General features: G+C 35.4%; 2 protein-coding genes across 3 annotated transcripts; both read right to left on the reverse strand.

The window, feature by feature from the left end:
- Window positions 1-24042: 24042 nt before the first annotated feature.
- LOC110688992 (serine/threonine-protein phosphatase 7 long form homolog) lies at window positions 24043-29282 on the reverse strand. Its single transcript, XM_021865737.1, has 5 exons — window positions 28804-29282; window positions 25343-26249; window positions 25182-25269; window positions 24660-25091; window positions 24043-24578 (listed from the first exon to the last, which is right to left on the reverse strand). Exons 2-5 carry the CDS (start codon window positions 26242-26244, stop codon window positions 24135-24137), a joined length of 1866 nt encoding a protein of 621 aa, XP_021721429.1. The 5' UTR covers window positions 26245-26249; window positions 28804-29282; the 3' UTR covers window positions 24043-24134.
- A 299-nt stretch (window positions 29283-29581) lies between these two features.
- On the reverse strand, window positions 29582-49023 carry LOC110688991 (nodulin homeobox-like). 2 transcript variants are annotated; one of them, XM_021865736.1, is made up of 16 exons: window positions 48665-49023; window positions 47657-47782; window positions 46935-47093; window positions 41911-41955; window positions 38045-38173; window positions 37668-37886; window positions 36312-36443; window positions 36045-36140; window positions 35122-35283; window positions 34509-34800; window positions 34277-34402; window positions 34121-34190; window positions 32811-32874; window positions 32164-32712; window positions 32034-32068; window positions 29582-30461 (listed from the first exon to the last, which is right to left on the reverse strand). In XM_021865736.1, exons 2-16 carry the CDS (start codon window positions 47771-47773, stop codon window positions 29891-29893), a joined length of 2766 nt encoding a protein of 921 aa, XP_021721428.1. In that variant the 5' UTR covers window positions 47774-47782; window positions 48665-49023; the 3' UTR covers window positions 29582-29890. The 2 variants fall into 2 exon arrangements, with proteins under 2 accessions (XP_021721428.1, XP_021721427.1); XM_021865735.1 differs by having other exon boundaries at window positions 41878-41955; window positions 48665-49022.
- Window positions 49024-72089: the final 23066 nt, after the last annotated feature.

Genomic DNA, 72089 nt, shown 5'->3' on the forward strand with positions numbered 1-72089 from the left:
GGTGACTCGTACTTCGTAGCTTTGTCCGCCCGATCGGGCGGACATTGCCCGGTCTGACCGGGCGGAAGAAGAAGAGGTGCCTGGCAAATTCGTTGAAGAAGCTGCTCTCGCGCCCGACCGGGCGAGCCTTCGCCCGACCGGGCGAGCCTTCGCCCGATCGGGCAGACCTTGCCCGGTCTGACCGGGCGGTGGGGGTTGGATACGTTGAAGCATTCGTATGGAGTTTTCTTCTCGCGCCCGATCGGGCAGACCTTGCCCGGTCTGACCGGGCGGAGAAGGAAAAATACGGAACGCGGATTTTGCGGTTTTAGGTTATCTTATTTTATTATCTTTTTGCCCAAGTATCTTTTAATTAGGGATTAATATAAAACCTCCCTAATATCAGTATTAGGGTTAAGAGAGACAGAGTGAGAGCCGTTCTTGAGAAATACAAGAATCATCTTTGTAATCTTTGCAGTTTATAGTGAAATCATTCGATCTCGGTGCCCGTGGACGTAGCTATCACATCGATAGTGAACCACGTAAATTCTTGGTGTTGTTCTTATTGTTTGCATTGAATTTCTTTATTGTTTTCTTGTTTGTTTTCGACCTTTGCTTCCGCTGTCGCACAACAATTGGTATCAAGAGCTCAGGTTCAATCCTTGGAGAGTTTCTTGAAGATAACAATGGCAGGAGATTCAACAATAAGAATTGAGAAGTTTACCGGGAAAAATAGTTTCGGGCTATGGCAAATTAAGATGAAGGCTCTGTTAAAACAACAGCAGATATGGCGTCCGTTGGCTCCAAAGAGTACTACTTCGGAGTCAGGAGACGGACCGACTGACTCGCAGTTAGAAGTTATGGAAGAGAAGGCACACTCTACCATATTACTTAGTCTTGATGATCAAATCATCACGGAGGTGGCTGATCAGGAAACGGCGGCTGGATTGTGGCTGAAGCTGGAGTCATTGTATATGACTAAGTCGTTGACCAACAAATTATTACTGAAACAGCGGTTGTTTAGCCTCCGGATGCAGTCAGGTACTTCCTTACGGGAACATCTAGAAAAACTTAACTCTATTTTGCTTGATTTACGTAATTTAGATGTTAAAATTGATGATGAGGATGCTGCGTTGATTTTACTTGTATCTCTACCGTCTAGCTTTGAGAATTTTGTAGAGTCTTTTGTTGTTGGTAAGGATTCTATAACCTTAGAAGAAGTGAAGGCAGCACTTCATACTAGGGAACTCAGAATGAAAGCTACGAGTGATAATGGGGATAATGGTAGTGGGTTGTTTGTTAAGTCCGGAAAGTCTAAAAAGAATAAGGGGTTTAACAAGGGGAACAATGCTGGGTCGGGTGCTGGAAACGGCAAGGATGGATCTAGTAAAACTACTACTAAAACATGTTATTACTGTAAAGAACCGGGTCACTTTAGGAATAATTGTCCGGTGAGGAAAAACAAGTCCCAGGCTGCTGTAGTTGAAGAGAAACCGAATGAGAGCTATAATTCAGAGGAAGATTTAGCATTAGTCAGTTCTGCTAGGTCTGATGATTTATCTGATAACTGGGTTCTAGATTCAGGGTGTTCGTTCCATATGTGTCCACGTCGAGATTGGTTTGATACATATGAACCTCGCAATGGGGGCATGGTTATAGTCGGTAACAATGCTCCATGTAAGGTCACAGGTATTGGTTCCATGAGGTTGAGGACTGTTGATGGGCGGAGGTTAACTTTGACTAATGTACGGCATGTTCCTGCTTTAGGAAAGAATCTGATTTCATTGGGTACCCTGGATGAATTGGGGTACAATGGTGTGTTTTCAGATGGGGAGTTGTGTATTTTCAGAGGTTCTGAGTTGGTACTTAAGGGTATCAAAAGGAACACCCTCTATGTTTTTGAGGGTGTTACACTGCCTAGTTCTGCGGTTTGCGCATCTGTATCTCACCAGGAGATGACTAAGATTTGGCACATGAGGCTTGGTCATATGGGGGAGAAGGGGATGCAGCTATTGTCCAAGAGGGGTCTTCTATCCGGGGTCAAGGTTGCCAACCTTGAATTTTGTGAGCATTGTGTGTTTGGTAAGAAACACAGGTCAAAGTTCAGCAAGGGTGCTCACATTACTGATGCAGTGCTCGATTACATCCATTCAGATTGCTGGGGTCCATCTAGAGTTGAAGGTATGGGAGGTTACCACTATTTTGTGTCATTTGTTGATGACAAGTCCCGATACACATGGCTTAGGTTGCTTAAGTCAAAGGATGAGGCCTTCAAAGTTTTCAAGCAATGGAAAGCTTTGGTGGAAAATCGACAAGGAAGGAAGATCAAGAAGCTACGAACGGACAATGGGCTAGAGTTTTGCAAAGACGAGTTTAATCAGTTCTGTGCAGATGAGGGTATAGGTCGGCATCATACTGTCAGGAAGACACCACAGCAGAACGGTGTAGCAGAACGGGTTAATCAGACACTGCTAGAGAGAGTCCGATGCATGCTCTCTAATGCAGGGCTTGGGAGGAGGTACTGGAGTGAAGCTGTGTTAACAGCTTGTTATGTCATTAATAGGGGTCCTCATTCTGGAATTGATTCCAAAATTCCGTTTGAGATCTGGAGTGGTAAGTTGCCTAATTTTTCGAATTTGAAGATTTTTGGTTGTGTTGCTTATTATCATGTTATTGAGGGTAAGCTGGATCCACGAGCCAAGAAGGGGTGTTTTGTTGGGTACGGGGATGGTGTGAAGGGGTTTAGAATTTTTTCACCTTCGGAGGGTCGGGTCATTCTTAGTAGGGATGTTACTTTCGATGAAAACACCATGTATTCAATTAAAAATGCAGAGATTTCAGATTTGAGAAGGGAAGGAGACAATTTATTACAGACAGATGGGGTACTTGAGGTACATCAGTCTACCATTGCTGATTTACCTCGGGTACAATATATTGATGATGATGCTGATGTTCCAGTGCCGGGTACTCCTGAACCTGAGATTACTCCTACTCATTCTAACTCTGGGGATGAGGTGGAGCAATCTAATCAGGGGTCATCTAGTCAACCTGACACCATTCTTGAGATGCCTAAACGAGTTATCAAGAAGCCTGTTAGATTGATTGAAGAGATGGAGGGAAGAAATTGCTGTGTTGATGCGATGACAGGTTATGCATTGAGTGTAGCTGATGATGTAGAGTCATTTGAACCTGCCACATATAAACAAGCAATTAGTTGTAGTGAGTCTGCGCAATGGCTTGCCGCAATGGGTGAAGAGATGCAGTCCCTTTACAAGAACAGAGTGTGGGAACTGGTAAAGGTACCGGAAGGGAGGAAGCTTGTGGGTTGTAAATGGATTTACAAGAAGAAAGAAGGGTTGTCGGAAACTGAGCAAATACGTTTTAAGGCTAGGCTAGTTGCTAAGGGGTTCAGTCAGGTAGAAGGGGTTGATTTTGTTGAGATATTCTCACCTGTGGTTCGACATACTTCTATCCGTGTGTTATTGTCAATTGTAGCACATTTTGATCTTGAGCTGGAGCAGTTGGATGTTAAAACGGCTTTCCTTCATGGCGATTTGGAGGAGGAGATTCTGATGAAGCAGCCCGAAGGATTCGAAGTTCCTGGAAAGGAACACTATGCCTGCAGATTGCTAAAGTCATTGTATGGACTTAAGCAATCCCCCCGACAGTGGTACAAAAGGTTTGATTCTTTTATGGTTTCACAAGGTTTTGACAGGAATTCATATGATTGCTGTGTGTATCATAGTAAGCTGGATAATGGTTCCATGATTTATCTTTTGTTATATGTTGATGACATGTTGGTTGCCACAAAGAATAAATCTGATATTGCTAGATTAAAGGAGATGCTTAACTCGGAGTTTGACATGAAAGACTTGGGTGCAGCTAGGAAGATTTTGGGTATGGAGATCTACAGGGATCGGGCTAGAGGTAAGCTTTTCTTGACTCAGAAAAGCTACATTGAAAAGATTCTGTCTCGTTTTGGGATGGAAAAATCGAAGCCTATAAGTACGCCAACTACTGTTAGTTGTAAGTTGTCTTTGTCTATGTCACCTCAATCAGAGGAGGAGTTGTCTTATATGTCTAGAGTTCCATATGCAAACGCGGTTGGTTGTTTGATGTATGCTATGGTATGTACTAGGCCGGATATTGCGCATGCTGTTAGTGTTGTAAGCAGGTTTATGGCTCGACCTGGGAGGGAACACTGGCAAGGGGTGAAAAGGATTTTTCGCTACCTGAGAGGGACAGCTGATATTGGTCTTGTGTACGGGAATGGTAAGGAATGCTTGGTCACTGGGTACAGTGATTCTGATTATGCAGCTGATGTGGATACCAGGAGGTCTGTGACTGGTTATGTGTTCACTTTGGGTGGTTCTGTGGTTAGTTGGAAGTCTACATTGCAGTCATCAGTTACGTTGTCAACTACTGAAGCTGAGTATATGGCTCTAACTTCTGCAGCTAAGGAGTCTATTTGGCTCAAAGGCCTAGTAGGTGAACTGGGTATTGCACAGGATTTTGCTACAGTGTATTGTGATAGTCTAAGTGCGATTTGCTTAGCTAAAGATCAAGTACACCATGATCGGACGAAGCACATTGATGTCAGGTATCATTTCTTACGTACTGACAAGAGGATTAAGGTGAAGAAGATTGGGACTGCTGACAACCCGGCTGATTTCTTCACTAAGCCTGTTCCGTTTAGCAAGTTTAAACATTGCTTAGACTTGCTAAATATTGATTACTACGTGATGTAGTAGGCCCTGAGGGGCGAAGTTGGGGAGCTCCTGGTGTAGGTGTGTTGGCATTAAGGTGGAGCTTGCCCGGGGCTTGTGATGCAGGTGGAGCATTATGAGTTGTTATACTTGGAGACGAGTATGTGATGGGTCTTGGTTGAAGACTTATCGGGATGTATGGCTTATGCATGAGTCCTGCATCGGGTTTGGCTTGAGATGTTTTTTCACTATGTCTTGATGGGGTCGTTTGCTGACTACGAGTTCTCGTCAAGGTGGAGATTGTTGATAAGTATATTAGGTGACTCGTACTTCGTAGCTTTGTCCGCCCGATCGGGCGGACATTGCCCGGTCTGACCGGGCGGAAGAAGAAGAGGTGCCTGGCAAATTCGTTGAAGAAGCTGCTCTCGCGCCCGACCGGGCGAGCCTTCGCCCGACCGGGCGAGCCTTCGCCCGATCGGGCAGACCTTGCCCGGTCTGACCGGGCGGTGGGGGTTGGATACGTTGAAGCATTCGTATGGAGTTTTCTTCTCGCGCCCGATCGGGCAGACCTTGCCCGGTCTGACCGGGCGGAGAAGGAAAAATACGGAACGCGGATTTTGCGGTTTTAGGTTATCTTATTTTATTATCTTTTTGCCCAAGTATCTTTTAATTAGGGATTAATATAAAACCTCCCTAATATCAGTATTAGGGTTAAGAGAGACAGAGTGAGAGCCGTTCTTGAGAAATACAAGAATCATCTTTGTAATCTTTGCAGTTTATAGTGAAATCATTCGATCTCGGTGCCCGTGGACGTAGCTATCACATCGATAGTGAACCACGTAAATTCTTGGTGTTGTTCTTATTGTTTGCATTGAATTTCTTTATTGTTTTCTTGTTTGTTTTCGACCTTTGCTTCCGCTGTCGCACAACAATAATATTGTTACTAAATCTTATTGTATTTTAGATTATTATTTTTATGGAAGATTCTAATAATACCTTTTTTATTTAATAAATAAATCAAGATATGTACATGGTATTTCATTAGTTATTAAAACAAATCTACCTTTTTTTATATTAAAACAAATCTAAATTTGGAAAAAATAAAATTCAAAAGAAAGGAAAATGTATAAACTAATATCACTTTAATAAATAAAATTTTTATACAAACAAATTCTTATAAAGTGAATGTCAGTATAAATTAAAAAATGCGAGACATACTTATGTGTCAATTGGATTCATTAAAGTTTAATCATAATAGTCATTGAATTAAGTAAAAAAATAAATTTGTATTACTCGTGCATGCACGATCTAAACTAGTACAACTAAATGAGCTGATAACATCTTACTAAATATAATCCATAAATATTTTGATATTGGTATAGATAAATTTCATATAGATTAAAGATACATGTTGAGATTTAGAAATATGTTAGTCATAGTTGATCAAATAAACATGTAATGTACTCTTATAATTATAAATTAATATTTTGGCTTAAGAATCATATTCGTACGTAGTATACAACTTTTTATTAATTTAGTTTTACTCATATTGATGTCAATTATTATGATTAATCGATAGACACTTTTCTAATCATGCAGGATATATGAGAATGACTGCGCAACATTATGAGTTCATTGAAGACATAACTCCAATGAAGAAAAATATGATAATTAATTAAGATACGAATAATACGCTTATGGAAACCACTAAGCTTTGATAATCCAAATGACTATAATAGGATTGAGATTGTATTTCTTGAAGAAAATGTATTAATAATATATTAATAATAAATTCTTTAGTCACATACAAAACTATATTAATTCTATTTTTGTTTCTAAACGTTTGTTTTATGATTACTTTAACATATTCATTTGATTATGAAATAAATACATTAAAAGAAGAAAAGAGCAATTAAACTTTTATAATCATATATGATAATGATTAATCTCATATAATATAAATTAGGTTAAATATTTATCATCACCGTGCAACACACGGGTTCTAATCTAGTCAACCTATAAAACAGACAAAGTTAACAACATATAAAAAATTAGTGGAAAGCCGAGGCCCTATTCCTCTAACAAAGCAGAGGACAAAGATAGACTATACTTCAAGATTTCATAATCAATCATATGTCAAAGAAAATTAATGTTTCTACCAAGCGTCATCAATTATCTATATATGATGAGATTCGTCCGGCCTATATATGACTATAAAATGCATTGTCAAAATATATGCATCATGCATTTTATCCATTAATGTTTGACATTGTTAGGCCCCTATTCTTATGAAAATAATATTCAGTAAAATAAGTTCAATTCAGCAAAAATAACTTTAATTCGGCAATATTTATTTCAGTACGGTAAAAATAATTTCAATTCAGTAAAAATAATTTAAATTCATCAAAAATAATTTCAGCTCAATAAAATTAATTTCATTTCAGCAAAAACAAGATAAGGTGAACGAGGCCTTATTGTATTTAGACAAAAATATTAAGATAAATCCATTTTATAAGTGTATTAAATAAGAATGATCTAAATTTTGTTTTACCTTTTTACGGCATGAATATCCCATAAGATTATTACTATTAATTTTTTTAGTTTACATTCTTTTACCATAATACTCTTTTTATTATTATTTTTATATACCATGTTCAACCAATTAAAAATAAATAACTTCATATTTAAGTCTAGGTGAAAAATTATACGAGATCGCAGAAATTAAAGTTTCTTTATACAATTAGATGAACGAAAAGGAAAAATTCTCATGGCTACAAAAGATTTTAGATTGTCTCTCCAATAAGACTGTATAAGCATAATATTAAATTTAGAATTCATATCAAAATCTATACTAATATATTAAAAGGCGTTTCTTAAAACGTCTCTATGCCACGTACACCCCTCACTACACCACGTCACTAAAACCACTCCTTATTATGTCATGTCATCTACTCAATTTCTGAATATGCCACGTCACCCGCACTACCAATGGTACTCCATGTTGTCTCAACTATATATATATATATATATATATATATATATATATATATATATATATATATATATATATATATATATATATATATATATATATATATATATATATATATATATATATATATATATATGAGAAGGTTCGAACACTTGATCTCTTGGAAGAGGCGTTATTGTTTAACCAGCTAGGCTAATAGCTAATTATGCTTTAATGCTGCACACTAAATAACATTGTACAATAAAGAATTGAAAATATTTACTACATACATACTATTAAATGCTTTTAAAAATTAACAGTTGCACAACGATAAAAAGTAGTAACCTGGGGCAACGCCCGGGCTACTCGCTAGTTTAGTTCATTAATAAACTTTTTTCTTTGTTACATAAGATATTAAATGGAGGGAGTACATAAGAAAAAGCGATGCATCTAAATCCAAGTGAAGCATTTAAGAAAAAATGGAAGTCTTTTTTTTTTTTGAAAGAAAAAAAATGGAAGTTTTTTTTTTTTTTTTTTGAAAGAAAAAAAAATGGGAAGTTTTTTGAAAGAAAAAATGGAAGTTTTAATAGAGAGAATATCTAATAAACGCTTTTACTTAGCATATTCATAAATTATAATGTTTAATTTAACAATAATTAAAATCAATATTTTTAATTGAAACAATACTTGATTTTCTTTTCCATTGAATTTTATATTATATTGATATCAAAAGTTATTTAAAAAAAAAGAAGCAATATTTAATGATTATAGGGTTTTATATAAGATTAAAATGTTATGTTAATTATAACTCGTGAAATGTACTTATGTACCCCATATATCCCTATTTTGTTGGCATGTTTTGACTGGCACAATGTTTTATAGCATACTTTGATGGTATAATGTTTTATACAAATTTAATTGAATATTTTTTTTTTGTGACAATTAATAATCAAGGTTTTTTAATTTTTATTTTATAGTTATTGAATTGTAGTGTTAATTTTATAAATAAATCAACATTTCTAAAAAAATATATAAATAATAAATAAAAGGAAATGTAACAATCCCGGTTGGAGCAAAAAATCTTTCAAAGGAAAAAAAAAATATATGATGTAGAATGATATGAACTATGGAAAACTGGAGTTTTACATTAGGAAAAAAAATATAAATTATAAAAATGACGTCATTATTTTCCTGATATTACCTTATATGTAGTATAAAAATGACCCCATCGCCGAAGAAGGCTGTAAATCACAGCGATATGAAAGAGGGTATGAAGAATGTACGATTTGCAACAACGATCGTAGCTTTGCTTATAGAATGTCTTTATTTGATTCAATTATTATGTATTTGTTAGATCTAAATCTCTTTGTAAATGTCGTATGACTTATTTATGAATCAATTTTATTTCAAAAAAAAGTATATGTTTGTTTGATATAAAAAATACCTATTATAAAATATTATATGTCAAAATATTTTCATTGATTGAATTCATATAGAATATACTTTATATATAGTTGTCAAATTGAAAGTTAAATATTATAGGATATTATAAAATAATGTTCATAAATATTGTTAAAAAAAAGGAAAGTAAAAGTGGTGGGAATTTTTTTAATCAAAACATGACAAATGTCATATCAGATTCGCCTTTAGTATTATGTTATTGATTGATTCCAATATTCCTTATATTACCTTATATGTAGTATATGTTTGTTTGATATAGAAAAATACCTATTATAAAATATTATTATATGTCAAAATATTTTCATTGATTGAATGCATATAGAATATACTTTATATATAGTTGTCAAATTGAAAGTTAAATATTATAGGATATTATAAATAATGTTCATAAATATTGTTAAAAATGAAAAGTAAAAGTGACGGGAATTTTTTTAATCAAAACATGAAAAATGTCATATCAGATTCGCCTTTAGTATTATGTTATTGATTCTCTCTTTTATTTCTCTCCAATCACATGAGCTCTCTTTACTTTTTTCTCTTTACCTCTCTCTATTCCAAAAATGCCTAAGATTTTGCAATCACAAAAGTTATGTATCTAAACAATAATGGAGGAAGTAATTAAAATAAATCAATAACATAATATTAAAACAAACATCAGAAATGACACGTGTCACTTCCTGCTGCTGTATTCACCAAATCAGAAAATCCTTGCCTAAGAATTTCACAAATATATATGTAGATCAATATCATAAATAATCTTTTTTATACGAAGCAAAAATTTTTGTATGTTATTATGGAAAAATAATGTCATTTATACATATATCAGAATAGAACCTAAAGTTTTAACAAAAACATGTGTGTAATTTTTATTGGTATAATATGTTAACAGATATCAAAACAATATGCCAAAATATATATATATGCCAAACTATATATATATGCCAAATTGAAATATGGAAGAAAAATATTTTCATACCTTTAAATACATAAGACACACATTGAACAAAGGTAATGTTGAAAAAAAAAAATGCAACATATAAATATATATTAAAACAAAATAAAATGTCCATCACTTTGGATGATTATTGCGTGTTTTATTTACACTTAAAATTACAATTAAATAGGAGGGAATTTAAGATAATTAATGTTTTTTTATTTACACTTATAAGGCATTGTGGCCAAAAGTCAGTCACTTTTTTTTCAATCAGTCAGTCACTTTTCGTTATTGGTAGTTTCCGTATTTATAGCTCTTTTTTTTTAACAAAGCTTATTTTTTGAATGGATATATATAGATTATGTTATGCAATTTGATAGTTCCATATTTATAGGCAACCAACAACCGTAGTATGCATTATTATCTAATACTACGTACAATACTTTATCTAATACAATACTTGTAGGTTTTTTTTGAAAAATAAAAAAAAATTAATGACATCATACAACAAAATGGTGGGAAAATATTTAATGAGGAAGCAACTTAGGATAGGAAAGGGGGTGTATGATGTCAGCAAATTTCTCTTTTAGTAATAGTTAACTAGTTTTTTGCCCGAGCAATGCTCGGATATTCACAACAAAAAAAAATTATATTTATATATTACTTTGTATTATTTATAGATTATGTATACATTTAATATTTTATTTTCCCCTCGGAAAAAAATATTCTACTTATTAAAAGTAGTTGTTATTGTTCTACAGTATAATTTAGGTTTTGTATTCTCATTTAATTTTTTTTATCAATTATCTTATTATTGTTGAAGGAAAAAAAAATTTAAAAAAAAAAATTTGGCGGGAAATTTTTTAATGTGAACGCGACACATGTACCTTGGGGGATAATGCTGGTGATTACTTTAGTATATAGTATTGATAGATGTGTTGCTTTACTGTTGGGAATGAGGTTGCGATATGTGTGTAAACTTGACTGGGTCTTCTCCTTTGACTCAGACTGTGTTGTTTGACTTCGTATCTGGGTGGGTTGTGACTGATGTGGTTCATCGTAAGCGGGGCAAGTATGAAGCTAGTTGTTAGGCGATTGGGTATGGTTTCCTTCCTTTCTCTTTCTCTTCTCTAAGGGAATTAGAGAAGGAAGCAGATGTGTTGCTAAAATGTATCCAAAAGTTCTCGGAAATTCAAGACATTAGAAACGTGTTACCGCTCATAGAATTTGCTATAGCTAGAGGAGTAAAGGGCCAGGTTCTAGGCTTTCCAATAATTTTTTTTTTTGTACGTTGTATGACTTTGTCAGTTTTTTATTTATAATAATAATAGTGATTATAATAATAATAATTAATAATAATAATAATAACAACAAGATCCTCAAAGCATGCGTGAGGGTGTCTTTCCACCTAATATTGCTCGACCTTTGTGTGGTGTTAAGTTGCTTGGTGGTCCCGCTAATTCCAATTCTGGTTTTAGTGGTGAGCTTGTGATGCAGAGAGTGACCAAGACCATTGCCCTTATGGATAAGGTCGCTATGCTGGATGATCCTCAGTGTGAGCTGTTGTTACTTAGGGCCTGTACCAGAGTTTCTAAACTCTACTTTGCATTACGTACTTGTCCTCCTAGTACTTTTGAGGCGGCTCAACGCACTTTCGATGGGGCTCTTCGATCTTCCTTGGAGCGTATTGTTACTGCTTCGGGGCCTAGGTTTGGCGACTGGCAGTGGCGGCTTGCCACCTTACCACTTGCATGTGGAGGGCTTGGTGTTTATTCCGCAGGTGATGTTCGTCACTATGCTTTCCTTGCTTCTCGGTTGCAGTTTGTTGGGTTGCAGACACAACTTCTACGGTATGCTGGTGTTGTTGGTCTTGGACGAGCCTTTGAGGATGCGCTGGGTCTGTTTAATGGAACAGTGGAGTTTGACATTTTGAGTAATCCTAGTGAGGTTGCTGCCCCTAAACTCATGAAGAAATTGGCAGATATATATTTCACAAAGGTTACCGCTTCAGCAGACTTTACTTTTTTCTGTAACTCCTCGGCAATCAGCATTATGGAAATCACAACAAGGAGATCACACCTCTGCTTGGCTTAGGGAGGTCCCTATTTCGGGGTTGGGTCAGACGATGAACGCCAAGACTTATCGATGTGTGTTGTGCTACCGGTTGGGTGTTCCATTGTTCTCTATCACGACGTCGTACTCTGCTTGTTCAAGAGTTTTTATTGGGGATATTTACGGTGATCACGCAGTGTCTTGTGCTGGTATTGTGGGCATCAAACATCGGCATAATGTTGTTCAGGATACCCTTGTTGATGTTTGCTATCGGTCAGGGATTTCAGCTAGAAAGGAGGTGGACATTGGGTTATTTGAAGGGAACGACGGGGCTCTCAGACCTGCAGATGTGTTACTTTATTCATGGGACCGTGGTCACGATGTATGTGTTGACTTGATAGGGTCTTCTCCTTTGACACAGTCTGGGCTTTCTGACTTTGTTCCTGGACGGGTAGTGACTGATGCGACCAATCAGAAGCGGGTCAAGTACGAATCCAGTTGTCGAGCAATCGGATATGGCTTCCTTCCTTTCTCTTTCTCTTCTCTTGGGGAGTTAGAAAAGGAGGCTGTTGCATTGCTTAAGCGAATCTAGAAGTTCTCGAAGACTCTGGATATTGGGGCGCGTGCTGCAGCTCATATCTTTACTAGGATCGGCTTTTCTAAAGCTAGAGGAGTGGGGGCCCAGATTGTATCTCGGCTTCCCACTAATTTTCTATAGGGTGTATAACTTTGTATGGTTTTGAGATATAATAATAATAATAATAATAATAATGATAATAATAATAATAATAATAATAATAATAATAATAATAAACGGGGTTGTCTGACTTCGTTCCTAATCGTGTTGTGTTTGCGGTGACTCAGCGGAATCGGAACAAGTATGTGGCGCGTTGCAGGGCTATTGACTATGGTTTTCTTCCTTTCTCCTTTTCTTCATTGGGGGAATTAGGGAAGGATGCTATTGTGTTGCTGAAGAGGGTTCAGGCGTTCACTAAGACTCAGGATATTGGTGCTCGTGCAGTTGCTCACATCTTAAGCGGGCGGTTTCGCTATAGTTAGAGGGTGGGGGCCCAGATTGTATCTCGGCTCCCCACCAATTTCTTGTAAATTGATTAACTTTGTAGGTTTTTTGATATATAATAATAATAATAATAATAATAATAATAATAATAATAATAATAATAATTTATCTATATTATTTGGGTATATATATTATGGCAATTTTTTTTTTTATTTTTTTTTTTACAAAATACATTCATGCAGGAGTAATAAAGATAGTTAATTAAGCTACTAGTCCTATGCTCATGGGATGCGTGCGTGATTGATGTATGAAAGCTTAAAAGTATTTTTGTGATTTTGACTTATAACTTTAAAAACATCTATCAAGTGTAAAAGGCAAACTAAAATGTTAAGGAAACAAAATTAGATATAGAAGGGGAAAAAATGAATTGGAGTGCATGTAGTTTATATACTACCTTCGTTCTTAAAAAATATTTTCATATTAAATTTTCCTATGAAATCAAGTATTTGCTTGAAAATTATATAAGAAATAGACTTTCCTATAATTTAATGCAAATGAAATCAAGTATTTGCTTGAAAATTATATAAGAAATAGTCAATCGTGTATCAGATTATAATTTGATTTATTAACACAATTTTTAAGTGATACGTTCTCGTTTGAAGATCGTAATTAATAATGTCATATTTTGTGTTTTTTTTTGCCATTTTACATGATTTTTTCTTTACAGAAATGGTGCTTCCCCCCCCCCCCCCAATTCAGAGTATTAATTTTTACCACTTTAAAATTGATCGTAATTAATTTTTTTCAGTTCAAAAGTTCGCTATTTCCATTTTTCATTAAAATTTATTTATTAAATTATTGATATTTTTTTTATTATAGTTTTTCTATTATAGCTTATTAATTAAAATCTTTGATTGGAAATTTGGAATAATATTACTTAACATTATTTAAGTTTAAGGGCCAATAATTGAGATAGTTCAAAAGTTAGACACGAACTTTTTACCCCCTCAGGACTTTGGCTTATATAATAAAAATAAAATGTAATTTCAATATTCATGATGCACCATTGCATGCTGAGGTCCATATAAAAATCAAAATCGGATTCTTTTAAGTTGAATTCATTATGAGATTTCCATCACTGTTGTGGATACACTTACTTCGTTTTTTATTTTTTTAGTTGACATCATTTGACTTTTGTGTTATTCATAATCTAATTTTTGACTTTTTTTTTATTTATCTACGACAAAATATATATAATGCAGGTTCTTCTTTAAAATCGTCTCAATGTAAATTTTATAAATCCTTTTTTTTTTAAGTTTACAATATCAATAACTAGAGATATTAATCGTTAAAATAGTTTGTTGGTAAGCGATAATATAAAGGTAGTATATTATCACCCAAATCATCATGGACTCTTGATTTATGTTAAGGGGTAGTTAGTTTGTCTATATCAAAATCATCTCAAATTCTACTTCAACTATACTCCCTCTGTAACCAACAAAGTGTTGGCTCATTTGGTAAATTTCTTATGTTAGAAAATTCTACATGTTTGGGGTTCGAAGCCTACCAAGTAAGGGTGTACTCCCTTATCTTCCCCTCACTCCCAAGTGTCTAGCCCGCAAATATTAGACAATATATTTGTAGGGTTAAGATCTAGTAAGGGTCCTCCTTATCAAAAGTGTGTATATAATGAGAAGAGAAAGAATATAAAAATATTAAAAGTAAGATATAAAATCATTAGTGAAAAGGAAAATAATAAAATATTAATATGAAAAGAGTATAAATTTTCAAAAATGAAATTAAAACAATATTTATTCAAATGAATAGAGAGGGTGGAGTAGTCAGTATAATAATTGTATGACGAATTGACGATAGACGGAGAAAGTTGCATGGTTATTCAATTAAGGATATCAAGAACACGTGAAGGTGGTGTGGTGTGGTGTGGTGTGGTGTGGTGTGGTGTTGTGTTGTGTTGACTCGTCTAGCTTAAGTATAATTATTTCCTTGTGTTATGTGCGGAATAGGAAGTAGTCTACATGTAATATGATTACATATTGTCTTTCAAAGCAATTAGAAGCCCAATTAATGCAGGATTAGAAGGCCAAACAATCAGTGCAATTTCGATTTATATACTTCTTAGAATATATGAGATGTAATTATTTATCCCTACACTCTATACCATGCATTACTCCCTACACCCCCTAACTTAAACGACACCGTATAACCCCTACTACATATTTATCCATGCTGCCATTCCACCTAATTATTCAGAATCCGACGTCGCCAGCTCGCCACCATCATAATTGTCAGGGCTAATCTCCTATCCTCCTTTTTTCCTTTTTTTGTTTCTTTTTTTTTATTTTTTTTTTAGATTTGCGGCAACCATTGTATCAAAGGGTTCTTTAATCCTTTTATTGCTCTATGGTTTTGCAAAATGATTTTTTTTTTTTTAAAAAGAAAAAAAAACTTTCTTTTTTCCAAATCTAAGTTGATGTTTAATTTGATCGTATAGTTGATCTGATCTAGAGTGTAATTTTGTAGTTTAATAAAAATTTGGACTAAGTGAACTTCATTGCTCAAAACTAAATGTTAAACCATATATTTAACCCATATATTTTTAATAACAAGGCTCATTAATATTCATGTCATGTTTATTATTATTTTAATATATGTTCATTTATACATAAGTAGATGCTCATTTACATATAGTAGTTTATAAAAAAAAAACGTCTTATCAAAGTCTTGTGCTGATGTAGCCAATGTAGGTACATAGTCAAGATATTGATAAATGTTTTTATGAGTTAATTTTTTAGTTCATTTTGATGTAGATATATGTTATATTGACCATGTACTTAAAAGAGAATGAATTTATTCTCTTTTAAGTAGGGGTGAGCAAAAATTCAGGGTACCCTGATATGGAACCGGAACCTGTTCGGAACCGCAGGTTCCAAACCCGGAACCTGTTGATCAGGTTCCGGTTCCGGGTAATAAAATTAGGAACCTGTTGCAACAGGTTCCGGTTCCGGGTAATAAAATTTTGGATCTAGAACCTGTAGGGTACCCTGTTAGTACAGGTTCCCTATAAGGTACATGAAACCGGAACCTATATGGTATTAAAAATTCTAGACAATTAGTGTTGGTTTGTTATATTTGAAGTACTATACTAAAGTTGTAAGCTTTTTTGTGATCATCTATTTAAAAATAAATAAATTTGTCACAATTTATCAAGTAACTATTAAACTTACTTTGACAGACAGGGTACCCTATTTTGGAACCGGAACCTGCAGGTTCCGGTTTCGGTTCTCAATTCTTAGGAACCTGTTGCAACAGGTTTCGGTTCCGGTTCCTATTTTTAGGAACCTGTTGCAATAGGTTCCGGTTCCGGGTCCTGATATTTTTACAGGGTACCCTGCTACGCTCACCCCTACTTTTAAGTACATGGTCGTCAAGATATTGATAGATGTTATTTTGAATTTTAAGTAGATGTTATTCGAATATATGTTGCAATGTTCAATCCCATTATTTAGATGCATAGTCAAGATATATATTATTAACTTTCTTTTGAATTTCATAAACTTCTAAAAATTCTAATTTAGTAATGTTGATTTTAATTTTGATAATTATATTGTTCATCTATATATTAGTATATGATCATTCACATATTAGTCGACGATCATTAGAATTCTGATAAATGTCCATATTTATCCTCTTTTTATTTTATATATTTTCTATAGATTTAATAAGGACTTTCAATAACAATTTGTAATTTCCTACATTACATGGAAGTAAGTGCGTGATTCTTATAATTATAACTGAATTATATTTTAAGAATGTAAGAATGTCCCAAAATTATAACATAATTCAATTAAAATTGTTAGTCTATCGTAAATGTTCATTTTAAACTTGTTATTAGGTGATTTTGGGCTAGTAAATATAATCTATCATGCAATAATGTACATTTTAGACGGAATTCATGTTCATTAATATATGATCATTTTCACATTAAAATATGTTCAATTGGATTTGATACATGTTCATTATTATTCTCATTGCATTACTTGTTCAATCTCATATTGAATATTCATTATTTGAAATTTAATACCTATATACTCAATTTACTCTTATTAAAAGATGTTCATTTATATTTTAATAATTGTTCATTCTCATATTGAACTGTGTTCATTATTTTAACAATGTGTTCATATTTATTTACAAAAATGAACAATTAAAAAATACATACTAATGGTCATTTACATGAAACATATTGAATATTGAATTTGCCATAAGCATCTATCAGACTATCACTACCCACAAAAATTTTCAAAAATAACTTAATTAGCAAATAAATATAAATTTAATACATTTTTTCATCTATATTAATGTTGCACAATTAAATGTTCAATTATAAATTATTATATGCTCATTTAAAAAAAAATTCATATGTTCAATTATAAATAAGTACATGTTCATTTATAATAAGCATTAAAATGTTAATTTATAATCTTTAAGAAAAAATTTCATTTACAAAATATATATATATATATATATATATATATATATATATTCGCGTAATAAGTCATTTTCTCTTTTTCACATAACATAAATATTGAATGTTCCTTTTTATTTTAGTAGTTGTTCAATTACATAATAGTGTTATAGTGTATATGGTCAATTACAATATCACATATTAACATACGGTTGTTCGTTCATAATTTTTTTTTTTCAAATATTTCATGTTGATTTTAATTTTGAATTTCAATATATGTCTTTTCTCATATGGATATATGGTCCTCACATATTGATAGCTTCAAGAATTTATTCACATATATATTTCATGTTGATTTGTGTATTAATAGATGTTCATTTCCATAATAGTAGATGGTCATTTTCAAACTAATATATGTCCATTTATGTATTAATAAATTTTTATTTCCATGTCGATCAGGTCAACTGTCTTACTCTACAATATTCGTATTTATACGAGAATTGGTTTGTTTTAGTTCAAATCCAATAATTTATTTGTCTTTGTCTATCAGTTAAAAAAAATCGTTGTTATTATGAGTTAGACCGCACAATAGCAATGCAAGGAAAAAAGAAAAATGTCAATAAGAAGGAAACCAAGAAGGCATGAATGGAGTCGCCAAGCAACATATATGAGCCTATAGTACAAGCTTGAATTTTGAATTTTTCGAATTTGGATCGAGAAGTTTTATTGTGTTTGATAATTATATGTGGAATTGTATTGTATATTTTAATATCTAGTAGTACGTTCAAGTTTTATTATGTATTATAATTTTAAAACTTTGTTATAATATGATCCAATAAAATGTACAATACCATGCGTCAATTCGAGTAATAATCTATTACACAAAATTATCTAATTAAAACCATTAGAAATATTATCATCCACTCCCTTACAACTGGAAGAAATATCTTATTAAAAAGTGATTTTGTATGAGCCTTCAATTAAAGAAATAATGATTTATATAAATACTCAACAAAAGCCTCATTAGAATAAACAAATTTTTTCATTTGTAATGAATTATCATTTCTTCATCTCTTACAAAACCGTCTTTTTTAGTCTAAAACTCTTTCTCTCCTTGCTTAGATTTTCTCAATTCTTTACAAGAAATAATGTCCTTGTTACCCAGTGCATAAATAATAAATGATCAAATGATCAATATATAAATGAGCATAAACAGTAACACATATGATCAACCATTATATGATAAAATGTTCATTAATCAAAAGGCATATGATCAATTACAGAAAATCAAACACATAATAAATCCCAAAACATAACTACACAAAACTATTCATTTTTTTATTAGACAAAAGAGCATATATAAATTAAGTAGGAAGATCTTCTAAGAATACACAGCGGGAATAACTCAATGATCAATAATGAATAACTCAATAACACATATATTACAAAAATTTACTCATATATCATTGTCACAGTAACTGTTGTTACCTCATCATAGTTGCCACGATGTCACCACAACAATTAAAAATCACCATCATTGCAATTCTATCCCAATTAAATCTTCATCCTAAAAATTACGTAATTTTGGATCAGATTTTCTATATGATTCTCGTATTATTTGCTTGTTATTGCTACGATTAGGCTCGTGATTTGCTTTTTAAACTGATAATCAATTCGAGCGAACTTGATTGATGTGCGTGTGAACTCAATAACTTCTTCAAATTGCTCTGTTTGCTGCTTCAATTTAGAGTTCCCTTTTTTGCTTGATCTAGGGTTCCTTTTGCAATATTTTTTTCCTTCTGATTTCTCCTGATTAATATGATTATAATTTCTGCTCATAATTTGTTATGTTGACGGTGTTGGCTGGGTGAGCGAGGGTGTTGAGGTGAGGGTTGCATTGTTAGTGGAAGCACAGATATTGTTGTTGGGAGGTAGGGGCATCATTGTGAAGCGGTGTCGTTTGGTAGGGGGTGCAGGGATTTTTGCCTACCCTTGGGTGTAGCCAAAATTTTGTATATGAGATGCATGTATGTTTTGGCGTTTCTTTTTTTGCAGTTTTTGATTTAAGGTTTTTGTTCATTAAAAAATCTCATTTACAATCTCATTTTAAGCATTTGTGAAGGAAGAATCGCATAAGTGTTTTGCAATATTGCGATGGCCGGCGGCATAGTGATTTAGGCTGAATGATCAAGTGTATAATCAGAGAAGACAACCTTTCGATTTTTTTTTCTTTTCGAGCCCCTTATGTTTGATCCGTAAAAATATAATGATTTGTTTGCGGACTTGTTTGTGGCTTACCTTAACTATTTCTAGTCATTACATGAGGAAAACTGTGTTTTATATAATCTGTTTGTAATTAAAACTAAATTTTGTCTAGGTAATTACCTAACGACACACAAATATATTACAAAAATCGCAGATTTCGTGGATCAAACAGGTTTGCGAACAAAAAAAAAAATCAAACTCTAAATCGCAGAGCACACCTTCGTTATTCATTGATCATTACAAAAATTGAAAAATATGTGTTTTAGATCATCATGATACACCCTCCTAAGGCTATTTTCATCCTCAAAACTATAAAACAACATAAATCAAAATTCTCAATCAAACCCTAATACGAAATTTGTATATGAATCATAGAAAAAGATTCGAAACCCAATAAACCCGATCTTTGGACGAAATTTTGGTCTGAGTTCCAAATAGATTAATTATACAAGATTTTTGGGTGGTTAATTAAGATCATAAATGAAGAACAATGATAAATGTTTTATTTTCTAAATTTTAATTATAATTTAATTTTTGAAAATCATTTTAAAAAGATAAAAATAAATTTTAAAATACTATAATTACGTTTTCTTTTTTTTAAAAAAAAACATGTATTTATAGTACATTTAGGCTTTTTAAAAATAAAAAAAAATTAGGCAATTATAACACATGACACATCATCATGTTATGGTGCCAACCATTATTTAGTGTTTAAAAAAAAATAAAAAAAATTAAAAAAATTAAAAAAAAATCTACATCTAGATATGGCATATACGGAGTGGAATGGAGTCTAGATATGTTGCAATTTGGGCCCGTGGAAGAAAATACTATTACCAATAATTAATTAATCGAAGAAAATCAGTTACCGTTAATGACGACACGAGTCACTTTTTGGTGTTGTTTTTCATTCGAAGCGCCTTTTTTTTTTCTTAGCATACAAAAATCATATATCATTTTTATTTGACCAGCATATTTCTTTCCAACAATAATAAAGATTCATGCATGCCATTTTTATATATTGTAATAACAAGTATCTCAAAATTACCTCCAAAATATTATTCCATTTATATGGCTAATATATATATATATATATTTTTTTATTAAATATTCAAATACATTTAAATTCTATGTTAGTGATGTTACGATGATAATTTTGACAACAAGCTTTACTATCACCATCATAAAATAAGATCATATCAAATATAACTATAAAATAACTATTTCAATATATAATACTAAATCAGTTACCGTTAATGACGACACGGGTCACTTTTTGGTGTTTTTTATTCAAACCTTTTTTTTTTTTTTTTTTACGACATGTGTCACATCATAATGCTTATTTTTGTATCCAAATTCATTTTTCTCGCTTTTTCCATGTGTCAACTATTGTCTAATGTACACTATATTCAGCAAACCATAACATGTTTCTAGTCGTGCATTTTGATTCGTCAAATTATAAAATTGATTTTGGTATTGAATGTTGTGCAAATTTTTCAATCTACAATAACAACTTTGACACCCATCAAAGATGAAAAAATAAACTATTATAATAAATATCGCTTGACCTTCACTATTTTTTCTACATGTGGTTGGAAAAATAATCAGACATATATATACGGTGTTTAGATAGCAACAAGGGCGGGGTGAGAATCAATCTCAAAATCTCCTGGAGGCGGGAGGAAAGCTCTAACCACTTGAGCTATTCCTCATTCTCACATATATACTACCTCCGTTTCTTATTAGTTGCAACTTTAGGTATTATTTGTGAGATATAAAATATTCCAAAGTTGCAACTAATACAAAACGGAGATAGTATTAAAACACTTACCGAATAACCTCTGACAGACATAGTAATTTTTAACTAAGTAATTCATGAACTACCACATCATGTGGCCAGAATTACTTGATTAGAGGTTAGTCGGTCGATCAGGGATTTTTGGTCAATGTTTTGGTGTGTGTCAACTGCCAGCTAGACCTGGTAAATGGACCATTCGGATTGGGTTCAGGTCGGGTCAATTTGGGTCAGCAATATTCAGGTGAGTTCGGGTTGGGTCGGGTCAATTTGGGCTACGAGTCAAATTCGGATCAGCAATTCGGGTAAAGTTCGAGTCGTGTAATTTAGGATCAATTTTTCAGGTCAAGTCAATTCGGGTCGGGTCGAGTCACCAAAATAAATTCACTTAAAAAAATAGCTCGAAAAATAAAGTAAAATCGTTAAAAATATATTTTTTTAAAAAATCATGAGTACCTATTACTTAGTAAAGAAAGAAACCCTGAACTAAGTAATTCACCATTATTTCACCCTATTCACTTTAGGAATCAGGTCATTTTGGGTCAGGTCACTTCATGTCAATCAATTCGGGTTGAATCGGGTCGGGTTACTTCGAGTTGAGATAAGTTGGGTTTTGGGTCAATTTTTTGGTCAAGTTATTCGGGTTGGGTCATTCTGAGCATCGTGTCACATTCAGGTCAACACCTTTTCGGGTCGGGTCGGGTTACTTTGAGTCCGGGTCATTTTTGGGTCAATGATTTTGGATCAAATTTCGGGGTGTGAGTCGAGTCAATCAGGTCGGATGTGGATTGCTAGGCCTAGTGTCAGCTTGCTGGTTTGATTAAAATGTTTGAAAGATGCCGAGTATGTGGTTCGAAACACTATTTTTAATTTCTAGTCAATTTTCACATTTTGTGCTTATCTTCAAGCTGGCTGTTAGTATTCTAGTTATAGGCTTATAGCTTCACATTTTGTTTACGAAACAGAAGCTATCTTTTGTAATAAACTAATGATGCATTAATATAATTTCGTCGTATTTGTTATTTAAAAAAATGTGGCTCGAAACACTATAACAGTATACTAGCCAATAGTCAAGAAATTTCTGTTAAATTGAAATGCTGCTGCAATAATTTGTCAAACAAATGATACCATTGAACACCTCAAGGGAATACACTCAAAAACAACAGTGATATAACTAATCCTAACCGAACAACACCAATACGGCAGTACCTTCAAATTAAACCTGTATCAAAATTTTGCAATCCAACCTTGGTAATGACACCTACTGATAATTTAGTAGAATTTGTTATATACACTTGGATGTACTGTACACCCAACTAACCCAAAGTTAGTGTTGTGCTTTTCATTTGATGATTAGATAAAAAAACAATTATCAAAATGAAAACAAAATACTCATAGATGTACGGTACACCCAGGAGTGTATAACATCTCTCGGTAGTTTAGGGGCCAAAGCTTCCATTCTTACATTTATCCCTGCTGACCTGTTCTTTGTGGTTTTTGAACAAATTGACCCAAAATCCTAATTAATCCCTAAATTTACAGGTCAAATCCAACCTGACTCATTTTTGCGGGGTTTTTTTTTTCATTTTAGTAAAACTACATTGATAAATGAAAATCTAGTTCTTGGATTGAATTTGATCATCCACCCACCTTTCGACATTCAGTTCTCTTGAATTTATCTATCTAAGATGCACGCCAATGACCAATAGCCAGTTGCCACACCTACACAAACTATTGACTTACACCAACATCTGCATGCCGTGCCAGTGTGCCACCGACCGCATAGCCCATAACCGCCACTAACCATTATTTTGTACAGGCATCATTATTTTGTAATTTAAGGTTGAATTGTATTGCGTTGAAAAAATTTACGAGCATGTATTGCAAAGATAGTTATTGAAGGAGCTCTTTCCCAAATTAAAGTCAAGAAGAACCGCAATTCCCAAATTGCAGCCAAAGTTTTAAGAATTCCCATTCTACCGTCCACGTAAGCACTGGTTAAAAAACCGGTTTTTTTTTTTTTCCGGTCCAGGGTAAACCGCTACTTGAAGTAGCGGTTTCTTTGCAATAAACCGCCACTTCAAGTAGCGGTTTCTTAGTTTAAAACCGCTACTTGAAGTAGCGGTTTGTTTACAAAAAACCGCTATTTAATGTAGCGGTTTATTTTGGAAAACCGCTACTTCAAGTAGCGGTTTACTTTGAAAAACCGCTACTTGAAGTAGCGGTTTACCCTGGACTGGTTTTTTTTTCAAACTTGCATAATCACTCAAAAAAAAAACCTGCAAGTTGTGTACCTGTAAAACATGAGATATATAGCATATTTTCAACACAACCACCATAAATAACAAGTTTATGAAGATCTAAGGAAGTCGAAATTGCAAAGTCGAATATTTTTCAATTGATTAAATATAACAAAATCCAATTCTAAGCATTTACAAAAAAATTAGTTTAGTTCCAAAATATACACTTAGCTCGGGCGTTGCTTCTTCCCATGAGGTGACGATGAAGATGATGCAGCTGTCTCCTCTGGAATGTCATCCAGGCCAAATCCAACCCCAGACGTAGTGTTGCTACGCCGTCGGTTTCTCTGATACTGGCGATGCACTAGTGGAGGAGATGTCATGATAGTATGCTGAGAAGGAGTCGGTGGACGGAAGGCACGTGCTGAATGGCCTCCACGATGAGGTGGTGGTCTGATCGGCATAGTGTGCACAGTAGAAGATGAAGACGTGGACGGTCGAGGCTGCTGAATAAGGTGTGACTGCCCCACCCTAGACAAGGTTTGGCCACAAAATGATGTAAAACCCTGCATCGTCTGTATGGCAAATGGTATAGCCGTCTCTGGTGGCAAGTGGGAGATGGTCTCAGTAGCTCCCGATAGCTGGACGTGCAAATCAGCAAATGCATGTGCCTACATTTAAGTGTAGTTTTAATGTTAGTAAAATGAAATCAAAAACGTAAGAACTAGATTGAAATGAAGTGAAGTTCATACAAGCAGGAGGTCCGAGGTAGCTGGCTGGTAATGACTCGGGGGGCGCTCCTGTGAAGGTGGAGTAATGACCAGTCTCGTGATGCGACGGTACCAAGCCATGTACTCTGTCATGGCCGGGGAAGAAGTCCCAGTGAATGGGTATCCCTGGACGACTAATGCCTCTCGTCGACTCCACTCGTGTACATGGTCCGAATGCCGAATCTCCCAATTACGCTGTCCCCTTCGATCCTTCCTGTGTAGAGCAACGTCCGTGTCTACATCCTGTGGGATCGGCTGGTCTAACCCGAACTGACGAAGGACTCGGTCTGGGAGGTGGAACTCAACGACGTCAAAGCATATCAGAGGTGCCCGTGAGCGCCAAATGTGCATGTCTGAGCGACAAATCTCCGGAAGTCGATCCATCACCACCTCAGTATATGGCTGCCAAATCATCTAATTCCCAAAACAAGTATGTCAACATGTATATGACTAACATAATGGAAGAAATACAATGCACAAAAAAAAAAGAAACACCGATTGTACCTGGTCCTCGCGCTGATGGTCAAACGCATCTCTGTAGTATGGTAGTCCAGAAGCAGTATGCGCACACGATAGATGGACACGTAACCACCTGTAAAGACATGTTAATAATAATTCTTGAAAGATAGAATTGTAAGAACATGAACTTGAAGCAAACATTGTACCTGCACGCCAAAGGGTCAACACCTCGCTGATGCTGAGTCCCCAAAATGTCATCCTCATCCTCAGCCTCAGGGTCCTCCTGTGGCGGATCTCGAGGCCTCCTAATGTATGGTCGGCCAATAGTAATATGCTCCCACGACCACAACTGTAGTAGGATGAGCGGGCCTCCAATCTGTCTTGAATCTCGCTGACATCCTCGACATAGCTGCCGATACAAAAAACCAAGAGTCGCACTCCCCCAGCTGTAGGTCGAAGCTGTCCCCCAGTCTCGAAGGAACGGCAAGTAGTAGAGTGACACAGCATCGCCACTCTTGTCGGCGAACAGAATAGATCCCATGAGAGTGAGAATGTAAGCACGGCTATGGCGCTGAACTGTCAAGTCATCAGCTCCCTCTGGCATCTGTGAGAAGTGACGTCTGAGCCACGTCAACTTCAAAGTAGATCCCTCCAGAAACGGCTTACCGTTATCATCATGGCCAGGTCGAACTCCCAGCAACTCCTCAACTAGGTCATGCCATCCCTCAAATGGAGGTCCAATGACAGGAGGGCCGTGCACTCTCAGACCTAACAGGACGAAGACATCCTGTAAAGTAATGGTGGCCTCACCTACCACTAGGTGGAAAGTATGTGTCTCCTGCCTCCACCTCTCAACCAACGCCGTAAGAAGAGATCGATCAAGCAAAAACCCTCCTCCCAAAATCCTATGTACACCGTAAAACCCAGCAAGCCTAACGTACTCTAGTACTCCGCCATCTACCCTCCACTCACGTCCCACGCTGACCATATGCTCCCTAACTGAGAGAACTCTATCAGCTACGCCACTCCAAACATCGTGGCTCCTATGGGAAGTCTGCAAGCGTAGAACAGATGGATCAACTGGGCCTGGACGAATCACCGGCTCCATGGGACCAATAGGAGTTAACCCGGAAAAAGGTCATTTGCACTAAAGCGGTTATCGGGAGACATCGAGCCCCCTTTAAGACTCCGTTGAAAACTTCCGACATGTTTGTAGTCTTCACACCAAACCTGAAACCACCATCATGATGAATGGACCACTTACTGTACGGAATTTCCATCAAGTACCTACGGGCCTCTACATTCAAGTCACCAATTTTGTTGATGTAGTAATCAAACTTCTTCTTCTGCCTTGCAGTAGCTGCTTTGCCAAAGAGGTTCTTTATGACGACACTTTTAAATTTTGAGTTCACATTAGAAGCCAAGTGTCGTGTACAGTACTTGTGGTAGGCATTGGGCTCCTCCCAACCACTTCCAACTTCTTCCATTGCTGCTAAAATACCAGCATGTCTGTCAGATATCACACATAGCCCTTTCCTATCTGTAACTCGAGCACGAATACAAGCCATGAACCAAGACCAACTATCATTGTTCTCTCCTTCGACAACCGCAAAAGCAAGGGGGAATAGTTGAAAATTGGCATCCGTTCCCATAGCAATGAGTAGAGTGCCTTTGTATTTGCCATATAAATGAGTGCCATCAATGGTGATAAGGGGTCTGCAGTGACGGAATCCATCAATACATGGCTTGAATGCCCAAAAGACTCGTTAAAAAACATGTGTTCCAGGAACCGTACACTCTAACAACCTCCACTCAATAACAGTTCCAGGATTTGATTCCTTGAGAGCTTGCATGTACTTAGGCAACTGTTCATATGAACCCTCCCAACCCCCATAAATGAGTTTTATTGCCTTTTGTTTCGCTAGCCATGCTCTCTTGTAGGTTATTTGGAATCCATCAAATTTCTCTTTCACAAGTTGCACCATTGTCTTGATTTTCAATGAAGGATCAACGCGAATGACATCTAGAAGAGCATTGCAAACGAACTCGGAAGTCAGTAGCTTATGATCTCCCGAGTCGATGTCACCAACACAGTTACTTGCATGAGGGCCGTTGTACCTCACAATTTTAAACGTAGAGAGTGTTGGATCTTTCACTCCTCTAAGCCTCCACGAACAACTACATTGTTCTTTCCTCTTGCACTCAACAACATATTTCTCTGGCTCTGCCTCCACAACTCGAATTGTTTGATTTCTAGCTATGGAGTAAGATTTCACAGCATCTTTCAGTTGTTGCAATGAGTCAAACTGCTGACCAACCTCAAATTCTCCCCCATTGTTATATGTCTCATTTCCTAACCAAGACATCCATGAGTTATTCAAACGAGGATCAACTTGCGCCACTTCATTGAAGTCTGAAGTGGGGGCGCTTCCTTTAATTGCCTTATCACGAGCTTCAATTACCTCTTCATCATCATCTTCATCAGTGTCATTCATCTCTGCATCGCCAAATACATCAACATTGTTTGGGTCAAGAGAATCAAGAATGCCTTGTGGTTGTGTGCTTGTCGAGGTTCCAACATTAGGCGATGAGGCCGGAGACCTAAACTGTGAGAGATGGTCATTGACATAATGTGGATCAACAAGCATTCTTGTGAATGACCCTATGCCCACACTTTGAACACCAGTGGAAAACGGTTGATCCACACTACCAAAAAAATCCATCCCCGGAAAGGAACCAGTGTTAGTTTGCACAACTGGCTCCTTGGGAACTTGTTCAATGAACAATTGCATTGCAACAGAAGAACTCTGAGTCACAGCAATCCACATAGCTCTAACAGCGTTGTCGTCATTTAACGGAATTGCAACATATGCCCCAGCCATAGGATAACGCATAACCACCTTCAACTCCACACCTCTAGGATCAACACTCAATTCTTCATATAGCTTGTTCAGAACTTGTGAATATGTCATCGCAGAATGTACAAACACAAATTTTTGATTCCCACCCCTATACGTTATATCGCTATCTTTGTGGACAATTTCTCCACCCCAATAGCAATATAGAGGGTAGTTCGGAACCTCCATGTTTCATTCTAGAAAAGACCATTATTAATCAAAGATATTAGATTGCAAAAATTCATTAACAGTGTGGCAATGTCCTAACATCAAGCAAGCAAACTACACAATTATAGCAACCTAAACTGAGCTATGAAGGTCTTAATACCTCTTGAAGCTCAACATGGGCATAAGTCATGACTACATGTACTTTGAGCTCATGTACTTTGTGTATAGAAGCTCTATTTTCACTTTCAAAATCAGCAATTATAGCAACCTAAACTGAGTAATGTGATCGAAACCATTAATAATTCTACAAGGGTTATATGTAAGGTAAGTAAATCAACAACAACAACCAAAACCAACCACAAACATACATACAATTCTGAAACTCAATAACAACAACAATAAACAAGAACACTAACAACAACAACACAACCAAAACCGAAACTCAATAACAACAACAATAAACAAGAACACTAACAACAACAACACAACCAAAACCAACAACAACAACACATACATACAATTCTGAAACTCAATAACAACAACAAACTCAATAACAACAACAAACCCAATAACTGAATACAAAAAATAATTAGGGCACTTACCACAAACAAGAAGATCAGCACGTTTCTTCTGAAATTAGCGAAGCCGACCACTAAAGTCGAACCCTCGGCGTCAACAGCGGCGGCCTTCGTTGCTGAGGAATGCTCCGGCGGCGTCGGTGGATTCCTTGGCTGCGCCGGCTTCCGTTGAAGGAGGTGTGATTTTGGTGGAAGGCGTGGATGGGATTTTGGTGAGAAGACGAAAATGAAAGAGGAAAGTGAAATCGGGAAATTATACCTGCTAGAAAACCGCTACTTGAAGTAGCGGTTTATTAAACAAAAACCGCTACTTGAAGTAGCGGTTTATTAAAAAGAAACCGCTACCTGAAGTAGCGGTTTATTAGTAAAAACCGCTACTTCAGGTAGCGGTTTTGCTGTAGACCGGATTTAAAATTTCTTCCCCCTGAACCGGTGACGTGGACGGTAGAATGGGAATTCTTAAAACTTTGGCTGCAATTTGGGAATTGCGGTTCTTCTTGACTATAATTTGGGAAAGAGCTCTTATTGAAGATGACGTAATGCTATAAGTTGGATTAGGGAGATAAAAGACATAAAAATTAGGTGTTGTTTGGTTGACTTAATTTCTTATGGGCATTTAAAATTCCCATGAATTTTATTTTAGACTTGTTTGGTTGACAAAAAAAAAAAAAAATAAATAAATAAATAAAATTTAACGGAAATGACAATTCATGGGATAATCTTACCTAAAACATTGTATGCGATTTAATTCAAATACTCTTAAACTCCGAAAAAATTGCAAAAATGCTAACGGTCACAGGTATAAGATGGAGGAGCTGTACAACATGCTCAGAACTCTGAAGCATACATAATAATTAATCTCGGACATCATTAGACATTAGTCATTTACAAATGACATTGTTAAGAGCACAACTTTCCAATAAAAGATGCTATACAAGAAATGGCGCTCAACTTTTAAAAAAGAGCACCCACCTAATCCTGTTAGTTTGTATCTGCCAAATTTGTGGCTCTGCTTTGTCTTGGATCAGCATTACCAGCTACCTCTACTTAAACAACCTCCTAGACATCTCCCCTTTCTAAACGAGACGACATATATGACACTCTCTAGTCTCTATAACTTGAGCATCCGACCAGAATCCCATAGCACTCTCATGGTCCCAATCTTTACTTCTGCTTGTTCAAATGTGGCTCCAGCTTCAATAGATGGATGGGGAAGCCTTACAATCCTCTCAGACCTAAGTTCTGTAATATCTACAACACAAGTTCTAGTATCTGACAGATTGCAGCCATGCCATTCACCTTCTACCTGATATACAGTTCCTTTCGCAATTTCTTTCCCTAGTGTATCGGTAAGTACAACAGCTTGACCGGCCAAAAAGTTTACACAACTTGTATCTGTTGCCAGACCTTCATTTTCGACGCTTAATCTGCTTGAACTTTCAGGGTTGGCAGCCTCAAGACTTGGGTTGATATTTATCCCTGAACTAGTGCTCAGAACTGTCGGTACTTGACTGTGGTCATTGGCAGCAGCAGAAGCAGGCAGATCCTCCATACGACTCTCAGGAGAATCCGAAGTTGTCTGCACAAGGGGCCCAACTTGTGTGTCAGTTATAGCATTCTCCTCAGATAATGGGTGACCATCCTTGGCTGCTCTTGCAAGCTTTGCTCTCCTGTTGTTCAACCTGTTTACAAGAAGCACCACCAAAATAAATTTCACTTATATGTATCTGAAGATATAAATGATCAAAGATGCACATCGAAGACCACACAAATATATCAAAGCCACCCTTCGGTGAGAACTTCCCACGGTGTGAACCACATCGTCGGCTACAATATCAAAAGATTCATTAATGGCATTTTTCATAATTTTATGGAACTTCGAACCTAATTTTACAAAGATACCCTTAATGAAGCTTCATAGCCGTCAAATCTACGCGACCTAATGGCCCACGACTTACCATAAGGGTTATTCTCACATACTTCCTCCATATTTTATACTTGCAACAGTTTGACTTTTACATTACTTATTTGCTTCACTTTGACTAGCATTGGTGATTTATAGCTAAGAAAAAATATAGTCATGTGGGATCATATTAGATTCGTCTCAATTTATACTATTTTAATATCAAATGTTTATAATTTTTACATATTGGTAATTAAAGATATAAGCGATTGAAATAATACACTGGCAAGCGTGAAAAGAGAAGTGCTGCAAGTATTAAGAAATAGAGGGATTATATATCATGTTGTAACCAACATAATTGCTTAATTTTCTAGATGAAAATCCTTACCCATTTTTTCTTCTAACTATTCAATTTATTCGACTTTGAGGTTGAATGTTTGTGTGGTTAATCTTACATACTACCTTCGTGTTATTTTAAGTATTACACATACCAAATACAACCTTATTTTTTTAAGTGTTACAATTTCCTTTTTTGGCAAAAAAACTACACTTTAATATTAAATCTCTCCTCTCATGGTCCCCATCCAAACCCATTTTTACTTCTTTTTTTAAAATATTTTTCTACTCTCACATTCATTACTTTTTAATAAACTATTAACCCCACTATATTTCTTTTACATTTTTTAAATACTCGAACTACCCTACTTACCTCTTATTTTATTTAAGTTAATTAAATTGCCTAAAACTACGTGCTCGATAAAAGTGTAACACTTAAAACAATGCGGAGGGAGTAGAATGTTATTGAATTTCTTGATTTGTTTGAGTAGAAAAATCACAAACTCATCAATCACAATTTCTTGTTGATGTCTCTTTTTTTCTTTCTTTTTCTTTGTTTTTACTGACCAAAGAAGTCCATAAGAAGGTATTGATGGGGCTTAGAAGCACTTTCAAAGTCTAAAAAGTTAATAATCGAAAGTATTCTGCATATAGCATATCTATGCAAACCTCTACTTCTCTCATGGAAAGCTTAGACATTAATGGAAAAGCATTGCTCTCTTAACATACATATCGATACATAGCACAATATATATTACTTTTTTAGTTCGGATCAAAACAGATCAGATTAGCAAAAATAGAGTGAACAAACATATCCTAAGCAGCATTTAAGCAAGCACATAATATTAAGAGTGGAAACAGGCCAGGTAAGGAGGGGCAGCATCTTAATAAACTAGCTGAACGACAGGACAAAAAAATTGAAGAGAAAACAGACATCTCTAATGCTCAATAAGCAACACAAACAAAGAATGTAGTTGATAATGTATATACACTTGGAAAGGGAAAGTTGTCTCACCAATTTTTTAACTGTGAACATGTGACTTCTGAACCCTGCAAGGACCATAGATAAGAATCACATATAAAAAGCATTTATCAAGGCATTATAACATCAAATAATTAGTAAAAACTAGCTGAAATTCTCTTACATGTAAACTTAATCTGTCAGCCCATGATTGTAAAGAAGCCAAGTTCTTATGGATATCAGGCTCATCCAACAGCCCTCTTTCAATTAACGATATTTGTTTATCGTTCATTATATGTCTCTTACGTTTCCTTACTTGCTTTTCTCCACCAAATACACTTTCAACCCTTTCATCTTGTTGAACACCTCCAACTACACTCCTATGGAAATGTTCATTTGGCTTAGTATATTCACCATCACCAACTTTATCATTGGGGTTCTGTCCTCTTGTAGTACTTGAATCTGATCCACTTGTCTCTTCATTATGAATCTCCTTTTCAGTCTCGACTATACACTCAGCTAAAGCTTTAATAGATTTACCTTCACATGTCTTCTGATCATGCGTTGCACCATCAGCTTCAGCAGTAGCCTCACCGTTAATGCAAGAATTGTCCACTCCTGGAAAAGCTGAATTTTCTGACATACCTTCTCTCAGGTTAGAGTGTCTGGTCTTATGATCAAAATCAACATTTTCTTGAAGAGAAGCGGTACAGCCCCTTGAACTTTGAAGCTCCTAGCGACAATAATAACAGTTGTCAAGAATTATGCAGCCAAAGATAGGTAGGTCAAGTTTGCAAACAGTTCCACTTCATGTCAAAGATACACATTTACCAGTCCTCTATTGACTTCATATTCAACCGGGCCAATAAGTGACTGCAATTGGGTGAAAAAAAGCCTGCAACAGAAACCAAAAAAAAAAAAGGAATTTATAATTTATTTAACAAAATGTCTTCATGGTTTATGACTCTTCGCTATGAGCTAGAATGCATCTCCACATTGGCATATTTGACTAAAGATAGCCAAAACAGCGCACGAGGAAGACTTAACATAGATATTCCTTGTTGAAAATTTGTTTGGAAGTAAATTAGGAGCATTGATTAAGAAAATAGAAGCACAAGGAGCAAATACTTGGGATGCCTCAGACTTTACTTCATTCAGCAAACTTGACGGTTTATTTTTATTTTATTTTTAATACTACCTCTGTTTTAAAATACGTGCAACTTGGGATATTTCACAATTTATGCATTATTTCCTTCAATGATTTATTTTTGGGGTGAATTTACCACATTTGTAAGTTTGTTGTACACACTCGCTCTTCAAATTACACAAGGAATGTGTCAAATTTCACCATTTTGTCCACTCAATTGGGTAGCATGTAATAAAAAATAATGCATATATTGTGAAATGGAGGCAATATATATTTATATTCAAGCTAATTTCCCCTAGCAGTAAGCACTGAAAATTAACCACCAAATAAAAGTAGGTGTAGTTGATTTGCTTTAGCATTCATATACAGAATTTTCCATCTAATCCCATATGAGGAAATAAACTATAAATGGACTTAGCAGCTAAAACCTCTGCCTACAGATACATTTTTTCAAGATGAATATGTTTATTTTGACGTTTAATTTTGATACACTTTAAAATTTTCACATGCATAAAAAAATTTATTTTTTCAATACAAATTATATACTAGTAAATTTATAACTTTTACATCATCTAAATTCATTTTGTAAAGCACTTTTAAACAAGATCTATTAATGATTCATTTAAATCAATTAAGTGTAACAAGTCTAATTTCATTCAAAATAATACCAAATAAAATAACATTATAAAAATATAAATATATATATTTTAACTTTTCAATTTGTGAATAGTTTAGAATATAAAAATTATATAATATATATACATGTAAATATACTAGCCTCATATGATTATTATACTCATTCCAGCCTTGTAAAACTAAAATGAAAAGAAAAAGAAGAAAAAAAAAACATTAAACCAATACATGTATGATTATGTAGTACTCTGTATAAGTCACGATCAAGTTTGACTTGAGCAATTTACAATTTACAATTTTATTGAAATAAAAATATTATAAACAGAAATCATACAAGCTTAAAGAGCACACTGCACGTTACCTTAATAGCTGTACATCCTCCTCGTTAAGAAAAGTGGGGATCAAGGATTCCGCATGACCCAATAATGAACCTACACAAATTGTACCAGGAACTCATAAATTACGCAGAAGTTTTTATATCAAAATCTGAAAGAGGTGGTCAGGGAGGTATAGTTACGAAGATTCTTGCATATTGTAGCAGCTTTTTCAGGTGCAGAGTTGAATTCAAATCCAGCCTCTGGATCGTGCCAATCCATCTTCAGACGTTCAAGAAACTTGTGAAGAAATAAATTCCTCTCCTGCTCTGTAATTTAGGGTGAAAGCTAGATTGTTAATTACAAATAATAGTAAGTTGATGCATTTTCAGATGAATGCTTGATGCACATGAAAAGAAAATTTAAGAAATTAACCTTTGCAAATCTTAGGCACAAAACAATGAAGATTGGAAATCACTTTAACCAATAGAGAAGTTCGTTGATGGGCATAAGATGCTTGGGCATTGTTGGTTGGAATAAAGTTGGATTCATATGTTTTTACATTTATCGTATCTAGGGTTGAAGATGAGTCCAAAATCCACCCAGCCATAATAAAAGGCTCGTATTCCAGTGAAGCATCTTCTTCCTTTAGAGGTAAGTCAGATGAGCACCAACCAGCCAAAAACTGTTGGTAAGGAATTGACAAGATTGCTGCCAGCACTTCAGCCTGGACAAAAATGGAAAGCCTGTGCAATAAGTATGGCAATTTTTTTTAAAAAAAATAAACAAATGATATGCATGACACGAATAGAGGAAAATAAGCATCAAATGGAATATACAAATACAAAGTGATCTAAGACAATAAACATGTAAGTATAATAAGTTTGAAACATGTTATATGGCAAATTTAGCCCCTATAGTCTGCAAATAACTGTGTACTTACATGCCAAGTCAACTGAAACTGATGACCAAGGGTAGAGGGGAAACCATGTGATAAGTACACTATTGAATAATTAATAAAACCGTAAGGCATTGCAAGAGAGCTTACGAAATATGTTGTAATGTAGGAACGAAAATTTGAATCATCAGAGAAGATATCTGTCAGGCGCAATGCATTGAGCTGCAAAAGCCCCCTTGGGTATATTTTACCCGAGTGATTCACCAGCAGTTTAAGATCTCTGCTGAGCATGGTCTTCAGTAATGTAATAACCTAGATCAATACATGGATCATTAGTGAATTACCTAGAAGACCCTTGGTTCTAAAAGGCATATGTGAGTAAAGCAAATTCCTTCAAAAATACTTGAATGAGAAGTTCAACTCAAGATATGAACCAGAAATAAAAATGACAATATAAAAAACTATAGTCGAAGTACATATCTGTCAATGAAGCCCTAACTCGAGTAAGAATCTTAAAATTACAAAAATCTCAACTCATAGGCAAGTAAAATAACAGATATTCTCACAATTTCACCAGTATTGTGCTTTTGTATCACTTTAGATTATTATCAATTTAGCGACCAATTTGAATCCTAAATTCCTAAGTTAAAAATCCATAATATACAGCGAAGGAGAAGAAGGTGATACTCAAATTCTTTTAAGTTCAAGAAAAATCTACTATAATTACTGAAAAGTGGGCCACATAACAATGCTTACAGAAAGTAAAAGATGCAGCATATCAATATATATCATTTTGAACATCTTTCTATTAAATAAGAAGGAAAGATTCCTAGATAAATAGTAGGACAATGTTCTCAGGGAAAGGGAGGTGATTGATTCCACTAGTAAACATTTCACCAATAAACATTCTCTTATTTTTTTTATTAAGTTTTTATTTATAGTTTGTGAAAGAAAGCGCTGATGGCGATACCTATATGATGACCATCTTTTAAAAGAGAGTGAATATATGAAAAACATATGCTTTTCCTCCCATAAGAACTTCTAGAATACAGAATTGCTCTGTTAACACTTACCTCTACAGCAACACACTTTGCAAGCTCCAGGCTTTCTGGAATGCTGGCAACCTCATCCAGAAAAGACACACTTTCTGATTCACAAAGATGCAACAGCTGCAAAAAGCCAATTCGTAAGTCAAATTAGTAGCCCTCTTAGCAATTGCAATTCTGAAGTTCACTGGTTACCATTCTCAGCCAAACTACAGATACTGAACTAATTAAAGTGCAATAATAAGTCCAATTCTATAGGATCACTTGGAGAAAATCAACACTTTTTGGACTTACAATTGATAGAACTCGAGCTTTTAGCCTAGAAACAGCAGCTATCACTGCAAGAGGCTCCTTGAGAAATGGTGATATATTCAATTTCAAGGTGGCTTGAACAAGACGAAGGATTCCTCCCTTCCCACACAACTCCTACATTGATACACAATACAAAACTTTGTAAGAAAAATTGAATCATGGCAAACCAAATATAATAACAATACATATCTGCAAGATCACTTCAAACAAATATCATAAGGATTACAAATGCTACTAATGTACAAGTTTTTTTTTTTTTCATTCATTATTTTAATAAATTGATGTCTGATCCAGCAACCATGGCTCCCTCTTACCTTCCTCACATATTTAAATGTCATAACATAAAATTTCATCACAGTCAAAGCTCCCTGGTTACTTTGAAAAAATACACTAGAGAAGAGCACTGGAAAAAATGAGCTAACTAATCATGCTTTCTTTGCAAAATATAACCCAGGAAAACATCCAATGTGACATTTAAGAGATGCTAGACTCACAACGCTATAGCACAGATCCCAACTAGCACTTAGTCATTTACATTTTAAATGTTTGGACATGCCTCGGCAACCATCAACTCAAATGAATAGAGAATCACACTGATGTTCAATAGATGACCTACCCATGGCACATGATAGGAAGTAAATAAACCTGCAGATTCTCCATCATCCTAAAAAATCTATCCCGTGAAAACCCCAAGCCTCAAAGATAAACATAAGATGATATATAGGCTATCCTAACGACGCAGAGCACACACCTTTAGTTTCCAAATCTACAGCTTGTCATCAATGTTGAGCTTGTTGAAACAAGTAGCCCAAATCAAGGCCTTAAACTACTTCAAGATCTTAGAGTCTCTAATGTCTTAGTTTCAAATGGCGCAAGGCACACCGAGGAACAAAACCTGGATCGGTGAAGGCACACACCTTTCAATCTTTCATGCATGAGGCACACTTAATTTTTTTTTTTTCAAATTTTGAAGTTTTTTTTTTCTGGGGTACGATAATCTGAGGAAAGGGGAAGGGTCATGTGACTAGTCTGACTACTTCAGTCATCATAAAGAGGCCAGTAGGCCCAGCACACTATGTACAAAAAGGGAGAATGTCTATTGTAAGGGGAAAAAAAGTAACTACTTTAAAATGAAAACAAAATGTTATGCAAATGGAAAGCTCCTTGTTCGTGTAGACTGCCAAATATACATGTGAGGTGGTACTTGTTAGATGTGGATCTAATTGTCAACAGTCTACTTCTCCATCTTAAAAGCCAGCCACCAAGCATGATTGGAAGAGAACAAAATAATATAATACATAACAAATGTTTTTACAAAAATATAGAAACAGTGGAAACCTTATTCCTGAGAAGGCGTTCGCGAAAAGACTTATTTTGGCATAACGACTGGACAAACTGCAAAGAAGCCTCACACTGCTGCCAACAGAAGTTGACTGCCTTTTCAGCGCCTAGACTAGAATTTGAGTGAAACTCATTTTCCTCTGCTGACAGCTTTATCTGAAGGCAGTTGATATTCATTCGGACAGCTCCAAAGGCTGCATCTATAAATATGTCAACCTGCCAAAGAAAGACTTGTTCAGCCATTCTAAATATCAAAATGGTAAACCACTAGTTCAGAACCGATGCCAGGAGGAACACATAAAAGTTATAACTGGGATAAGTTACCAGCTTTACATTGATTAACAACAACAAATTGACGGAGTACGATATTATACCTTAGGATGTGCCTGGAGAACATAAATGAGTTCACTCCATTGTGATGAAATGCAAGCAGTGATTAGATACATACTGCAAGCTACAAGTGCCGAGTATATAAGTGGCATACCACCAGAAAAACTGTATCCCTAGATCATGCAAGAAAGAATTTAATTTTAAATATCAGTTACATAATCAAATATTATAATAAATAAATACAGACATTCAAAATTGCTTCCTAGTTAACAACTATATGTTATCTCACATTTCAGTCAGCACCCCTGCGGTTATGAAACATTGCACTGATTGATTTATAGGCAATTAGGCACTATAAGCCAATCAATAAGTACTAAATAACAGGATTAGTTATTTTAAGTTTGTTTCAATTTTTCTCCTCCTTCCTCTCTCCAAAATTCTAGCCTCCATTGTTGAATTTTGAAGGGGCTTCCATCGGTTTTAACCGGTGGAAAGCCCCAATTCTTGTTTCTTTAAAGTATTTTTTAGGTTTATTATAATGCTTCCTCCTTTTAGGAGAAACTTTTCTCCCTCAAAAGAAAGGGTTTCCGATTTCCTTCAAAAGACAAGGGTTTTTCGACCTTCTTCGAAAGACAAGGTTTATCTCCGCTTTTCGGGGGAGAAATTTCTTAGTTTTGAATCCATGATATTAGATCTAATGGATTGTCGTGAAATTATTTCGTTCGCGAAAAAGTTATCAAGTTTTCGAATACAAACAGATGAATTAGAAGGAAAACATCCAAACGACAACAAAGGACCATTAGATTGTCTCTCCAAAACAAGGCTGTATTTTCCAGCGATATAAGCGGGAGATGCTCCACAGTGCAAGATCTACTCAACGATCGTAATTTTTATTTGATTCAGTATCTTATGTATTTGTTAACGTCGAATCTCTATTTTAGATGTCGTATGACTTTTAATTAATGAAATATTTTTGCTATTCTAAAAAAAAAAAGTACTTCCTCCATCCATTTATTATATGCCTATATTCCTTTTTTGGGTCATCAAAATTAAGTGTCTATTTCTATTTATATATTGTACTTAATTCTCTTTTTGATGATTTGTCACACTTTTTTTTTTCTTTTTGTACTTTGACATCAATTTCCAATACTTTCTCTCTCCTAATTCTCAACCACTTTTTTCTTTCTATCTATCTCTCTCTAACCCCACATGCATATTTGTACTCCTAGTTATTAATTTTAAGGATTCTCTAACTTTCTTAATTCCCGTGCAAAATGGGAAATAGACATATAGTAAAAGGACAAAGGACAGAGGGAGTACTAAATAACAGAAAGTGGATCCGAAGTGGTGTAGGAGGAGAGGCCACCCCAATATCACTAATAATCTCCATCACCAACTCTATTACTAGAAACACCAACTCTACCACATCAGAACTACCACCACTACCCTATCACAAATTCACAACCATAAAATCTTGCATTATCTTGAATCCACCTAGCAACATCAGCACCCACTTTGAAAGACAGATGATTCCAAAATATGTAAAAAAAAAAAAAAAAAAAAAAAAAAAAAAAAAAAAAAAAAAAAACTAAGGGAACAGACCCCACCTGGCACAATTACCAACTAATGCCAGCCACCACTACAACCCGAAAATTACATGATGGAATTAGGACCTTGATGTGCATCCTGGTCCAGAGAAACATAGTTCAGTATTTATGAACATATAGTTCAAAGATAGTACCACTATTAATCTACCTTCCGTAACACAAAGCTATTAGGCCCATAATCTAAACAATGGATAGAGCATAAAGTTCAAAGATAGTACCACCATAGTTCTAGGAATCCAGGTAGTGGAAATTCACCATCAAAGCTCCAAAACAGAGCCCTTGACAGTTGAAATTTAAAATCAAATGACCAAATCTAAGACTCAATGGACCAGGCAACTTTTGGCAGAGAGAAAACACATCAATGGCATAGTGGGTTAGTAAGAAAGTAACATATACTTAGGAGAAGGAGATCACGGGGGCAGCAATGACTCAAAGTCGAGAATTGGATACTTGAATGGGTTAGAGAAAAATGGTAGAAGTAGATTTTCATAAATTTGAAATTTCTTTTACGATGGAGCCATGGACGGATTTATTTTAGTACCTGATCAGTGATGGGTTTATTTTGGCAATAGTGCCTACAGTCTTATACATACCCTTTTGTTTTGCATCATTCACATGGTGTCCTAGGTCTAACATTTGTACATGGAGGTATATTTTATATTTAATGTCCAGGCATGCATATGACATGTCTGTAGAGAACTATGTTGACTTGTAGATGCTACAACACTGACAACCTTAGTTCCCAACAATAATGTCCCTTTGGCTTAAGTCTGGATGTTAATACTAAACATTTCATTCCAATTCATGGAACGAGGATAAGAATATAAATCGCTTATTCTCACGGAATGCATAAGTTACTCGAGGCCACTAGGTTAAGGAATTAATTAAGTATATAGTATTCTTCAATAAAAAAAAATTAAGTACATAGTAAAGGAAATCATGAATGTTCACTTCTGCTGTGTTTGCAATCATTTAAGCTAGCTAAAATTTTAAGGTGGTCAAATTAGTATCGAGATATATGGAGAACAAGCTTTTCCAAATTTTATCTAGCTTGCAAAACATTTTAGAATTTCAATCAGCTGCTGCATTTTTTGATTTCATTTTCAGAAAGGCTGTTTTAAATTAAAACGACACCCCGTATACCTGATACCCCATATGGTGAAACTTTCATAACCAATCACTCCATAATTGCCAGTACCGAGACAATTGCAGCATCCGCGCAACTATCATACCATCTTCCTCTCCTGTTTCCTCATCACATCTACTCCTTATAGCTTCCTCCTCTCATCTACTCCTTATAGCTTCCTCCTCTTCCTTATTCCACAACATCAACAGTAATTAAAGAATCAATAGCTGACCAAATTGGAAATGGATGGACAAGAGAGATACAATTAACCAGGGACCAACAAGGTGGGGATATATCATAAATTGATGACTAACATAGATCCATGGCCCAACACACCCATGTCCCTAACCAACCATGTGTCAGAAGCAGCCGCTAATTTTTTTTGTCTTTGAATCCGTTGCCTCTAGCATTCAAATATGCTGCTTATGGAGCTTTGAGGAGGTGGTATCAATTTTACATGGTAGTACAGTTCATGATTTTACTCCAGAGGTAGTATGGGAACAGGTATGCATGCTCCCGCTATCCTATAAAGTGGCCATAAAAACTTTTCAAAGACTTATAGAAACATCACTTTGAGTTGTCTACTTACAGTTCAAATTACCCAAACTTGCAAATTTGAAACGCTGATTAGATCTTTCATGTACCTCCTCTTCCATTTAACAAACCCAAGTCACCAAGCCCATGGCAGTGGCTTTAGGAAGTTCTAAGCAATTGATAAGCATGGCTGGGGGGTAGAGAGATTGATTAAAGATAATGCCTGAAAGGAGGAGAGAGAGAAAGAGAAGGCTTTTACTAAATATAGGTCAGTGGGAGTTGCCACTGGCTTATAAATAACCTTTTTCCCTACCACAAAGAAACAACTATTACTAGAAGCGACAAGAAGGCAGGAGGCTGGAATGCACTGACTTAGATTTTCTTTCTAGTTTGCTTTAGTTCTTTTTCATTGCATACATTACATATTTTATATTTTATTGCTGTTAATAACATCAGTAGAACATAGACCACAGGCCTTATTAGGAACATAATCCAAAATGAGAATATGGAAAAAAATAAGATGGAACAATTAAGAGATTCCTTGCAGCATTTTGGCCATGATGTAGAATTTACAAGAGCATAATTAATTGAGTCAATGAAGGTAGAGAACCTGTTTACAGCAGAAAATGAGTAGATAGAATACCAAATCAAGTAGCTGTTCTGACACTCTCAGATCGTCGAGCAAGATCTGTAGAATAAAAGAACGGTTAATACACATAAGGATGAAAACAAAGTCATATTTAAATGTTTGTAAGCCATTCATAGAGAAGCTACAGTACGACTTGACCACAACTCAAAACAGATACAGGAAATAGAGAATATTAAAGGTCTAAATATAAGCTGTACTGAAACAGGAGAAAAAAAGTAGGCAATCAAGGTCACAGGGCGAAAATAGAGAAATTATTACCATGTTTACACACAGAGGTTTTATCAACTCAATGTTTTAGTATGAATAACATACTGAAAAAATCTAAACCAGCTTAATTTCCCTCCAAAACTGATTAAAATGAAAGAAGTGTTTTAAACTTTCAAGTTTCAACAAAAGGGTCAGATATAAACAAAAAACTTAATGGGTAATATTCTTGGTAAAGAGGATTAACTTCATATTAGCTATAAAGTAAAATCTAGATCAGCACAGATGTGGAATTGATGTTCTATACAGCAACTGCAGAGATAGTACCCAAAATCAAACAAGGCAACATTGTGCTGGAATGTTGGAAATGACATAGCAAGGGAAAAACAAGACAGCATTATGCTTTCCCTATTAAATGTTTGTTTCACTTTCTTCATCTATTTTTCTCCTGTTTATGGAAAACCATGATGGCTTAGACATCTCCCTTTCATTTAAAATCTGATTACTTGAGATTCAATAACACAGAGTGGGGTGAAAGCAAAAGAAAAGACATATCGCCAAATGCCAGCTGACCACCTAGCAGAACCAGCATTCCCAAAAACCAATCAAATTCTTGATAGTTCAGCAGAACCAGCATTCCCAAAAAGCCATCAAATTCTTGATAGTTCCTTTCCTTTCTCTTTAATCATTGTGAAATGTGAATCAAAGGTGACGTGTTGCATACATGGTTTTTTTCCTTCTTGGATATCTCTTGGAGGTCAAACAAGCTAAAAGGTGGCAGACTTGGGGTTACATGGGCACCAAAGGTTGCTGGATAGTTCCAAGTTGATTCCTACTTCTAACGGGAGGCTTCATATCCTAGTTTAATTAGTGTTTGTGTCAAATTTGGTTTGAACAGTATAAAATCATACTTGGTATAGGTGTTTTGTGGTTTAAGCACTTTAGCACTTCTTTTACTTTCAGAGTTATTATTGTAACTAGAATCCTTGTAGGATTAGGATTCTACTTAGAGTTAGATTTCATCAACAGCTTTATGCTAGGCGTGTTGACCAAGTCTTAGGCAAGTAATCTTACCTTGGTTTGCTGATTTGTTTCCCTAAGTGCATCAGGGCTCTTATAGGCATGGCTATAATGCCTATATAAAGGTTGATGTCTACATTAATAAAGATATCAGTTTAGAATTTTTATTGAATTAATGAGCTTTCTATCAAGTTAGCTTAACCAATCATCAATTGTTGTGGCCTGTGATTATCTTCTTTTTGCTATTAGGAAGAGAGCCCCTCAAATCTCACTCCTTTAATATTGGAACATAGGGGAAGTGCACAAGATTTTAGGTAGTGGGGAAGTACAAGTGATAAGCTAGAAGTATGAAAAAGTAGGGGTATATTGGGTATTTATAGTGTGAAAGGAAATATTTGTTTACCTAAAGGCAATATATGTAAAACACTGAAACTTCCTAAAAAGGTAAATGTTACAATATTTAAGGGAATGGAGGAAGTATAACCCTCAAAAATTTAAGCTTTCATCACCTAAAATCGTCAAAATTATATCCACGTCAAAAGGTAACTATAAGCACAGAGCACATAGCAATATAGGATATAGCATCTCTAAAGGCAAGAAAGTGTCACAAGATAGGTGACACCAAAACCCTACAAGAGTTAAATAATACCTCTGTTTCTTTTTATTTGCAACAAAGGGATATTTTATGTGAGGCATAAAAATTCATTTGTTGCAAATAAAAAGAAACGGAGGTAGTAAACTTGACTTATTTTCAACCATTGTTAAGGAAAACTTATAGTCATGTGGGAGCCGTTTTAAATTTTCCTAAATTTATACTTCCATTAATTAAAGATATTGGTGATTGAAATAATGAATTGGAAAGCATGAAAAGAGAAGTGTTGCAAGGAGCGAAAAAAAAAACTAAATGGTAGTATATATGAACTTTAATTATCTATAATTTAATATTGTTTGAAAACATCTATAATCAAACATCCATATTTACTTTTTGGTGAAAGGAGGGAGAAGGCAATTGGATGATTTTTTTTTATTATTATTTATTGATTTAGGCTTGGGTTCCCCACATTTTAGTGGGTCCATTATTAGGAAAGAGGTACATTAGAAAAAAAATGGGCCGTTTACATTTTTAGAAGTGTTGCAATATATATGAGACGGAAAGTATTGCAATTAATGTGGAATAGGAGTCAAATATGAGAATATCCTTAAGCCTCTAAAATATATTGAAACCTAGAGTTGCATTATTTATAAAGATTCCACATGCATGCCAGCAAATGTAGCCTCCTTAAACAAAATTATTTACAACGTACTTACGTTACTTTTGCTCTCCTGGTTTAAAATAACACTCTACACAATATAAATGTTTCCAAATTATTCCCAATATACTTCCTCCGTCATAGAATCGAATAATTGACACTTTAACCAAAATTTATTAGTAACGTATTAAAAATAAATTTTATAATGAAATATGCATTCAAATAAGTATTAAAAAATAGTTTCATAATATCAATTATTTTACGAGCATATATTTTTTAAGTTCAAACTGGTATACTTTACAAAATTGTAAACTTTTTTATGAGTATTTAATTATATATATCTAAGGTCAAACTGGTATATTGGGATATTTTCCAAGTTTGACTATATTAATTATTTAGGAATATATATACTCCCTCCCTATTTCATGTTTGTCCTAAATAAAATCTTGCTACTATACAAAGCAAATGGAATCTTGCACTTTAATGAGTTTTCTATAATTCAAAACATAATCATGTGGGATCTTGTAAGATAAGTCTCGATTTTTTTTTCTAAATATGTAATTTTTATAATATGTAGCTTGACATATTTTAATTACAATATTCTATTGGAAATTGTGCAAGAGGCAAGATAAAAAAATGGAGGGAGTAGTCAAGTGAGATCCTATTGATTCGTCTCAATAAATGCTATAAAAAATATAATTTTTACTAGGTACTTCCTCCTAGTGGGGCAGAGCCAGAAATTTTAAATTGGAAGGACAAATAGACATTGCATAATTTGAAAAACATCTTGGGAAAAACCAGTGCTGAAATGCAACGATAACACAAATAGTTAAAGTTTTACAGCCAAAAAAATCCTAAAAAATTAGTAAAAAAAAAAATAGATCATTAACAATTTCTCCCTCAAAAAATATTTGCTTATTGCCCGGGTTCAAAATTCTTGAAGGTTTTGAACATAAGATAATATAGCTAGTTATAATCAAATGCACTTGTCATAATTCTCTATTACAACCGTAATTTGAGAGGTTCGTTCAAGCAAAATTATAATTGAAAACATTTAAATAGATATAATTGTTAAGAAAAAATGGAGGGATATATATTGGTTTCCTCAAAAAAAAAAAAAAAAAAAAAAAAAAAAAAAAAAAAAACTGAAATGCTACTAAAAGAATCGAGCATTTCTTTTCCAAAAAAAAAAGAATCGAGCATTAATCCTCTACACGGCTCATTCCACTAACCAAGATGATTACAATAGCAAGTTCAGTAATAATTATAGTTACTTTGTCTTTGTTCAAAATTTAATGACGGCTAAAAAATAAAAATGACAGCCAGGGGGTTTGATCCAGTGCTGATTGGTAAGGAAAAGGCTCTATAATCCAGAATTAAACCACTGAACCACCTTCGTTCTTATGTTTTAATACTGCACACAAATATATTTATAAGCTAATTTTTTTTAAAAAGTGGGGAGACAGCTGTCCCCCCCCCCTCTTGTACCCTGCTAGCTTTGCCACTGCTTCCTCCCAAAGTTACAAGGTACGGGGTTCGATTAGAAACGTGGTACGGAAACGGATAAGTGAATCGTGACTCTTTGTGAATCCGGAATGATTGGGTACGAAATAAATAATTAATATTATATTATTATTAACCAATAGAATAGGCCCAAATTATTGTTGTAGGTCAAAGGCTCAAAGCCCATTCAATAATATTAAACCCAAGCCGCCAAAAATAGACAAAATAGTAGATAAAAAATCAAAATAAAAAAAAAAAAAAAGACCGATCATCTTACCTTCATCTTCTCTGTGAAAAAATAAATAAAAACCTTCCATCCTCTACCATAATCTTCATATATCAACAAAATTTTTAATCTAAAATCGCATAAATATGAAACTAAATCCTTACATACACAGATCTACGGAGGAAAAGTTCAGCTTCCAAGCTATGAAATCGGTTCGCGGACTCCAGCGACCTAAGTTGCGTCTATACCGCGTTCCGATACGAACGAACTAGGTCGCGGTTCGGGCCAACATCCCGCGAACCTTGTAACACTGCTTCCTCCGTTTTCTTTTACTTACAACATAGCCTTTAGACACACAATTTTAGGAGGTGATTAGTGAAAGTAAATGAACGATTCATTCAAAATAATTTTAACTCTAGGATTAGGGTAGGATCAGGTATCCCATGCAAAAATTATTTTGATTAATTTGGTCGTTTATATTATATAATCCCAACCTCAAATTGCGTGCCCCAAGGCTGTGTTGCAAATAAATAATTGTGCATTGGCAAACATGCATAGTGAAAAACTAAAGAAACATAGGGAGTACTTCCTCCAAATATATATATAAATAATTTTAATCATCAAAGAACATAGATTAAGACAAAACATTAATACAGTAAAATGAGAAATTAATTGACAAAAATAATCTTGCCATACTAACTGAAGCATATTTAATATCTGCATTAAGAACTTATAGAGGCTATTAGACACAAACTGATGACGAAATTGTAGGTTAATTAGCAATTGAAAGTATTAATAGGCAAAATGTTACTGACCTGTTCAAGCTTAGAGTGTCGAGTAGCTATTTCACATAAAGAATATAGAAGCCGGAGTCCAGATAATAAATATTTCAACGAGGCTTCGTCTCCTTGAGAGGACAATAGCACAGCAGTAAGGTGCGGAGGAAGGATTCGAACGAGTTTGTCCATATCAATCTGAGAACAACTGGCTTAAATATCCTTATCCACAAAAGCGATCAAAATAGGAAAGAAAAATCCCCTCCATTTCCAAAAAGTAGGGCATGTAACCTTTCTATAATTGTTTTGTAACGTATGTCACTTGACAAAACCAATACTTTATCATGGTAAATTTGATGTAGTCCTACCTTTAATTCTTATAAAGGCTATAAAATATACAATAGAAATAAATGAAAAGAATTGAACCACACCTTAATTTGAGGGCAACTTCAACATGTCCGAGTACAATTTAAAACCAAGGGAGGTTACAAATATTACTCCCTCCATCCCCAAATAAAAGTCTCACTCCACCTAATAATAATTTCCCTATATAAAAGTTTCATTTCACCTCTATTTTTTAGTCACTTTTGTAATTAATCAGACCCCACCTTTTTCTTCCCTTATAATCTATTTTTTCTAGTCACTTTTGATCGAGCAAACCCCATCTTGTTTTTCTATTCACTCTTAATCAACCAAACCCCACTATCTTATTTTCCTATCCACTTTACATAAATATGTTAGAATTAAGATAGTCAACTCACCTGCAAAGATAAACCATTTGCAGTAAGGTGGATAAGCGAGAAGTTTTCCGAGTCCTTTAACAGTTTACTTAGCTCCTGAGAGTTAAATCTCTGTAATTCTTTTACTTCTGTGATCATGTCAATATTCTGCCAAACAATGAAATGACATATATTATGAAGGGACAAAGAAACAAGTGAATTACCGAAAGAAGACATGACAGCCAGAAACCGAAAAAATGTAAAAGACCACAACTACAACAAGGAAAAAACAAAAACCTTTTTCCCGTGACAAACAAAAAATGGAGAAGTTGAAACAGGTCACCCAGCAACAATTTAGAATAATGGCGCAAAACAGACAAATTCACAAAGTCTTTTATCATCAATCAAGACATTCCTTGATTTGAATAGATTCAGAAATAAGAAATGATGAGAAAGCTTTAAAATTTATGAGTTTGGAAAGTTATTTGCGAAGCCATGCAAACAAATGCTGCCATTAATGCTAGTAAAACTTGAGAGTAGCATTTAAAAAATAATTCAATTTTAATTCTAGACTTGCAAATTAGAATACTTTTTTGTCATCATTTCTTAGAGCCTAAATAGGGTATAATTTTGCACAGAACCAACCAAATAAACAGCCCATCCCTGAGCCGGGAGGGCCGGCCGCCTTGCGGCGGAAGAAGAGGACTAATTTCATAGTTCAATCCTAACATTAAAAGGTTGTACAATACATTAGCAACCAAATTTTATTCAATTATCAAACAAAGCTCGAAATATCACATAATTTTGGGGATATGTGATTCAATTATCAAATTAGGCTATAAAATCACATAATTTAAGAATAATTTAAGGGATATGTGATTCAATTATCAAATTAGGCTCATAATTTTCTTTTCTAGCAACATAATCGCTGGTATTAAAGTCGAGATTTTCGAACCCTACACTTACTGCACTGACAATTAAAATTAAATTAAGTTAAACCCTAGATTGTGAAATTGATATGATGATTATTAAAGATAAACAATAACTTACCTCAGAAGCTGCTGAGAACAAATAGTTTGTAATGGAGAACGTCAAAGTTCTATGTTGAGTGCGCTTCAATGGAGAAGGAGGAGGCAAGGCAGGGCTATCAGGCTATGTTCATCCGTGTTTTTGGTTTTTTTTTTTTTTTTTTTTTTTTTTTTTTTTTTTTTTTTTTTTTTTACTTATGACACTGACAGAGCAATTCAATGAGCTATATATGGGTCAGATCCGTCCAAATAAATAAATGGGTCGAGTCTGTACATGATCGTTACAAACATTTGCCTAATTCGGGTCAGCATGTCGGTTTCGGATCAGAGAATTCGGGTTGATTTCGAGTTGTGATTAAAAAGTATCAAAAATAGGGTATAATTTCAAATTATTACAAAATATGATAATTGGGTCAAATCGGATATAATTCGAATTGTTCGGGTTCAGTTTTAGTTGGTTTCGGATTTCTCTTAGTAACTTTAGGTCAGGTTTGGATCGGGTTAGGGATTGACAGTGCTAGATAGCATTACCCGCACCCCCTTCTCGCTATTAATGACATCATCTTATAGCTTTTTCGTTTTCGGATCACATATAAAATATTCATTTTCATATAGGTAAATGTTCAATCTTGTTTAATATGATGTGCTATATCCAAATTATTATTATATTTTTTATATTTGTTTTTAAACATTTTTATATTAATAATTTGTCTTACAATTTTTTTATATCCAAATAAAGATATTATTTATCTTTCAAATAAAAAAAGATATTCTTTACATTTTTAGAACTTTTCAAATATAGATATGCTTTAAAAATAAAGTGTAAATCTTAAACTTCAAAAATGTACATGTGTATTACAAAATGAACATCGTCTTTTGATTAATATATTTGGTACAAGTAAAAGATACATAAAACCATCTTCTTTTTTGTACAGTTGTACCCCTTCTACTCTTATGATATTTGTGTGCTTTCCTTGATACATGTTTTTTTCACAATATATATACATCATCGTCTTCAACTTTTTCATTTCATTATCCTGTGTAATAGGAGATTAAATTTTTTTTTAAAAAAATGTTAGTGACAATTAAAACACATATACCATAAACAAAATAAGATAATTAAATAAACATTTACAAATACAAATTTGAACACATTGCTAGAAAATGAGCATAGTTCAATATGAGAATGAACAAGTATTTTAATCTAAATGAAGATCTTTTCACCATAAAAATGAACAACGTACTAAAAGTCAAACAAAAACCTTGTGTCAAAAAAAAAAAAACACTTTCATTACGAGAATGAACAAACATTAAAATTTAATTGAGCATTTTTAATATTATAACAAACAAGTATTAAAATTTAAACAAATATCTTTTAATACGAGAATGAACGAGAATTAAACTAAATGAATATGTTTAGATAGATTGCAAATGAACATCTTTTTAAATAAGAATGAACATGCATTAAGTTTTTCAATTAAATATCTTTCAATATGAGAATGAATAATTGAATATGTATCAAATTTAAATAAACATATATTTGTAATTTTGTATTAATATTAATATGAAAATGACCATAAATGAACATGAATTCTATTTGAAATGAACATATGCGATAGATTTATTTTATTAACCAAAAGTCACCATTTAATTACATATATATAAGTGATATTTATTAATATTTTATTTTTAATTCCATTAATCAAATTACCAATTCGTCTTTAATTTTAGTTATTATAATTTGAATATTCCCCTTCTATAAGTGAACATGAACCCATTTAAAATGAACATATCTATAGCTTAATTTTACTATTAACATTCACCAACTAAATTAAAATTAACAAAATAAGCAATATTAATTAATAATTGACGTTAATTCCATAAATTAAATTGCTATATAGATCTATTTTTAGTAATTTAAATTTTGAATATTATTCTTTCTACAAATGAACAGTAAAATGAACACATGTGATAGATTATATTTCATAGTCAAAATTCATTGAATAGCAAATAAATTAAAAGGAACAAGTAATATTAATCATTCTACAAATGAACATGAATTCCATCTAAAATGAAAATTTGCGATAAATTAAATTTACACAAAATTCAAATGGGCAACTATTAATATGTGATTGACCTTATTTTCCTTTCCAAAAAAAAATGAATAACTAGCAATATGTGATTAACCATGTATTCAAATATGAATGAACATGTATCAAAATTAAATTAATATCTTCTAAAAATATTATTTCAAGATATTGAAGTTCCCTAGAATTAAAGATAATAATTGAAGTACGAAATATATAAAATTAAACCTTAAAAAATTATGAGGATAATCTATTCTATTTAAATAATCGTATGTATTAATATTATGAATGAAAATCTGTAAAAATAAGAATGAATACTTTATCAAAAAAAAGAAAATTAATAATAATCCTACGAAATAACTCAATCAGTACAATCCAGAAAATTATACTCCACAATTGTACATAATTTTCAACTTATTTTGTCCAACAATCTTATAATCTAAAACACAACATAATTTAATTAATTTTACAAAAACAAACTAGAGAATTCCAAAATCTAACATAATTCAACCATAATTATATCTTTTGGTACCATTATTTTTAGATCTAGAGAAAAAAAAATTAGAGTTTATGAAATATTAATATAATTCAACCAACATCCGAAGATTTCCTTCTATAGTTCTATGCTTTGACAATCAAATTGGGAAAAAAAATTTAGGGGAATAGAAAGGGAAGAGAAAGTAGTACCTCGTCAATGAAATTTTGATGATGAAAGTGGTAACATGAATAGATTATGATGAAACTTGTATGAGGAAAAATATTGAAGGGTTTTAGAGAGAGATTATGGAGACGATGTAGGTTTTTAGCAAGAGAAAATGAAAAGGATGAAGGTTTTTGGAGAGAGAAAATGGAGGATAAATTTTTTTAAATAGATCAGAGAAATGGTAGGATGTTGAATTTTTTTGAGAAGTAACAATGGTGATGTATATTTTTTTTTCTTTTCTTTCAACAATTACTTTATTTGATAGGTGGGTGGATAGGGGATTAGGGGTGAAGGTATATATACACTGGGCGTAGGCATATATAATCTTACAATCGTCCATTTATGGAACTTTGTTGGGGTAGGCCTGACTTTATAATGATCTTAAATTAAAAATAAACCTCTTTAATTTGTATAGTATCAATTTCCCTATTACCCTTCTAATTTCTCAAATATCATTTTTCGCACACCAAATCTTGTATCAGTTATAGAAAGATTTCTTTGAAATTTTTTTATTTAAAAAAAAAAGAAGAGGTAAAAAAGGGCAATATCAAGACTCAAACTACTCCCACTAGTAGAAAAAATGCTATTTGTAACCGGCGAAATTGACTTTTTGTAATCATCATTGTTGGTTGCTATTGCTACCATTACAACTAGTGAAAATTATTCGCAACTGGATAATGTTGGTTACTAATAATATATTATTCGTAATTCACTTTAACTAATGCCAGTTATTAATAGTCTATTTTTCAAGTTAGAAATCATACTATTCGTAATTGTCATTAAGTTATGCCGGTTATAATTAGGGTATTATTTGTAACTAGCATTGCCTACATCAGGTACCGATAGTGTTTTTTTTTATATATAAAAAATCTATTAGTGACTAGCATTAGATTACGCCAATTACTAATAAATTTTTGATTCGAATACAAACTTGGTAGTATATCCTAATGAACGACCCATCGTCAAATGGGTTACAAACTGTTACAATTCAACCAACAAAATATGTACTCCAAATAATTCAACACACCTTGAATTCATTCACAGCAATACAACAAATAACTATACTTTCCACAAAACAATTAAAACTTGAATAAATATATATATATATATATATATATATATATATATATATATATATATATATATATAGGGGAGGGATCCGGTAAGAACCCCTCCTTATATAAGAACCCTAGTTATATAGGAACCAATCTCAGCCATAGGATTAAGTTACTTTGGACGGTTAAGATTAAAATACATATCCTCCCTCAAACCCTTTACCAACCGTCCAAAATTTTCTCTCTCCTCTAACTTTCTCTCTCTTCGTGTTCATCACTTTCTCTCTCCTCAAACCCCCAAAAATCTCCATAGAAATTGCAATTTGAAGGATTTTCAATTCAGGTATGTTTTTTTTTTTTCGATTTTGTTCAAATTTTCATTAAATTAGCATGATGTTCAAGTAGATTTTGCGATTTTTTGATTTGATTTTTGCGATTTTATGTTTTGCGATTTTTGTGATTTGAATTTTGCGATTTTTCTATTTTGATTTTCATGAATTTTGCATGAGTCCGATTTTTCGGATTTGATTTTAATGAATTTCGCATGAGTTCGATTTTTTTGAGTTCGATTTTTTTTATTTCTTCTATCTTTTTGTAGAGGAATATGAGATAGAGGCAGTGGTTGATGCTCATATCTTTAGGGAAACTTCTGTAGATTTCAATGGCAAAATCATGGTATATATATCTTCATCCCTCAAATCGGAAGCACGTTTACTTTGTGTTGAATTACTGTTTCATCTTTATTCGAATTGTAGATGTTTTGCTGTATCTTATTATATTTTCTTCTCAATTATTCAGATGAATTCATCAGGGAATTCTAATGCAATCTATATAGCGCATCCTATGCTTTCTGGTACCATTTTCTTAATCAGTGATTAAAAGTGTTAAATTTATTTTATTTTACCACAAATGAAATGATTGCAAATCAGAAAGGATGTTCATTGATTTTATGACTTGATTATCTTGTGACAGCTATGTCCGAAAAATTATATGTTTTGGAAGGTGAAATTGGTGATGGAAGGTAAATATCTGTCTTGGATGGTTTTTATTTATTTTCAGCGGATTTATGGTTCGATTTTATGGTTCGATTTTAGGGTGCGTGGATTGGTGGAAGTGGGCTGGTGCGTGTTGCAGGGGTGGTAGAAGCAGGGGAAGTGTTGATAGGGAAATCTAGGACTCCATCCAGTTTCACCCAGACTTCTATGAACTTCCCCTTGATCATTGTGGCTCATTAATAACGTTAGCTGTAATGATAAAAGTTGGAATTGTCCCTTTGCCACCATTTGCATTTGAGTATCTCTATTTGATTTTTGCCTATTTTTGTTGTGTGATTCAAGCTCTTGACCAGTATGCAAGTGTTAGTATGTCCCATTTTGTTACTTGTGATTTTTGGATTATTATCCCAAAGTCATGTTGTGTGTTTAGTTATTATTTTGTCAGCCATCAGTGTTGGTTTGGTTTGGTTTTGCAACTAATTATGCAATTTTCAGAATGAAGTCAATGGATGAACATCCAACTCTATATTTTCCTCTGTCAAACTGGTGTAATTTACTTGATAATACTTCCTAGTAGTAGTTGTGTTGGGTAATTTGTTAGCATGTGTTGGGTAATTTGTGAGCTATGGTGGTTGTTGTAGTAATAATGGAGGCATTTGAGTTTCTACATGTGATTGTTTTCCTCTACTTCTATGGGAGGGCGTTGATCTATATCAAAAACCTATTAGCTCAAGTGGTAGAGCACTATGCAAATGCATAGATGATGTAGGTTCGAATCCTACATAGGCTATATTTATAAATAACTATATTAAAAAAAACTTTAGAACATAGGTAGTAAAAATTTAGAACATAGGAAAAAAAAACATTAGAACATAAGTAGACTGAATTTAGAATATAGGTAGTAAAAATTTAGAACATAGGAAAAAAAAACATTAGAACATAAGTAGACTGAATTAGGCAAAAGAATTTATAATATAGATAGAAAAAATTTGAACATAGGAAAAAAAAACTTTAGAACATAACTAGACTGAATTTAGAACATAGGCAAAAGAATTTAGAACATAGGTAAACGAATATTTAGAACATAGGAAAAAAAAAAACTCTAGAACATAAGTAGAAAAAATTAGAACATAGGTTGAAAAAGTTTAGAATATAGGAAAAAAAAACTTTAGAACATAAGTAGACTAAATTTAGAACATAGGGAAAAAAATTTAGAACATAGGTAAAAGAATATTTAGAACATTAAAAAAAAAAACTTTAAAACATATGTAGTAAAAATTTAGAACATAGGGAAAAAAAAAACTTTAGAACATAAGGGATCATAAGAGTCTTAGAAGTGGTTGAGGAAATATAAGTTGACTTTGATAGAAGAAATTGGATTTAAATACATTGAGAAAAGAGAATGGAGGAAATAGATCATGGATGATGATCAGTACTTTAGTAAAATGAAATCTCGGTTCATGTAGCTGACTCGTTTTTTTTCCTTATGTTCTAAATTTTTTCCTATGTTTTAAATTTGTTTTTCCTATGTTCTAAATTTTTTATTTATGTTCTAAAGTTTTCCTATGTTTTAAAATTTTTTTCTGCTTATGTTCTAAATTTTTTGCTATGTTCTAAATCTTCTCATGTGTTCTAAAATTTTAAGCTTATTGTCTAAATTTTTTCAGCTTATGTTCTAAATTTTCTTTTTTTCTGCTTATGTTCTAAATTTTTTGTTTTTGCTTATGTTTAAAATTTTCTTTTTCTGCTTATGTTCTAAATTAAATATTTTTCCTATGTTCTATATTTTTTTCAAGCTTATGTTCTAAAGTTTTTCCTATATTCTAAATGTTTTTCCTTTGTTCTAAACTTTTTTTTGCTTATGTTCTAAAGTTTTTCCATGTTCTAAATATTTTTTTTCTTTGTTCTAAATTTTTTATATTTATGTTTTATATTTTTTTCCTATATTCTAAATATTTTATTTTTCTTGATGTTTTAAATTTTTTTTGCTTATGTTCTAAATTTTTGTCCTATGTTCTAAATTTTTTTCCCCTATGTTCTAAATGTTTCGTGCTTATGTATAATAGTCTCACCCAAACGAAAAAAGTAGCAGGCTTAAACACACGCTGAGCATACTCTATATAATCAGCCAGCATCTTTAAGTAATATACAGCAACCTGAATAGGATCAGACACAGGTCCTTGATGCAAACATAGAACCAAGATGCCTAAGCCAGCATATACAAAACTGTTAAGCTCCTTTTTGCCAATCCTATCAGTCACCCACATGAGACGCTAAAAAAACTAGAGGTTGGAGAATCAACTAACAACCCCACATACTCACTCTGAGCCCATATTACAACAACATCATGGTACTCAAAAATAGCATGTAAATAGTCTCACTAGCAACCCCACATCCCTGGCACACGCTATCAGCAGCAATATGGGGATGGTAAACCTCTTTTTCATAGCAATACTACCCTTACAAGCCCTCAAGACGAAGTGTCGTAGTTTAAGTAGTCTTTCCATACCCCAAACCAGCTTCCATAAGCCTTTCTCCTTGTTTCCATGGAGTGTATACCACGCTTGACTTTAGTTCAGATGGTGAAGGACTGTTCCACTTTGTTACAGCTAAACTCTCATACAAACTCTCGTCTCGATATTATACAAATGAACCTACGTGGGATTCGAACCCACATCTTTTGTGCATTTGCACAATGCTCTACCCATTGAGCTACTAGGCTAATGTATATAAAACATTTGTACCCAAACCTTCACTTACACTACACTAAATTGCCTCACTAACACAATTGGAACAACACTTATTCAAAATGATGTTGTAAAATATAATACGACTGTTGAACAATATGAGTCACTTAAAAGGATATGAAAGCCCCAAATTTCCTACAAATCAAAGCTTAAGAAGTCAATAGGTATTGTCAATAGTAGCACATCATTTTCTCCGATGCATGACATACTAAGAAAAGGTTATAGCAAACGAAAAAGGTACAACTACGTCAACTAGACTACCTAACCCGTATTAAGACTCATGATTACATTATTTAATATCCAAAAGATTTTGTAGCAGATGGTGTATAAGTAGACAATTTAAACAGGTTGTACAAACAAATGCCAAGAAACAAGGATTGCCCTTCCTTTATTTAATCAAAAATTTGGTGGACAACTAACACATAGCTATAGGCATCAAGTATGCATAAAAAACATGCCAGCCAAGAAGAAAAGGCCAAACCTCTTATCTTATGCTGGGATTAATAACCTGCATCAAGAAATTTCAAACAAAATTGAGAAATACTACGTACATTTGGAGATGACATTTCAACCTGAAGTGCAATAATATTCTACTCCAAAAAACACCATACTGTCCACTAGTTTCTTTCAATCAGTACATGAAAAATGAAGATCACTAACAATTAAGAAGACAACAAGAGGATATCACTAATTTAGAACATGCTGACATACAAATCGCAAAAATCAAGGAAAAATTTGAGAAAAAATCGCATAAAAACGCAGCAAAATCACATCAAAATTGCAGCAAAAAATTGCATCAACATCGCATAAAACAAATTAAATTCTTCGAAATTCTTGGAGTATAAGTTACCTTTGCATTTCAGAACAAATTGTTGTACGAATTTATTGTTCTTCGTCTCCGTCCATTCAATTTTTCTTCGATTTCCGTCAAACTAGGTTTCGAATTTGCAAAATTTCTACTTAAATTTCTCAATTCAACTAGTTTATGCAACTTAATGAACAAATTTAGCTGAATTTGAGCAAAAAGTAGAAGAAAATTGTTGTAATTTGCTTCAATTAGGAGCGATTACGGTGGATTTCTGAGAAGTTTGGGGGTTTTAAGAGAGAGAAAGTGGTGGGAAGTGTGAAATGTGTTTGAGAAGTGTGAAAGATACGTGAAAGAGGAAGATGAGAGGAGGTGTATGTATGACGCATGAAATTACAAAAATGCCATTACTATGGCTGTATTTAGGACGGTTAGATCAAAACTAATAAACGGCTGAGATTGGTTCTTATATAAGATTGGGTTCTTATATAGAGGAGGGTTCTTACATGAGCCTTCCTCTATATATATATATATATATATATATATAGAAGTGAGATCATGTAAGAACCTAGGTGAATAATGAGAACTGGGAACCAATCTCAATCGTTGATTCTGTCTGATCTAACGGACGAAATTTCGTCCGCTTCATTAATGGCAATTTGGTAATTTTGCCTTTTGAATGTCTTGTGATCTGTTTTGCATTTTTCTTTTCTCTTTCTCTCTCTACTCTTTATCTCTCTTCTCTATGTTTCTCCTTCATCTCGATCTTCTACGATTTTACTTAGCTCCTGTGATTTCAAACCTTGTTCTCATTTTTCGCTGAATTTATTCTTGGAATTTTGCTGCTGGTTATCTATTAAGAGGTAAATTAACTCTAAGATTTTGATTATTGTTTTGTTAATGACTTATTGCGATTTTTTAATCAAGATTTTGCGAATCCAATTACTTAAATAAGGGTTTTCACTTTTTTTTCCAGTATTTGTGATTTCGATTGATGTATTAGAGATTTCATTTGCTGAACATACTGTTGTTTGAATTATTTGAGTGAAAATTTTAATTCAATTTTTTTAATTAGGGTTTTTTCGATTTCGCTTAAATTATGCAGATTTATTGCCATTTTTGTTGTCTTTTCTCACAATTTGTTGTACTTTCTGTTCTATTATTTTTTTTTGTTATAATAATCTGTTTGATTTTGTATGATTTGATTTTTAAAATAGTTTAAGTAAATTATTTTTTTTTGTTTATATTTCGTTTAATTTCTCTAAACTAATGTATTGTTTAATTTTTCTAATTTAATTTATCGTTGTTTATTTGAAGGTCAATGCCAATTAATGGTTTGTTTCTTTCTCTTCCAAAGTCGGTCTTCAGTTTTTGATCAATCTTCAGTTTTCTGGGTCATATAAACAACTATGAATGTTCCAAATCCCTTGTACTTTAAACATATTTTTTATTTACTTTTAAGGTTTTATTATCAACTTTTGTGAATTTTATTTTATTCATTTTTGAGTGAATTTTGAGTGTGCGATATACTCTGGGTTATATAGCTGATGCCTGAGTTCTTAAAGTAGCTTGGTTAATTGAGCAACTAAGCTTTACAGTGCCTTGCTTTGTGTGACTCATCTCTTTGTTAGAATTGGTAACATATAGCACTTCTTTGTTGTTTTGGTTTTATGTCACTGTAGTCTCTTGTGATTATTTGGTGCATAATGGGGTACCTCTTTGATGTGCTCTGTGAAGCTTATATCACACTCACAAACTCCTTACCATGCCCACAAGCTTGAACCTCACAATACGGTCTATTGTAATGTTAGTTATATACTTTTAGTGTCATACTACGTATTTGTTTTGTAAAGGTTGCTGCCCTGCTGCTACTCCCATGCTTGCCAAGGTTGCTTCTACTCCCCTGCCAGCCAAGGTTGCCGCTACTCCCCTGCTAGCTAAGGTTATTGCTGCTCCCCTGCCATCCAAGGTTTCTGCTTGTCAGGTATCTTCTCTGCATCGCTGTAGTATATCAGGCATATTGGATGTATAGAGTATAGAAAAAGGGACTATAAGGATTTGAACCTTAAATGCATAGAACCAATCTACATGTTCTACTACAACAACACCCTGAATTCTTTTGTCTTTCCCTAATGCCTAAGAAACCATCTTCAAACTCATGATTCAAAGTTCTAGACTCCCATACCCGATTAAGGCAGCTGCCTTTGAAAAGGGTTCAACAGAATTGGGAGCGTGAAAAAATGTGCAATTATTAATGATATGGATTGTTCTGTTGACAAGTCATTAATGGTAGTGATTTCTGGGCATGTTTCCTGCAGTTTGCATTTTTTTTGGTTATCCATTGCTCTCGCACTAAAAGAAAGATTATGAGTAGGAAAACCTTCATACTTCTATTGTAGTTATATATGCTTGATAGACTGAAAATTTGTATGCTCTTGTTGTCATACTTTATTCTTATTATATAATTAATTTACTATATTTTATTGGCGGTGATGTTTAGCTATATGGAGGACATTCAACTCCCTATAATGGAAAGGCTAGATACGTTACTTGCTGTGAGTATTATCTCTTGGAATTTTAACTGATTTAACTCTATTACAAGTATAATTCTAAAGAATAATATGTCAAAGTTATGCTAAAAGAATATATTGACTAGTTTGTCTAAATGCTCCTTTTTGGTCATATATTGACTAGTTTGTCTAAATGCTCCTTTTTTGGTTATAAACCTGGCTGATCTAGCAGGAAACAAAGGCCTTTGTGGTGGGATCCTACCACCTTGCTCTGCATCCCCACCCATTAAAGAAGAGAATCAAAATCTTCAAACCAAACGTGTCCTTACAGGATGGGAAATAGGGGGTTTAAGCTGTTTTAGCAGTAGGAATAGCAATCTTAGGAGGCAACATAATGTACAAAAGGTGGTAAGCGAATGGTACATGTTTTGAGAGATATGATGATTCAGGCAATGGGGCATGGCCTTAGAGACTAATGGACTTCTAAAGGCTCGGGTGTACTACCAATATTTCATCATTTATGTTTAATCCAATGTTTATATGGACACTAGTAGTGATATGGTTTGTTTCCCCTGTTCTCCCTTTGAATGCATTCTTTGTGAAGGAAAGCACCCCGATTCCCTCTCCCCTCTCAACGTCTCTAATTCCTCTCTTGTCTCTTGCAAGTCACATGCCTGCTCTTCCGCTCACTCTTCTTTGTCTTCCTCTGATTTCAGAAGTATAGAAGGTGAATTTCTTTTCTATTTACTTTACGAAATATTTTATTTACTTTAAATTATTTTGAATCTACTTTTATTACTAGAAATTCAAACTCACTTATCCAATGATTAAATATATGAACATGTAGATTAACTCACTTATCCAATCAAGCTCACTTTTGAGTAAATATTACCTACTTTTAAGTTAATATTATTTACTTTTGAGTTAATAATTAATATAATTAATTGGAAAAATTAGAAAAATTAATCCAAACTTTCGTTAATTTGAGTGAAATAATCCCAACTTTCATTTATACTGGAATAATCCCAACTTTTGGGGACTTTGTTTTTCTTCAATCCCACTTGACTGGAAACCGGCTACTTAAGTCAACATGACCCCTTGAAGTCAATATATCCCTTTTGTTGACTGAATTCTCTCATTTCCCTCCCAAAATTAGATCAGACGTGGCAATCTCAACCACTCCCCTGCTTCTCCATTAAACGCGCCATTAATCTTCTGATAAGGGAGTTAAAATTTGTACTCTCCACCATAATTGAACACAACCACCCCCAAATTCTCCTTGAATGCGAATCGCCATTTGTGAAAAGCTTGGAAATTGGAGACAGCAAGAGGAAGGAGACAGCGAAGAACGAAGTGGAATCGTATACTTCAGGTAACCCTAGGAACTTGCGAATTCTTTACTCCTAGCATTTTGATTGTGATTTGTTGCTGGAATTTGAAGTAAAAGATATGATTTTGATTGATTATGCTGAGCATGTGTTTGTGATTGGGTTCTGTTTTTGATTTACTGGGTTTAGTCATAGTCGAATGACAAGCGCACTTTAGGGCGCGCTTTAGAGCATATTTTAGGATGATTTTGGATGTATTTTGGGCCGCTTTGGCCGATTATTACCTTGTTATGCTTACGTTCCCCATATTACGTGCTTCACGGGTTTTCGGTTTGTTTTGGATGTGTTTTCAGGTAATATCAACCGAGTTTAATCGGATCCCCAGCCCTTGATGCGTAACCGAGCTAGCCTTGACCGGAGTCCAAGGAGTTAAGGAAGTTCAAGTGCCGTGCATTGATTACATAGCACAGGCAGCACGACCGTGTTACCATAGGCACACCCGTGCTGGCCTATAAGCAAGCAACCCCAGGCAAGGCAGCACGGCCGTGCAAGCCAATAGCACGGCCGTGTCAGTATCCACGCACCCGCACGGCCGTGCAGGCCATTAGCACGGCCGTGCCAGATGTTGCACGTGCCCGTGTCAACTTCAGTATGAGCCCCGTGCTAGAGCATATTCAGCACGGCCGTGCCATTTTTAGCACGGCCGTGCCAGGAAGCTGCACGGCCGTGCCATATATAGCACGGCCGTGCCAATTTGAAGAAGAAATCCGGTTTACTTACTGACAAGCTAGCACGGCCGTGCCAAATACAGCACGGCCGTGCTGATCCAGGGTTAACTGCGCGCTTGACTTCTCCGCATTAGAAGACGTATATAAGGCCCAACTTTAAGAGGATTCCTCAGACAGTTTTAGAGATAGTTTTTGAGAGCCTTTCTAGAGAGTTATTGGAGAACGTTCTTAGTATTAGAGATTCATTAGTTTTCTTAGAGATATTTCTAGAGATTTTAGTTTTCTTGGATTGATTTGAAGCAAGATTTGCGAAGATTTTTTGTATTATTCATTGACGACGGATATCAAAGTTCTGAACTTTTCCATTGATTCATTCTTGTTTATTAATCAAGCTTTATTATTCCTTAATCATGTTTATATCTATTATGCTTTTGGAATTCATTATTGCTTTGATTATGACGTATATAAGGCCCAACTTTAAGAGGATTCCTCAGACAGTTGTAGAGATAGTTTTTGAGAGCCTTTGTAGAGAGTTATTGGAGAACGTTCTTAGTATTAGAGATTCATTAGTTTTCTTAGAGATATTTCTAGAGATTTTAGTTTTCTTGGATTGATTTGAAGCAAGATTTGCGAAGATTCTTTGTATTATTCATTGACGACGGATATCAAAGTTCTTAACTTTTCCATTGATTCGCATTAATACAATTGGTATTATTCATTCTTGTTTATTAATCAAGCTTTATTATTCCTTAATCAGAATTCATGTTTATATCTATTATGCTTTTGGAATTCATTATTGCTTTGATTATGAATATGTGTGAGTAGTCTCCTAGCTAGGGTTTCGGGATGAAACTCGGCCTAGGTAATCTATGTAATTGAGGATTGATTTTGATAAACGGATTGTGATTAAATTGATTATATGCGATTGCATGTTAATTCATTATAATAGGAGTAGCTAACCTAGAATCTTGAATTTGATTGCATGATATTCTTGATTTGAACAAGAGATTGTGAATTGAGTATTTCATTATTGAATGTGGTTTGATTATGTATCGAGTAATGTTAAGTGCATGAGAAATCCAAGCTTAGTATTGCTCGTTGTCTTCCTATCACATGATATTGATCAGACTTATAGTCTTTTCATATCCCGTTTGTCTCTGTGATTCCTTGTTGCTTAGTTACCAATGGTTAGGCGGATTCCCGTTCTCCCTAGTGTCTTAGTTTATTGATTTATTCCATCTTATTAGTATTATTTTAGAACACCATTTTCCATTGATTTCGAACTAGCTTAGGTTTAAGATTGATTTGCAATTACTCTCGTTCCTCGTGGACCGAACCTTTATTTGCCATTGTACTTGGTTATAGAGTGTTCGTATAAGTATTGTTTGATTGAGAGTTAGATTGTAGCGACCGATTTAACCCTTGTCAAAATGGCGCCGTTGCCGGGGAACGATGTTTGTTAATTGCTTTTTGATTTCTTGAGTCTAGTTCATCATAAAAAAAGCACAAAAAGATTTTTCCCTTTTGGCTACACTTGTAGCCCTGCTATTTAATTGGTTTGGTTAGTGTGTATGCGCAGGTCTAAACAGAGAGAATTAATACCCTTCGATCCAGAAATCGAAAGAACTTTAAAGAGCAATCGTAAATCTCGATTGACGTCATCAAACTCTCAAGGAAAGGAACACAACACACAACAGGTTCCAATGGCAGACATACCGCGCCAACCCAATCGGCCAGCACCACGACCCCTTAAGGAGTTGGGAACTCCTGGGGCGTATAGAGCTTCAAGTGGGATTGCTCCACCCACTACTGAGGCCAATGATTTCGAGATCCGGCCGGCTATGATCACCCTCATCGAGAGAAGGCAGTTTAGTGGTGCCAAGCATGAGAGCCCTTTGGCTCATTTGAACGAATTTGAGAAGTACTGCAATACCATCAAGGTTAATGGGGTGAATCAAGAGTTCGTGAGATTGAAGCTTTTCCCCTTTTCACTTATTGGGAGAGCTCTCGAATGGTTAGAGAAGGAGGTGAAGCCGAACTCTCTACACACTTGGGATGATGTCACGACAGCATTCTTGGGAAGATTTTATTCCCAAAAGAAGACGGCCGATGCTAGAGCTTTGATCCAAGGATTTCGGCAAAGGAGTGGGGAGTCAATCTACGAAGCATGGGAAAGGTACAAGGAGTATCAAAGAGAGTGCCCACACCACGGAATCCCAACATATCAAGTTTTACAGATTTTCTATGGAGGATTGAGTCCTCAAGGGAAGACCAGTTTGGATGCGGGAGCAGGTGGCCCCATTATGAACAAAACCGAAGAAGAAGTCATTGATATCATAGAAGATGTGGTACGACACCACATGGATTGGCAAGATGGAGAGCGAGAGGCCATGAGCAAGAGTGGAGGAGCGGTCTATTCGGTAGACCATCTTAATGCAATCGGGAATTTGACATCGCAAATTGTAAATCTAGGTAAGGAAATGTCAATTATCAAAGAGAAGCTCAACGCTCCACCGCATCAAAATCTTCCATCCTATTCTAAGGGAGCAGGTATGCACTCTAACTCTAATAATATGCCTGCTGGATGTATATTCTGTGAAAACTGTGGGTCTTATGACCATGATACCTCTGCCTGTAACGTAGATTCCCAATTTCAATCCAATATAATGATGGTAATGAGTGTGATAATGAACAAGTCAATGCCTTGTCTTATGATAATAGACCTAGGAATGACAATAACAGATATTTACCACCTAATCAAAGAGGGAACAATTATAATCAACAGGGTAATAATTCTGACTACCAACAGCAAAACCAGTGGGGAAACAGGAACCAAAGGGACCAAAATCCCCAAGGGTCTTATAATCAACATGGTAATTTTGGTAATCAGAATAATTACCAACAAAATGCAGGTAATCAAGGGCAATACAATCAGATCATGAATGCCAATAAAAGGGGAAATTGGAATAACAATGGTAACAGGAACAACATCCAAAATCAAAATCCCCAACAGTCTAATGCGCGTGGCTCCCGAGCCTCTAATGACAACTACAATGCTCAAGGACCATCGCAAAGGACTAGTTTGGAGGAGATGATGGAAGCACAGACCAAAATGTTCAACACTTTCATGGCCACCAGTGACAAAAAGTTTAATGAAGTGATGACACATAATAAAATGCTTGAAACCCAGATTTCTCAGTTGGCTAGTGCTATAAAGGATGAGGTTGGAGTGTCAAAACTCCCACCTCAAGGTATTGACCCTAAAACTCTGTAAATGCTATCACCACTAGGAGTGGAAAGACATTGAGGGGGAGCGATGAAGTAGTACCCCCTAGGAGTCAATCTGTGACTACACCTACCACTGATACTGTTATAGAGAGTGAGGAGGAGAGGACCGGAGAGAATGATAAAACTGTAGAGGTCTTAAATGAAAAGGAAGTAACACAAGTCAATGAACCCAATCTATTGCAAAAACTTCCTTACCCCCATAAGTTTGTGAGACATAAGTTGGATGTTCAATTCGGTAAGTTTTTAGATACTTTGAAGCAAATTCACCTTTCCATACCATTCACCGACGCTATAAAACAAATGCCTAACTATGGTAGGTTTTTGAAAGATATTTTGAGTGGCAGGAGGAATTGTGATGGGGTGGAAACTGTTAACCTCACCGCGAATTGTAGTGCAATCATCATGAACAAGATGCCTCCCAAATTGGGAGACCCAGGTAATTTCTCAATCCCTTGTGCTATTAATAAAATGAAAATTGATAATGCATTATGTGATCTTGGGGCTAGTGTTAGTCTTATGCCATATTCTGTATATCAAAGATTAGGGGTAGGAGAACTTCTTCCTACCAACATTACCCTATAGTTAGCTGATCGTTCGATCAAATTTCCTAAGGGTAAGGTAGAAGATGTTCCCCTACGAGTTGGGAAATTTGTGATACCTGTGGATTTTGTAGTTTTGGAAATGGATGAAGATAATCATATACCTATTATTCTTGGGCGACCTTTCCTAGCTACCTCTGGTGCTCTCATTGATGTGAAGAGTGCCAAGATTTCTTTAAAGGTAGGAGAGGAGGTCCTTGAATTTGATCTGAACAAAAGCATGCGATATCCTTTGTCTACTTCCGAAAACTGCATGATGATTGACACTATTGATTCGATTGTCTCTAGTATGCATACACTATTGCTTTCTACTAACCATGATCTTGAGCCAAGTGATACCGATGAGAGCAGGTACATAGAGGAGCAAATGCTAGAGGAAGATGATGGTGATAACGGTTTCAAGGAAATTACACCCATGTATGCACTTGCTAAGGCCACCACAAAAGAGGTAAACGAGGCCCCTAAGGTAGAATTGAAACCTCTACCATTACATCTAAGGTACGAATTTCTTGGCCCTGATTCAACTTATCCTGTCATTGTGAATTCTTCTTTAGATGCGGATCAAACTCGGAAGTTGTGTGATGTATTGAGAGAGCATCAAAATGCCATAGGCTATACCATTGATAACCTCAAGGGTATTAGCCCCGCTATATGTATGCATCACATAACTCTCGAGGATGGTGCGAGGCCTTCTATTGAGAGGCAGAGGAAACTCAATCCTCAAATGGGGGAGGTGGTGAAGAAAGAGATCACCAAACTTCTTGATGCAGGTATCATCTTCCCCATTTCAAGCTCTAGATGGGTTTCCCCTGTGCATGTTGTCCCTAAGAAGGGGGGAATGACTGTAGTTGAGAATGAGAATGGTGAGCTCATCTCAACTAGAACGGTGACCGGCTGGCGGATGTGCATAGACTATAGACGTCTAAACGCATCTACCAAAAAGGACCATTTTCCCCTCCCTTTTATTGATCAAATGCTCGAAAGACTAACTAGGCACAAGTATTATTGCTTTCTTGACGGTTATTCGGGGTTTTTCCAAATACCTATAAACCCGGATGACCAAGAGAAGACGACTTTTACTTGTCCATATGGTACTTTTGCCTACAGGAGAATGCCTTTTGGACTTTGCAATGCACCGGGCACCTTTCAACGGTGTATGATGAGCATTTTTGGGGACATGTTGGAGGCCGAGATGGAGGTTTTCATGGACGATTTTTCTGTTGGGGGAGCCTCCTTTGATGATTGCCTAGTGAACTTGGGGAAGTGCCTACAACGGTGTGAGAGAGTGAATTTAGTCCTGAACTGGAAGAAGTGTCACTTCATGGTTGAAGAAGGTATTGTCCTCGGTCACAAGATCTCAAATGCAGGCATAGAGGTGGACAAAGCAAAGGTTGAAGTTATGGCAAAGCTACCACCACCGGTCAATGCAAAAGGGGTAAGACAATTCCTAGGGCATGCGGGGTTCTACCGGCGATTCATAAAAGATTTCTCTCTTATAGCCAAGCCTTTGACTGCCTTATTGCAAAAGGAAGTCGACTTCAAGTTCGACAAAGAGTGCCTACAAGCTTTTAACACACTTAAGAAAGCTTTGATTTCGGCACCGATTGTGCAAGGACCACGGTGGGATCTACCTTTTGAGTTGATGTGCGATGCTAGTGATACGGCTATTGGAGGTGTTCTTGGGCAACGAGTTGAGAAGAGGGTTCACGTGATCTATTACATGTCCAAGACCTTAAATAAAGCACAAAGGAACTACACCACTACAGAGAAAGAGTTCCTAGCCATTGTTCATGCATTTGAGAAATTTTGGGACTACCTCATTGGTTCCAAAACGATTGTTTATACCGACCATGCTGCCATCAAGTACCTAATTTCGAAGAAGGAATCCAAACCACGCCTCCTCCGATGGGTCCTCTCTTTACAACAATTTCATGTGGAGATCCGAGACAAGAAGGGAGCCGAGAATGTGGTTGCGGATCACCTTTCGCGCATGGAGAGGGAGCAACAAGAAGATGATGGGCTGCCCATTTGTGATGAGTTGAAGGATGATGTTTTATACATCCTCAAGGAGAAGATTCTACCATGGTTTGCGGATTTGGTAAACTACTTGGCTTGTGAGGAGTTTCCCCCCGATTACTCCAAGCACCAACGGAAGAAGATTAGGAGAGATGCAAGGCATTACATATGGGATGATCCAATTTTGTTCAAGAGAGGTGTAGATGGTCTCCTAAGAAGGTGCGTTTCGGAGGAAGAAGTTCATAGTGTGCTGAAAATGTGCCACTCCGACCCTTGCGGAGGTCACATGGGGGCTAATAAGACAGCCCAAAAGGTTTTGCAATGTGGCTATGGTGGCCCCATATCTTTAGGGACGCGTGGGCATTTGTGAAGACTTGCGATGCTTGCCAACGGAGTGGAAACATTTCCAAGAAGAATGAAATGCCTCAAAACCCATACTTGAACTTGAGATCTTTGATGTGTGGGGCATTGACTTTATGGGACCCTTCCCTTCCTCCCGTGGGAACCAATACATACTTGTGGCTGTGGATTACGTGTCTAAGTGGGTGGAAGCAATTGCCTCCCCTACAAATGATCACAAGGTGGTGGTGAAACTCTTAAAAAAGATTATATTTCCAAGGTTCGGGGTTCCTAGGGCGGTTATAAGTGACAACGGGTCACACTTTGTGCATGGGGCCTTTCAAAGGATGCTTCGAAAGAATGGAGTATATCAAAGGTTCGGGACAACCTATCACCCTCAATCTAGTGGGCAAGCGGAAGTCTCCAATCGACAGATAAAGTCCATCCTTGAGAAGACAGTGGCGAAGAATAGGAAAGATTGGTCCGATAAGCTTGATGATGCACTTTGGGCATACCGGACTGCTTTCAAGACCCCAATAGGCACCACCCCATACCGCTTGATCTACGGGAAAGCATGTCACCTCCCGGTCGAACTAGAGCACCGCGCTCAATGGGCTATCAAGAAGATAAATTTTGATCTAGCAAGCGCGGGAGAGCAACGGATGTTGGACCTTCATGAATTGGAGGAGCTTCGGATGGACGCATATGAAAGTGCGAACCTATACAAGTCCCGATCTAAGGAGTTCCATGACCGGAAGATAGAGCGGAAGGTGTTCAATGTTGGTGACAAAGTCCTCTTATATAACTCTAGGATGAAGCTCTTCCCCGGTAAGTTGATGTCAAGATGGAGGGGTCCATTCACTGTCAAAGATGTTTTCCCTTCCGGTGCGGTTGAGCTTTATGATTCTAGTGGGTTGCAATCCTTCGTGGTTAATGGGCAAAGGTTGAAGACATACTATGAGGGAGCCCATGTTGGTGTGATAGATGTGTTCGAATGCGGTCACAAGAGTTGAATGTGACCACGTCAAGCTATCGACGTTAAACTTAGCGCTTCCGGGAGGCAACCCGATTTTCTTGCTTTTACTAGAGTAGTTTCTTTTGTTTTGTAGTTGGTTTAGCTCCTAATTTGTGTGAGTTTTGTGTGCTCTTGTGTGTTTTTGTGCAGGTAGAAGATTGGTTAGAAGTCGGAATGAAGAGAGTGATGCGTGCCTTGAAGGAAAAGAAAACCTGCAGACTGCAGCAGACAGCACGGCCGTGCCAGAATCCAGCACGGCCATGCCAAAATCTGCACGGCCGTGCCAAACCTCAATAGCCCACTGACATTCTAGCACGGCCGTGCCATTTTCAGCACGGCCGTGTCAAGTACTAGCACGGCCGTGCTAATTTTAGCACGGCCGTGCCATCTGAAATTCAATTTCGCAAAAAGCCTGCCAAGCCAACACGGCCGTGCCAAATTCGGCACGGCCGTGCCAAACCTCAGCACGGCCGTGCCAGTTATAGCACGACCGTGCAGCGCGGGTTCCGGATAGTTTTTCGTTTTTTTTTAAACACGATTTCACTCAAACTCTCTCATTATTCCCCAACTCTCTAACACTCTTTCCTACCCTTTTTCTCTCTAAACTAACCCAAACCCCCAACCTCCTCCCTCAATTCCTCAAATCAAACCCTAATTCCCCATATTCTTCTTTCAAGATCTCGACACCCTCCTTGCATTGGATCATTTTTCAAGTGATTGGACGCAAAATTCGGCCCTCTTTGAGCTCGCCACAACTCCACTTCGTGGAGTCCTCGGTGAATTCGTTCTTAAACTCATTGATTTTCGCAATTTTTGTCCAATTTCATTCGTTTTATTGAATATTTGTTGTTGAATTGTGCTTTATTGTTGCAAGTTTGGGTGAACTAGTAGTGTTAGGGTAGTACATTGCATGCTAGGATAGTTTCTTGCTTGTTAATTGGTATATTGTGCTTAATTTCTTGAATCAAACATGCCTAGAACAAAGACATCGACTAGGAGACCGGGTCGGGACGATGCATCCTCATCCATGGTTCCACCCACGGTGGACACCATGGGTATTGTTTTTAATAACCCGTCCTTTTTGGACAAATTTGTAGGATTATCCCACCGACCGATCCGGCCTACCAAGTTCTACGACCCTTTAGCCGCTAGGGCTCTAGGGATCGAAAGCGACATGGTTCAACTATTTTCATTTACCAACTTTGATTCTTTCCTTACCATGCATGCTCTCACTTACAAGAGGCTTACCCTCGAATTTTTGTCTTCTTTGTACGTGCATCGGGATGAGAATAACTCACCCCGGTACTTGTCCTTTCAACTAATGAACTCGGGCACCATTCAAATGTCGGTGGCCCAAGTTAATGCCGCCTTTGGGTGGACATCCGACCTGAAATATGGTCCTAAGGATGGCCACTCAAAACACTACAACTCCGGGTTGTTTTGGCGGCAAATCACGGGGAAAATGGATAGAGATCCCCGTAGGGATAAGGCGACTTCCATCGTCAATCCCGCCTTTCGGTTGTCCCACAAGACCTTCTCCTCTACTATCTTTGCTAGAGGAGATAGTTCGGGTGTAGTCTCCATTAGGGAATTACAGTTTATTTGGCACCTCACCCGTGGGGACGGGCGTCTAGACATGGGAGCGTGGTTACTAGACCACCTCGACGGTGTAGCCCGGGGTAGGGGTGATATTACTATCGGTGGCATGATCACCATTCTTGCGCAATATAATGGGATTGATTTTTCTGAATTGCAGGCTATCCCAGGCACTACGAGGCTTGATATGCGCACCTTGAGAGCCATGCAGTGGCTTGAAGGGACATCCCAGCCGGATTGCTATTTGTGGCTCGTAGCAGGCAAGCCATACGCCTATTTGCCCGATCCGGAGAGGACGGTGGTTTACAACAAAGACAACTGGATCTTCGACCCCGACTTCGCCTGGCACGAGGACGGAGGCACGGAGTATGTAGACCGCAATCCCCAGCTTCACCAGGGGGATGAGCAGGCCCACGGGGGCCAAGGAGGTGACGATGCTGATGATGATGATGATGACAAGGAGGGTGGCCCGGATGCGGCCCAGCAGATCCCGGCGCAAGACTTCGCCTGGCTCCGCCAAGGAATGGAAGATTTGAAGCTCGAGGTAGCGGATTTGCGCCGGTCGAACGAGGATATGACCTCCGCCTTCAGAGACCTGAAGAGGAGTGTTGATGATATGGCCTCCCGTTTCCCTTATGGCCCGGGCGGGCCTAGCTCGTGATCCCTTTCCCTTTCCCTTTAGTTACCTCCCTCTCCTTACTATTGTAAGTCCTTGATGTATAAACATTGAGGACAATGTTTGATTCTAGCTTGGGGGGGTCTTACTTGTATTCATTCTAAAACAAAAAAAAAAAAAAAAAAGATTTACTGCTTTCCTAGACTAACCTTAACTTGTTTGCTAGTATGTCTTTCCTTTTTGCAGATTGGGAACATTCGAGACGCGGCATGAGTTTGAAGAACGATGCTATGGCCGTTAATTGGAGCTCCCGGGAAGGAAATTTGGTGAGATCTTTTCTTTTTTTGTATGCTTAGGATAGTTTAGTTTAGGAAGAAGTTGAATGGTTCGAGGATGTTTGATCGGTTCTAAGGAACCTGGGATCGTTGATGTTGATATCATTCGATCACTTGTTTGTCGATTGGGATTTTATGTGATTTTTATGCCTCGTTATGTGCCTTTCAACTTATTTAGTTGGCTTAGTTGTACATATGTTTGTGTTAGATAGGAAAAGCTTCTGCTATGAGGATGTGTGGTTTAGCTTATATGATATGCCTCGTAGTCTTTTCCTATGTTTTTGGATCATAATAAACTTGTCTAATTGCAAAATTTTGGAATATTGTTCATGTTGGATTCGAAATGTGAATGAATGTGTATGGAATGTCTATTTCCACTTAAGCCAGTGATGAATACACAGTTCGAGTCTATTGTTGATCAATGTGGACGAGTCTAGGCGAAGGGTAGAAATAGAACACTTTTGTCATGTGAAACTCTATGCCTTTGGGCTGTGGTAAGATGGAGTCGCTTCCCGGTTGTGGATTTGACCCCCTTGATTGGTAGTTGCTTTATTTGTTAGATCCCGTGAGGTTTATTTGTTCTAGCCTTCATCATTCTTGTTGAGTGGCATATTTGGATCCTTGATTACGCATTTTCGATCTTTGTGTTGACTAGTAGCTCCCGAGACCGACTTGACACTTTTAA

This window comes from Chenopodium quinoa, unplaced genomic scaffold, assembly GCF_001683475.1.
Source record: "Chenopodium quinoa cultivar QQ74 unplaced genomic scaffold, ASM168347v1, whole genome shotgun sequence".
Lineage (NCBI taxonomy): Eukaryota > Viridiplantae > Streptophyta > Magnoliopsida > Caryophyllales > Amaranthaceae > Chenopodium > Chenopodium quinoa.

Coding starts and splice junctions, on each gene's coding strand:
- LOC110688992 (XM_021865737.1), bottom strand. CDS start 26,244: ATGGAGCCGGTGATTCGTCCAGGCCCAGTTGATCCATCTGTTCTACGC. Junction 25,270..25,342: donor GTTGACCCTTTGGCGTGCAG/GTACAATGTTTG, acceptor ATGTCTTTACAG/GTGGTTACGTGTCCATCTAT. Junction 24,579..24,659: donor CTACCTCGGACCTCCTGCTT/GTATGAACTTCA, acceptor ACTTAAATGTAG/GCACATGCATTTGCTGATTT.
- LOC110688991 (XM_021865735.1), bottom strand. CDS start 47,773: ATGATCACAGAAGTAAAAGAATTACAGAGATTTAACTCTCAGGAGCTA. Junction 36,141..36,311: donor AAGCTCGAGTTCTATCAATT/GTAAGTCCAAAA, acceptor GGCTTTTTGCAG/CTGTTGCATCTTTGTGAATC. Junction 32,069..32,163: donor CTGACAGATTAAGTTTACAT/GTAAGAGAATTT, acceptor TGGTCCTTGCAG/GGTTCAGAAGTCACATGTTC.